The following is a 71,119-nucleotide window of genomic DNA, read 5'->3' on the forward strand; positions in this document are numbered from 1 at the left end:
GGAAGTGGAAGAGGCCGAAGAGCGGTGAGTTCCGAGTGGATGTTGATGTCCTCTTTGATGAAGGAGCGAGAGCTTTTGGTGTGGGGGTGATTGTCCGTGATGAGATGGGGAAGATATGTGCTGCAATGTCTAAGAAAACTCAACCTTCGAGGAACACTATGATAGCGGAAGTTATGGCGGTGGTGGCGGGTATTGTGTTTTGTGTGGAGTGTGATTTAAAGCCGATACGCATTTATACTGACTCTATGTTGGCAGCGAGAGTTATGGCAAATCCGAAGGAGGAGGCTAATTTTTTACCGGAAGATTTACTAGAGATTGTTAATACTGCCCGAGATAGTATTCTTATTGGAGTTTTTCATATGTATAGGTCGGCGAATGAAGCCGCTCATAGTTTAGCGCAGTATGCGCGTCTGATTGATGGTTGTTGCCAGTGGACGCAAGATTTTCCACAGTGGCTTAGGGACATTGTACGTAGGGGTGTAAGTGAGTCGAGCTAACTCACGAGCTACTCGGGATCGACTCAAAAATTACTCGAAATCGACTCGGTATAAGTCGAGTCGAGCTCGAGCTCGAGCTACTCGACTAGGTATCGAGGCCGAGTTCGAGTTTCACCATACTCGACTCGTTAGTAGGGATGGCAATGGATCCGAGACCCGGTCCAGATCCGCGGATCTAGACCCTTTTTTCCGGATCTGGATCTTGCAAAATTTGGACCCGGCGGATCTGGACCCTTCTCTAAAAAATCGGATCCGGATCTGGAGTAGTAAATAGAAAACCCAGATCCGGTCCAGATCCGATCCAGATTCGGATATGGACCCGGTTATAATTAATATATAATATTTTTATTTTTTATTTTTTCCAACCCCTAAACATAACAATTCAATTTCAGATTTCAGATACCCTAGCCCTACTTCTTCCCACCCGCCGCGCCGCTCATCTATCCCTCACCCGCGCCGCTCACCAAACTTCCGGTGGTCCACCTCCGATATTGGCCGCTCCTGTCTCCCCCACCCGAAATCCCTCTCGGCGGTCTCGGACAGTCCAGACGCAAGGCAACGGCGACCACCGCACCATCTACATACACCTTCGTCTTCGTCCACCTCCGGTCTCAGCCCCTCCGTCTCCGTCCACCTCCGGTATCGGCCCCGCTACTCTCCGGCCGCTGCTCATCCTCCCAAGTCCCAGGTAAACCTTCGAATTTCTATCACCGTTTTTTAGTTTTACAGAATACATTCAGCTGCAAATCCTAAGAAAAAAGATTATGAATTTGAATCTTAATTATAGGTAGAATTTGTCGCATCCACATTTGGGGTTTTCATTTGTGATTGAAAAAATTGTAATGCGAAAAGTAAAAGTAAAAGCAAATAATTTAATTTGTGATTGAAAAAAAGTTAGTTAAATTATAATGCGAGAATATATAATACTAATTCATTGTATTGAAGTGGAATCACTAAAAACCAAAGTCATTCCACTATTCCATGCACGGGAATGAAGAAATATAGCATGGAAATGTATTATATTTTCTGTCACCATTTCTGTGTTCATTCAGCTGCGAATTTCTGTATATTTGTGTGTTCATTTTAGTGCGAATTTCTGTGTTCATTTTCGTGTTCATTCAGCTCAATATTAGGATTAATATGTTTTGTGTTTATTTTTGTTTTTTGTAGAAAATGGAATAACAATCCATTAATTCAAATAGTGAAACTATTCACTCTCAAACACCAAATGATGGGGCAACCGGCGTGGTTGAAGGCTTTGTTGACCTTCAAGAGGGAGATAACAATACCACTGAGGCTTCCAAAGAAAATGAAGCAAATCCAATTAGTGGTGTTTGGTTTTAAATGGACTATGATGTTCTTATTTATTTTAGATTGTTTAGTTTTAAATGGATTATGATGTATTTTTTGTTCTTAAATGATTGTTGAAACTTTAGACAATTGTTATGATTTTTATTTTAAAGTTTAATTAGCTTAGAATTTATTTTAGAAAAGAAAATAATATGGATCCGGGTCTGGACCCGAGATCCTATGGATCTTATGGATCTGGGTCTGGATCCCACTTTTTTGGATCCAATGGATCTGGACCGGATCTGGATCTAAGTAAAAAAACATGGATCTGGATCTGGACCAAGCAGGATCCGGTCCAGATCCGGCCCATTGCCATCCCTACTCGTTAGGCTCGCGAGCCTAATCGAGCTTTCAAACAAATTACGATTTTATCCCTATATTATAGCTTAATTACTAATATAGCTCATAATATATACAATTTGTTGAAACATGTATGAGACGAGCTTAAACGAGCTCGAGCTCACCGAGCCTAAACGAGCTCGAGTTCGATTAAGATTCAATAATCGAGTCGAGCTCGAGCTCATCGAATATGCAATCGAGTCGAGCTCGAGCTCATCGAATATGCAATCGAGTCGAGCTCGAGCTCAAAAATCTCAAACTCGAGCGAGTCGAGCTCGAGCTCGAGCTTGATACATATAGACCGAGCTCGAGCTCGAGTATGTCAATACTCGACTCGACTCGGCACATTTACACCCCTAATTGTACGTCTTGACATTGAGTAATAAAGTCGTACGTTTTCCCTCTCAAAAAAGCGTCCGTTTTTTAACTTTAATTGTCATAGCTAATACTCCTTAATTAAATTATGACTAATTATGAGTTATTTTAATTTGTTCATTAAAATTTGGTGACACCCGTATTTCACATATTAATGACAGAAAAGTTTTGTCGAAGATCTGTCGTTAAATTCAATCATGGGATTTTTTGTCCTTAATATTTTTTCACGATTAATATAAATGATGCTGATTTTTCATCGATTTTTCCTCGCGAAAAAAATTTAACGACGGCTTTTTTGTATTCTAGGACGGGTATTTCCGGCTAATCATTAAGCACGAAGGCTTTTTTTTGCTAATCACGAAAATTATGCTTAGTAGAAGGCTTTTTTGCTAATCACGAAGGCGAGATAATTATTTAGCCCACTTTAGGGATATTAAGCATAATTCTTTAAGTCCAATATTTTCGAAAAATGCATAAAATTTGTACAATTAATATAGAAAAAAGGTAGCAGCTTCAAAGTAATTTAAGGCTTTGAAAAAGAAAGATTTCAAATTAAATTTTACAATTGACTGTTTCAATCTCCAAATCCTTGTTGGCTTCTGATTATGCAATTGAGAGATTTATGGGAATGCGAACTCCTAATTTTCTCACTTTCCTACAATTAGGATAGGAAAGTGAGAATTTTATCCACCAGAATTTTAGAATGTCCGATTTAGTCAGTGAAGAATATATACTCAAAAACTCAGTCCTCATGAAATTTCTTATTCATTAATTATTTTTAATAACAATTTATTAATTCTCAATTAAAATTTATTAATCCTTATACATGCATACATTAAGAGGGTGTTTACTTTTAAGAATTAGTCTTGATAAATAAAAATAGTAGATGTGGTCTTGGGTACACTCATATACCCGAGTTGACCCGTACCCAGATCTTGATCCGCATTCTGATCCAAACTCGCATCATGACTTAAATCGTGTAAATGACACTGCATGTAATTGACATTATTTTGTTATACAAATGACACTACAACATTGTAAATGACACTATGTATATTTGACATCATTTAGAAATATAAATGACACTTCCTGTAATTGACGCTATAAGATTGTAAATGATATTATAATATTTTAAATAACACTATAAGATTGAAATGACACTATAACGTTTTAAAATATTACAATGTCAATTATATAATTGAACAGTGTCAATTATAAGCAGTATCATTTGTATAATTGAATAGTATCATTTACACGATTTGGGTCAGGATGCGGGTTTGAATTAGCATGCAGGTTATGATTTGGGTACGGGTCAACTTGAGTGTACATGAGATTTTGAGAAAATAGTAAGCTAATCTATTGTTTACTTTAATTGATTGAAACTTTGGAATATCCCAAGACCCTTGATTATTTCATATTTGAGCTAGTTTTGCTTGATTTTTATTCCATTAAAAGAATGAGAAATCATAATGTTAAGGATAAAAAAAAATGATAATGCAAAATACTCCCTCGGTCCACCAAAAATATGCCACAATTTCATTTTTCGTCCGTCCCCAAAAAATATGCCACATCCATTTTTAGTAGTAGGGTCCACACCATTCCACTCACATTTAAAGTGAGACCCTTACTCCACTACCAACTTCACTCACATTTTATTAAAACTCGTGCCGAAAGTAAAGTGACATATTTTTGATGAACGGAGGGAGTAAGTGTTCACTAGGAAAAAAAAATATTTTTTTTTAACGATAATTATACTTTTCTAGCTTGAAATTCAACATAGCAAAAATAAAGGAGGATGTTTTAATTTTGTACGTATAGGAAGACTTGAGAGTAAGAACGCAGCAGATGAAGTAGTTGTCCGGTCGATACGTGCAGTGCATCCCGTGGTCTTGAATTCATTAGCGTCACTCTCGCACGCACAACTCATGTTACTTTCACTATATTACACACACACACACACACACATATAACACTTATGATTTATCCAAGTCATTTTCTTTAACCCCACACTTATCTGTCTTTTCAATTCTCCACCTACGTTAATTAATTCATTCATATTGTGAAAGATTATGTATGTGGTGTTATAAGTGGGCCAGGTCAAAAAAAATTAAAATTACTACAAAAGCTTCAACTTAATTAAACTGTAGGTGATCATACACTAGTTAATTATTTGTCATTTAATTACTTTTTCAAATTCGTTATACAGATATTAGTTCTTACTCGATCGGGTAAACCTCTATCCGTATAAAATATTTTGAAAACGTGATTGATAGCTACAATCAAAGTCCTCTTAACTTCACATTTCACTATGATAAGTATCCAAAATAAATGTCGGCCGTGCACCTTACATTTGTGTAACTAATAACATAGAATCTAATTCGCCTATCCTTTTTTTTATAAATAAATTACATAAATAAATAAAGAAATTTAAAGAATCGACGGAGAATTCAAACTCAGAACCTCAGGTCTTAGGCATTAACCTCGCAATTAGATATAATGGTTCACCCATCTTTACTAACACACACACTAATTCACCCATCTTTACTTCTTTTTTTTTAAGATGATTAATAATAGTTTCCCATTTTCCCCCACCGTGACAACAATTAGATATAAGATATGTTAGTAAGTACGTTATTTGAAGAACATTGAAGAGTCAATCAATAAACGCTCCTAAAAGAAACGGATATTGTCGGAGATGACATGAATTGTTTACTTAGATTTAGATTTTTCACACAAATTTTAAAATGTTCCGATTTGCAATACTACGTTTAAATTTTTTACAATCACAACATTCCCAAGCTTTTTAATCAAAGTTTGTCCGTTGCTCTCAATCAAAGTTTTAAAAGGTCAAAAAATAAATATTCTTGTAATTGCAATATTTTAAAAGGTAAATCAATTTGAATAGATATTATTTTCTACAATTAGCCAAAAGAAAATTTTCGATCACGCAAGACTTAGAGGGTGTTTGGCTAAGCTTATTTTAAAGAGCTTATAAGCTCTTGGAGCTTATAAGATGTTTCAAGAGCTTATAAGATATAATTTTTAAGAACTTATTAATTGTCAAAGTGTTTGGATAATTGAACTTATAAGGTAGAGAGAGAATTTTTTTGCTAGAGAGAGAAAATATTTTTTTAGAGTGAAAAAATAAAAGAAAAATGAATTTGAATGATATATGATGAAAATAATAAATTATAGTTGAAAAATATTTGTAAAAAAATTATTGTATATGAGATTATAAAAAAATAAGTTGGGGTAGAGAAACTTATTTTTTGGGGAGCTTATAAGCTGTTTTGAGGAGCTTATAAGCTCAGCCAAACACCCTCTTAATTCCAACTTATCGCCGTACGGTGATAATCATATTATTATAAAGGAGTATTAATAAATCAATATAGTGGCAAGAATTTAAAGACTAATGATTGACTGTGACATGAATTTCAAGTTTCAATCTTGAAAGGCATTGCATAACACTAGAGCTGGCAAAAATTGACCCGGCCCGACGGGCCGGCCCAGCCCGCCCGTGTTTTGGGGTGGTTGGGCTGTACAAAATGTAGGCCCGAAAAAACCCGGGCCTAAAAAGCCCGCCCAATGAGCCCGCCGGGCTAATCGGGCCCGGGGCTAAAAAGCCCGTGGTTTTCGGGCTAAAAAGCCCGCCCGGTTAATTTTAATATTTTATTTTTATTAATTACTATTATTCTATTTTTACTTAAGTTTTTATTTGAAAGTGGAAGAGTTTCAATATATATATAGGTGTATTACCCATTTTAGTTGGAAGAGAAAGAAAATTATCTTCTCTTTTCAATATCTCTTATTTTAATTAATGTTTAGAGTAGTTGTTCCATTCCATAGAAAAGAAAAAGAAAAACTTAAAATATATGTATGCAGAAATATATATGTATATGTTAGAATTGTTGGGACCAATTATTAGGAAACATAAAATGAAAATAGTAAAATAATGCAAATTGTTGGGAATAATTTTTAGTTATACAAAAGGAATGTTGTACTTAATGTGATATGAGTTGTTGATTGTAGTAGACTAATATGATTTTATATTTCTATATTGTTTATAATTATTATTTAGATTTATCTTAGTTTATTTAATTTTGTGTAAAAATAAAAATAGAATTTAGTGAGAAAACAAAATCATTGGGCGGGTTTGGCCCGACCGCCCGATAGCCCGGTCGAGGCTGGGTTGGGCTTGAAAATTGGCAGCCCGGTCGAATTCGGGCCGGGCCGGCCCGACCCGGTCAATCTCAAAAGCCCGCTGGGCTGGGCCGGGTTGGCCCGGCCCGCCCGTTTTGCCAGCTCTACATAACACTATCGATATCCTAAAAGTAAACGTTCCTTATAACTGAGATTATGCTTCGGACATAAAAAATTAAATGTATTAATAGTCATAAACTTCAACCAAGTCGACTAGAATGTCGTCAATTTTCTCACATCTTATTTGATGATATTTTCCCTTTCGTTTTTAATTTAGTAAGTAATACTCCCTCTGTCCCACGAATCTTGACACGTTTTTCTTTTTGGATCGTCCCACGAATCTTGACGCATTTCGAAATAAGGTAATAATTATTACCTTCTCTCCCACTTTATCACTTTTATACTTTATTAACTACACACTTAAAATACTAATCTACAACTCCTTAATTCCCGTGACGAAACCAAACGTGTCAAAATTCGTGGGACGGAGAGAGTACTATTATTTGACATATTTTCTTGTTCTCCACGGTTAATTTTTTATGTTTGTAAAAAGTTATAAAAAGTTAAGTTCCCATTTCCGTTGCCAAACCCAAAATGAAGGAGAAAAAAAAAAAGGAAAGAAGTTTCTCATTTTGAATTTTCGTCACGCTGAGTAGACTCCATCAATATTGACAATAATGAAATTCTGGCTCTGAAATAGAAAACGTGGCCGATGACTGCCACGCCCAATACTGAGAGAGAGAGAGAGAGTTAATATTCAACTAAGATTTCATGGAAACTCCCCTATGCTGGCCCTTTTTAGGGCAGTGGTGGGGAACAAGATAATTGTGTTTAGGGCTAATTTTCTTGGTATAGTTTGTCGTCGGGTGACAAATCTTAACGAACAAGTTTGGCTATAAGAAATTAACCAAAATTATGTATTTTCCAAATTAACCTCAATTACAAATATCACTTTCAGGGGTGTATAGTGTTAAATCTTATGTTTAATTTCATGATATATACATAATTAGCTGCTACGTATGCATAAAATATTAAAGAGAAAAAATGATAGATAGGGTCCGGATAGCAACGATCGCTCTCGTTAATTTACATATATTTATGGGACCATGATTCCATGAGGTTATGGTGGGGGAATGGGAATTTGGACAATTCAGCTGTGCTTAGCCGCCTACGAAATTCAGAATTATGGAAAAATGGGGAGTTTGTTTGTTTGTTTCTTTTTTTTATTAGAATTATTATTTTTTCTTTTTTTTGAGAGGCAACTTTGAACGTAAAACGTGCATGAAAATTGAAATCCAGATAACTAACTATATTAAACATACGAATTTATTAACCTTTTATCATACCTACTCTAATGTGTGATATCTTTGACTCAAATATCTATTAATTTATTAGATATAAATATTATGTTTAGTAAGACATATAAAAAAGGTGTTACGTTATCATACATCTCAAGTGTGATACATAATAAAAAAGATATGAATAGTAGATAACAAACTAGTAATTTATAAAGTACTTTAATTTTTGAAGCAAACAAGTGTTAGAGTGTTATATGTATTTATCCCACATTTTTCATGCATAACAAACGAGTCCAAATCCTCAATAATCAGAAATTAAGAAGTCTTTTTTCAAAACGAATTTCGCGCATGGGTAAAATCGGAAAAAAAAATTAGATATTAAAAAAAAATGAATTTCTTTATATATATATTTTAGATTTTCTAAAATTGAAAGATTTTCGATGTATAATATTTCACATAAACATGCATAGCTTTACACACAAAATTGCATGAAAAATGCAATGCATTTTATGACAAATATGATTTTTTACCGCTGACCCACCCCACCCCCACCCTTCCGTCAATTTTTTTTTCTAATTTGTTTTAAAAAAATATTTTTAATTTTTTTTTGTACAACAGAACAATGCATATTATAAAATTGAACCATGCATATTGTATCAATGAACCCTTCGTATTGTGTTAATGAACGATGCATGTTGCAGGGTTCATTAACATGGTTCAATTTTATAATAGGGAAAAGGTGCAAATTAGCCCTCGAAGTAGTAGCCCCTATAGCGTATAACCCCGCTTACTCACTGTGTGTGCAACTAAACCCCTGAACTCCGAGAAAATGGTGCAAATTCCCCCCTCTGACTAACGACTGTTAACGACGTTAGGTCAGAGGGGGGAATTTGCACCCTTTTCTCGGAGTTCAGGAGTTTAGTTGCACACACAGTGACTAATTAAGGGGGGTTTTACTCTATAGGAGCTACTACTTCAGGGGCTAATCTGCACATTTTCCCTTTTTTTAATTAACTCTCATCTCTCTCACTCAACCCTATTTCTCTCTCGGCCACTGCACCGCCGCTAACGGTGGTTGAATCACCAAGTTGTTGGATCATCTTTTACAGCAACACAAACGATTAATCCAATTTCAATTCCAATCAAATCGACATTATATAGAAATAGCGAAAATAAGGAGGTTATGATCGTTACATTGTGAGAGGCGTCAAATTTGGCGATGGCGCCGACGCCTTGCCAAACATCACAAACTCGCGAAGCTTCGAGGCGGTTGGCTTGCTTCTGCGGCGTGATTTGGGGGCGACCTTCGCTTTGTCTTTTGTTGAAGCAAAGCACAGAGGACGACCGCAAGTTTGAGAGAGAGCAGCCAATGGTGATGGGGAGCGTGCACGGCGATCTTCATTCGAAATTCGAGCGGTGGAGGCAGGTCGGTGCTAAGGTTCAATCCTTCGTCCTCTTCAGAGGAGAATCGAGCAGGAGGCGGCTCTCCGGCCGGATGCGGCTGCACTGGAGCCATTGATTGGCTGCTTGCCGACCTTTTAGCAGTGGTGGCGGCGATTTCGCCATATTTGAGAGAAAGAGGCGACTCCTCATTGAGAAAACTAGGGCTCGCGATCTGTCACAGATTGAGATAGAGAGCATGCGGTGGGTGTCGTTGGCGGTAGGCGGCCGGTTTGCCGGATATCGCGGCGGTGATTTCGGACGGAAGGGGAGAATTAGGGCTCGCCCTTGATGTTGAGCGTGTGTAGCCAAGAGAGCTCCGGGGTTTAGGGCCCAGGAGAAAGGGAAAGGGGCGGCGCCCTCGGCCAGCCTCGCCGGAGCTTGAATCAGCGGCGGCGATCAGATTTTGGAGGAGGGCTCCCTGTTTTTTTTTGCGTGACTTTTTGAGAGAAAAGAGAGATGAGAGATAATTTTTTTTTTTTTGAAAAGGAAAAAGGTGCAGATTAGCCCCTGAAGTAGTAGTCCCTGTAGCATAAAACCCCCCTTAGTCACTGTGTGTGTAACTAAACCCCTGAACTCCGAGAAAAGGGTGCAAATTCCCCCCTCTGACCTAACGTCGTTAACAGCCGTTAGTCAGAGGGGGGAATTTGCACCCTTTTCTCGGAGTTCAGGGGTTTAGTTGCACACACAGTGAGTTAGAGGGGTTATACGCTATAGGGGCTACTACTTCGGGGGTCAATCTGCACATTTTCCCTTTATAATATGCATTGTTCTGTTGTGCAATGTGTAGTGTTCTGTTGTATGCAAAGCTATGCTAAAAAAAACAAAAAAATTGATCGAGGGTGAGTGGGGGTGGGAGTGGCAAGAAATATCATGCATATTGTGTCAATGAACCATGCATATTGCACAGCAGAACACCGCATATTATAAAACTGAACCATGCATATCGTGTCAATGAACCCTGCAACATGCATGATTTATTGACATAATATGCATTGTTCAATTTTATAATATGCATTATTTTTGTTGTACAAAAAAATGAATATTCGACAAATAAAAAAATAATAAAAAATAATAAATAGAAAAAGAAATTGACGGGAGGCGGGAGGGGGTGGGGGTGGATCAGCAGCAAAAAATCATATTCGTCAAAAAAATGCAATGCATTTTTGTGTGTAAAGTTATCCATGTTTATGTTAAACATTATGCAATGAAAACATGTTTTTCCAGAAAATCTAAAAATATATATATAAGAAAAACATTTTTTTTAATATTGGAAAAGAAGCTCATTCCACATGTCACAATCTTGATGCGCCACATGTACAAAATATGTGGTCTAAATTTGGATCTATGTACTATCCAAGGGAAGAGATCTATATATATATATATATATATATATATATATATATATATATACATTAGAAGGATTTTATATTTAAGTCAACATAAATTCAAAAGGTAATATGATATTTAGAATAATATGATATATACATAATTAATCTGAACACTGTTCATGTTTAGCTATTGTTAGTATTTTTTTTTCTTTTTTTAATACTTCATAAATTAGTATTGAGATCATTAATTTTATAACTTACATAAAAATCAAAGTCTTACTTGTTCATATTCTCTTTAACTTTAGATAATTAATAAAAAGAACAAATTGAATTTTAATTTTTATGTAGATTATATAACTAATGATCTTTATAACAATTTATGAAGTATTAGAATAAAAATAAATATAATAAAATAAAAAAGATAATGACAAGATTAAATATGAGCGGTGCTCACAAAAACTACTTACATAATCTATATAGCATAATACATCTCATGCTTAATTTGTTACGATCGATATCTATATACATATATATCTCATCTTGATGCTTGATTTTTTTAATTTGTGTGAAAAAACTCAATCTTTAATTGATGAAAATACCTTAGTTGATTTTAACTCCCGGTAATATAGATAATTTTGCACGGATAATTGAGTCGACATGCCATTATATAAGACATGTTAATTAAATAAAATTCTATAAATATTTATAGAAAAATAAGGAATTTCAAAAGTTCTCAAGTATACTTGTAAACCAAACTTCAATAAGATCTGAAAAGAAGTGAATCATGGAGCAATGCCCTTATCCCTACTTTAATTTAGTTCGTCTCTTCGATAACAAGCAACAAAAAATTTATTCATGTCAAACTTATTATTCTCAATTCCCATTTTCTTTTGACAAACACTTGTATAAGTTCACCCTCGTTATATATGTGATAATTATACATGTACATGTGTTGGTCTAATAATAAAATTGTTAATATTTGATGTCAAATATTTTGTATACGAGTGCGCATATGTTGGCCCATTGATAAAATTATTAATATTTGATGTCAAATATTTCGTGTCCAAATCACACTAGTCACACAATCTTTTTAAAATCTTTGTTTTCTCTACAACAAACAATGGCATTTGTTCTTACTAAATTGATAAAACTAACAATTATATATGAAAAAAGTAATTGTTATTATGAATAAAAGTGACAATGTATAATAAATTAACAACAATTATGAAAATAATGACAATTTGTTATGAAAAAAGTGACAATCTTATGAGTGCATGGTGATGAAGAATAAAATTAACAATTATGGAAAAAATGATAGTTTTATGAAAAAAGTGACGATTCTTACTGAGTGCATATATATTGAGGAAGAACAAAATTATCAATTATAAAAAAGTGATAATTATTATAAAAATAAGTGGGAATTCTTATAATCGCATGCATATGGTATATGAATGAAGAATGCAGATGATTGCACCTCTTTTTTCTTTTCTTTTTTCCTAATGCAAAAATGCCAAAAGGAAGGGAGAAGAGATTCTTCTCATGAAAATTGGTGGAAACGATGAGGCAACTTTCTTCTAATTTTATTTATAGATCGTACATTTTACGCAATTCAAATACATCGACCAAATCTTCCTTTTTAAAAAAAAAATACACATAAGTGATTAAATTGGTAGGTTGACCATTTCGTTCTTACTTTTTTTTTTAATTTAAAAAAATAATCCAAGTCCTTCCATTTTTTATATAAATTTAAAAAAGAATATTGAAAAAGCATGTGCAAGCTGGAATCAGCAATGTGTAGGCCATGACGGTGCAATAAGACAAGCTAATATTTTGTTTGCTTTCGGTTAATAAAATGGATACTCTCAAACCCCCTTTTGTCACTGTATATATTTGATTCATTGATTGGGAGCCGTTAAGCAGCTCCATTGGATTCTAATGTACATTAATAACATCAAAATTGATGTTTAGTGCAAACCATCAAGGACCTTTTTTATTTTTAATTTATTTTAAATCCTATTTTCATTTAGGATAATAATGTCTATTCATCCAAAAAGCAGTACTTCTTCATTTTTCTCTTAGGCTGCGTTTACATTGATGGATAAATTTATCCTTGGAAAAGGATGGATAACAAGAATTTATGCCTTGAAATGTCTCAGTTCTTTTCCAACATTTGACACAAGAGCATTTTTTCTTCCTTATTTTCACTTCAAGGATGTATAATATTATTTTTTGGTGTGATAATATTATCCACCCTTGAAGTGAAAATAAGGAAGGAAAAATACTTTTGTGTCAAATGCTGGAAAAGAAATGAGACATTTCAAGGCATAAATTTTTGTTATCCATCATTTTTCATGAATAAATTTATCCATCAAAGTAAACGCAATATATTTTACCTTTTATTAACAAAGTGAGTAATATCCATCATTAATCCTTGACTTTGTTCAACTTTGTTCGATCGGCTCTTAAGAGTAATTTTTTAGAACAGAAATCATTTTTAATATGTGTTGTTACAAATAAAATTAGATGAAATTGAATGGACACATGATGTAATATCATTGTTTTATTATAAATAAAAAAGAGTTTTAGTTAAACTTATTTTAAAAAGCTTATAAAATATTTTAAGAGTTTATAAATTATTAAAGTGTTTGAATAACTAAATTCATAAATTAGGGAGTGAGTTGTGAGGTAGAGAGAGAAAAATCATAATCACAAGATAAAATTCTAAATAAATGAATTGAAATAACTTATTTGCCCTAATTTATTTGTTCTAATTTTCAACGTTAACGACAATTATATAAAGGGTAAGACGGTAATTTTATACCTCCCATGCATCAACTAAATTTCGAATTAATTAATTTCTTTAATATACGCCAGCAAGGCAGCCACCATTAATGCACAAACTTGTTGCCTCGTGTGCTACCTCGTGTTCCAAACTAAAATGAAAAAAGAAAATAAAAATAGAAAGAATATCCAATTCATGTCCTAAAAATATAACTGGAGAGGAGCCAAAAAGTCAAAAAACTATGATTTCCAGAAATATTAGATGTCATATCAATAATGACAATCCAACCAATCCATCCCCATTGAAATACAGCAAGTGTATTTGGTGTGTGGTTTAATTTTAACGGGCCCATGATGAAAAAATGAAATCATGTTTTTCAAAAAGCTATTAATAACAAATGAATATTACATTCTTTATACAATCAAATCATGTTTTAAAAAAGATATAGAATAATTACAAAAGTGTATTTATAATAAAATATCACTAACAATTAGAAAGAACGGACATGAATGCTTTACAAATTGATTATGTTCACTAACTTGTAGTGGGCATATAACTCGACATGGCTATAGCTATACGCTTGGCCCATATCCTATTATTTAATTGATATTATTATTTTATTAATTGAACTACTAATCATGTCATCTTTCATGCTATGTACGTACCACCTAATTAATTATAACCTATTGGACAACTGGTTATTTTCAAAGAGGATTAGATATAATACTAATATCTACAATTAAAATTTTGTTCACTGATTAATAAAGAATACTACTTTTTACAGCTATTACCAATTTATGATAAATTATTACTACGTTCTTTCTTCAAAAGAGAATAAATCTAGCTCAACAAAAATAAAGTTCGTACTAATAAAAACAAAAATAATTATAATGTGAGGATTTTTTTTAGGTAATGCATTTAGATTAGAAAGATACTAGTACAAATTTAGGAATAATATTTTTGAACTGAGCTGGGAAAAATTATTAGAGCAGTAATTGCAAAATAATGGAGGGAGGGTGGGGCATATGTTTGTGGGCCCGACTTCCACATATCACCTCAGATGAAGAAAATTTTCCATTCACTCAACCACTCTCTCTCTCTCTCTCTCTCTCTCTCTCTCTCTCTCACACACACACACACACATAGAACTCTCACACTTCCCATGTGCACTGCTCCATCAGTTCTTGCTGGCTCTCTCTCATGTCCAGTTAAGACTTAAAAAAAAGGTTTTTGAATGTCACGTTCAATAACATGAACTTGCAGTTCAACACTCCATAACTTTAGAGCTCTCTTTCTCTCTTTCTCTCTTTCTCTCTCTCCATCTCTCCTCACACTGTGGGAGCATGGATTCCAATACCATTCTCGATTATGCTCTGTTCCAACTCACCCCAACAAGAACGAGGTAAATTCTCTCACTCTCTGCTCCATCTCAACCGCAATCCTACTATGTGCTTCGCACTGAATTCTTGAGTAATTAGATGTTCCTAACAAGTTACTAATTATAATTTCTGTTGTGGGGTTCCGTTTGATTGGAAAAAAGATGCGATCTTGTTGTGTTTTATGGGAAGAAGAGCGAGAAACTGGCATCTGGGCTTTTGGAACCCTTCGTTGCTCACTTGAAATATGCTAAAGATCAGATTCCAAAAGGGGGATATTCGATTACTCTTCGCCCCCCAAGTGATGATGCCTCATGGTTCACGAAGGCCACATTTCAAAGGTAATTTTGGATTACCTATCTAACAATTGAGGTTAAAAATGTAGTTGGATTAGTATTTTGGCGTGATTTAGATGAATACTGAAGCATTAGTGGCACACTTACTGGCTACTGCCTCCAAATTGTGTGATCTTAGTGTTGCTTTGCTGTGGAATCTAATTGAACTTGTCTTGGCTCTTGGATGATTAGATATACAATTACTGATAATCTTGGAGTTATAAGAGTGCTGTTGAAAAAGAATAAAGATTTGGGATAAACTTTGTGTCTTGGTGAAGTTTTAAGTTTATAGCTATGGGTTAAAGAAGAATTTGTTTTCTCATTCTTTTTATTTATCTATTTGTAACTGCAGATTTGTACGTTTTGTGAGCACGCCTGAGATTCTTGAGAGGATTATACGTATAGAGCGAGAAATTTTGCAGATTGATAGTTCAACTCAATCTAATGAAAATCCTACAGTGGATGAGGCAGGGCATCCCATGGAAGGTATACAAGAGCTATATAGTGGAAGTTTTTGTCCCTTAGGTTATATTTGGTAAATGGTTTCTCTTTCCAGTTAAAATACATGATAGATTGAAAGTGTTTTTGGACTGTGTTCCCCTCATAACAAGGGAGAACTCGTATTAGTTTTATTGATCAGTGTTGAGAATGTAAATCAATTCTGAGTTTACTTATCAAGCACATTGTGTTATTAGGGAACATATCAGTTGCTGATGGAAACCTGAAGAAATCAACTAATTCTTCTAAGGTATTTTACTTAACAGTAAGAGGTAGATATTCATTTGTAAGTTTTTGCCTAACTCGTTCTTGTATAATGGCTGTTTAGTTATCCTCCGAAGAAGAAGATCATGGAGCTGAACTGAGAGAACATTCTAGGTAGTTGATTCTCACTCATGAAACTCAGTGAATTACACTTGTAGCTCTTGAAACTAAACCATCTACTTGTTCTCATGAGAAGGGCTCGTCTTCAACGTCTTATGGATACACGAAAAGCATTACTTCTGAAAGAGCAAGCCATGGCTTACGCCCGTGCAGTTGTGGCTGGGTATGAAATGGAGGACATTGATGATCTTATATGCTTTGCTGATACATTTGGAGCCTCACGACTAAGGTACACCACTTTTTCCTTGTTTCAGTATTAATAAGCGTTTCTAAACGGATGAATAAACACGGTGAGGCCTTCGCTTGATTATTATCATTCAATGAGGTGGCCATAAGTAACAACTGAAACAATGCTCGTTGTGTCCTGCAATGTTAATGTAGCATCAGTTTTTTCAATTATAATTTACAAAATTTATGTGAAATAATTACTATTTTCTACTAATTTTAATGGCTTCATAAATATCTTTCAGACCTTTAGAATCAATTTCTTTCTCATGTAGGGAGGCATGCACCGATTTCAAGGAGCTTTACAATAGGAAACATTCAGATGATCAATGGATGGATGAATTAGCAGCAGTGCAAGCATCATCTGTGACTGACCTCCCATATCTGGCAACATCTGGAATTATGCTCACAGGTGAAAACTTTCATGGCAATGGATTCTCCGTCCCACTCGAGAGAACAGGCTCCTCCGACCCTTTATCCGACACAGATAAGAGTAAAGGTATGCTCTGCATTACAGTGAGGATATTTTGTCTTGGATTTGACTGCTCCTCTTGCATAGAGTTCAGTTCGTGTTATCGATGAGTTTGCTCTGTTGCAGAAAATACTTCTACGGGTGAACAGAGACCAAATATGCAGCAGGTGCCATGGATGAATCAGATTCCTCCATATATGTACAACTTTCAAGGTCCAATGCAGCAAATGCCGGCATACCAAGGCTATCCTTACCCAGGTATGCCGCCATATTATCCAGGGAATATGGGGTGGCCATCTCCGGGTGGCCCTAATGGAACGAAGAACCATAGATCATCTCGGAGGAAGGAGAAATCTTTTAATGCAAATGATGCAGATAAATCTGAGGAAGACGAAAGTACTGCTTCTAGTAATTCAGATGTTGGGACTGATTCAAACGAGGAACAAGAGCAAGATAAGAAGCCGTCTTCGAGGGCGCAGAAACATGGGAAGAAGAACAAGAAGAAATCTTCCAAAACGGTTGTTATCCGTAACATAAACTACATAACATCCCAGAGGCGCAATGGAGAAGATAATGAGTACTCTGAAGAGTCTTCGGGAGAAGCTCTGTCACTTGATGATGTCTCCATCAGAAAGGGGGTAGATGATGCAATTGCATCGTTGGAGAAACGTGGCCACCCTAAAGCACATAAAAGCAGAGGAAAACACGAACTTGGAAACAACACTGATGCTGATGTTTCTGAAGGAGGGAAAACAGCTGATCCTTGGGGTGCTTTTCAGCATCTTCTCCTTAGTAATGAGGACTCGATTTCCAGTGAAACGACGAAGCAGCAAGATGGAGATCCCATGCTTGAACAATTTATGATGAAAAGTCCCAATGGTGGTGGGCTTTCACACAAAACTAACGACGCGCTTGACTTGGAATCTGAGAAAGTAAAAAGACAGCCTTCAACTAGTGATGATTCAGTTCTTGTGATTCACAGAGAAGGGGTGAATGGTGGCAATACTCACATTGTGGATTTTGCAAATGGTGAAGAAATGCAGGTGACTATGAAGAAAACAGTTTCCGAAAATGAGAATGCATTGTTTTCACAACAATCCAGAGGATCAGGAACCACTCTGGGAGCTTTACCAGATTTTTCCTCAGAATCAACCACTATTCGAAACAGGAGAGAGGAAGACTGGTTTGTTACTAACTCCCAAACACAAGAAGCTAAACAATCGGGATTTGTCAATCCCGACTCGTTCTCCTATGCAAGCGACATGGCCAAGATAGAAGCAACGAGAGGAGCTGCTGTGATTGACGACTCCTTCATCATAGAATCGAGATCAAGAGCTGACAATCAGTACGACTCTCACTGGAGAACAGACATCATCATGGATGCTGAGATGGACATAGCCCCCCACCCAGAAAACGGAAGTCCGGCCATTTCTGGCTCTGCCGAACCTGATGACCTCTGTATGATGCTTGTAAGGGAGTCGCAAGAATCCGGTGCATCCTGGACGCCGGATATGGATTTTGAAGTCGAAATCTCTTACAACGAAGCTGATAAAAAATCTTCCCCCGCAAAGCTGAATGGTGAAGCTGCAGAAGAACTCGTTGCCAATGGTAAACAAGCCAATGGCAAGAAAAATGCAGGCCCAACAAGTAAACTTCCCGGGAGATATGATAGGCCTCGAGTATCGGGGGGATCTCCCGCTGGCAAACTGGATCCTTATTCCAAGACTAAGAAGATATCTCCAGCAAGTAGGTCACTGACTCAGAAGAGCAAGCTGCAGAAGGTATTGTAACTACATATTTACATAAAATTCGACTTTTTCTTATCCTACTTTCTTGCTCAATTTCTTATGATGCTGTATTTCTTATACAGGAAGAGGAGGAACGCAAGAGACTGGAGGAAGCGCGGATCCAACGCCAGAAGAGAATAGCTGAAAGGTCAGCTCTCAGCGGATCGTCTCCTGCAGCATCCAAGAAGGTTCCAGTTGGAAGCAAGTCCGCGATCAGATCTTCGTCTGCAGCCCGTGTTCCAAAGAGTTAAGTCAGCCTAAAACTCATCACTGCAATCTGATGGTCAAAATTTTAACGTTTGAAAATACAATCTATACGAACAAAGTGGAGTAGACTTTTCCTGGTTGGAGATCATCGTGGCCTTCCACTATGGTTGAGCTTAGCTGTTGTTGTATAGTCTTGGTCCTTTGCATATGCCATTTTTTGATATTGTATATTCAATTTATTTATTTTCCTAATAGTGTGTATCTGCAAGAAATAAATGGATTATATACGTGTGCCACCACAAACTGAAGTTGATTATTGATAGCTTCCAGAGTTGATGTATTTTATTGGAATATTCAAGAATGTATTTCATATTTTTGTTTGAATATCAAACTCTGGATATTTTAAGACTTAGCTTAATTGTTTGTTGTTTGCGGCATTCTTGACTTTACCTTTTAGCCCAAGCTTATTCTTTCCTTTGGATTTAAGTTTTTGCATGTCTTGTGTTAAATTTGTTAGTCCCTTAAGCTGAAAAAAGGTATGTTTAATATAGATTATACAAATATATTTTATTATATCGCAAAAATGAAAGATTGTTAATTTAATAGATCATTATATAGGAGTATCGATTATGGTAAATTCCTACATATCCATACTTGTATAATTTATGTTAATTTAATCTTGTCAACTGTTTATCAATCGTTATCTTGATTAATTCCAGTCCTGAAAGTTGAAACAGCTGAACTCAACTGTTGATCAAATCGTGGTTTATTTATTTATTTAATCCAATAAAATTAGCGTTTTGTAAAAAGAGAAAATTGGCAGCAAAATAGGCCCCGAAAATGACGGTAATTCGCGGCTTTGGTGTTAAAAATGACGTAATGAGAATTCCCAGAGTTTGGCTCCAATTTCTTCCCCAGTAAGAAAAAATCTAAAGGGCGAAGAACAAAGTTGTCCGCTGGGGATTCATGAAGAGACATACGACATTGGGCTGCACGTTATCAAATTATTTATATTTTTTGGGTTAAATCAAATTCAGTTTAAATGTTCTTCACGAGAATATTTATCGTTTCTTTATTTATAGTTTATTCAAATAAATATTCTTTCGAACAATCCACCGAGTTTTTGTCAAAGCAAGGGGGGCTCACCAATTTCACTAATTTTTTAATCGGCGTGTTCATCAATAGGAGGCACGAATTTAGGTTATTTTTTGAGAGCTCTATAAAAGTTCTCATTGTTGTTCTTGCCATGTCAGCGGGCGCATTTTGTGGTGTTGCGCCTCTCATTTTTCGTAAGAAGGCTTCTACATTTGAGGTATGCTTTTCCCAGTTTTTCAATTGCAATTCTTCATTTTCGTTAAACTTTGTGTTTTTATCGTTTGCCTAAATGCAACTGCATGTTTATTGCATGCTGGTATATATATTTCAGAATTGATTGCAATCATCATCATAGGAATTTTTAGTGTCACAATTCAGAAGGGATCATGATTGTGATGAAGATATTACTTTCTTGCACAAATTTCAATTGAGTAGTTCATTGTTGTTCTTGCAAGTTATAGGAAAAAGAATATGATGTTTACATGAAATTGATGGTGAAAAAAATGGCAGAAAACAGGGGCTCATACCAAAAACTCCCCAAGCATTATTCAATCTAGGAATGTCAGGGTCACGAATGTTCCGACGGTTAGTAGTCCACGTGGAGTGGCTGGCAATTTTGTTGCCATGACAGATATTAGGAACAAGATTGCCTGCTTCAGAGACTTGCTTGATTTCTCACCTTGTGCCGGCTCTGCCACTCTGCTTGAGGTCATCTTCTAATCTTGCTGTTGTTTGCTTAATTTCGTGGTGTTTTTCAACTTCAAGCTGATGTTTCTTGACTCGTCGTGTGTTTGTGTTTGTGTTTCCGCAGCTGTTAGTATTGACCCTTAATGATATTTTCCAACGGTATCCAAAGATCAGACCCGCGTCAGAATTTCAGGATGCATGCATTCATAAGGTTACCTTACTACCTATTCACAATACTGGGACTTGATTGTTTGTGGTAGTAAAGTGAAAATTGGGCGTGATTCATTTGGTTGGGGGCAGGTTCTGAAGGTCTTCTGTAATACTCTGCAATCACTCGGGGATCTCTGGACAACGGACAAGTGGATGGTCCGCTGCAGTTACGATTCGTCTGTGAAATTGCAACACTTTGAGTTAGAGCACATTGGTATGTTGTTGTATGTTGGCCTCAATTACTACATGAATCTTTTCGAGTGGATATTAAAATGTTTCTTGCTTTTGCGCTCTGTAGCGGTGTTGATGCTTGAAGACATCATCAAGCTAGCACGGGAGAGGTTGTTTGATGAGATGGATGATGATGATGACGATTGTATGAGTGACTATAGCCCTGCAGCAAATGCATTTTCAAAGGCGTTGTCCGAGTCTCATTTTGATAACAGAACATCGTTTTGTGGATCTCCGGTGACTCCTACTTCAGTCCTTCAAGGTGCGTGGAGGTCTCCATCTTGCTCGGAGAAGGGGTCCGTTTCACCTCCTATGCTCGTACCGGTTAGAGTTGGGAAACTAAGCCCCATCGATGTGAAGCGCCTCTCCTTCCATATGCTTCCGCATGCAGCTACTATTGCCCAAGATCCTAAATACATGGTCCTAATGAATAATTTGGAAAAGGAGCAAAGAGAGTTTGAACTGATGCAGCAGTCTCATCATGAGGTGGATAAGGATAATCAAGATGATGAAGTGGCGGGTGAGATGGAAATGATCGATATTGTTATTCATGATTCTCAAAATGATGGTACAAAGATTTCTTCTGTTGTGAGAAGAAATGGAAGAAACTGGATTGGTGTTGGAAATCAGACAACTCCAAATATGGTGTTGAAGCCTGGTTTGCAAACACTGCTTCAGTTGCCTATTCCACCATCACAGCCCATGTTGCTTCCTAAAAATGATCAAGTGTTGAGATATCCAATGCCGCCTACCCTTGACAGAGTACTACCGGCGTCATTTCCTCCTCCACCACCACCACCACCACCACTACTCTTTACACCGAGCAATTTGGCAGTCACACCCCCTCCACCACCACCATTGCCACCGCCACTCACTACACCAAGCAGCCCTCCACCGCTACTTACAACGCCAAGCAATTTGGCAGTTGCACCCCCTCCACCACCGCCACCACCACTTCTGATAGCTGCTGACAATGCTGCGCCTGCTCCACCCCCAATAGCATTGGTTAATTGTCCTCCACCACCACCCCCTCCTCTTCCCACAGACACATCAACTGCTCCTCCTCCACCGCCTCCTCCACCCATGATGAGCGCATCAAAGGGAGACGGACCAGCTATGCCACCACCTCCTCCTCCACCCATGAGTGCATCAAATGGGCGGCCACCACCGCCACCATTGGCACCAACAGGAAACGGATCGGCTCCCCCACCCCCTCCCGGGGCTGCATGCCTTCGTCCAAAGAAATCAGCCACCAAATTGAAGAGGTCTTCGCAAATGGGCAATCTGTATCGAACTCTCAAAGGCAAAGTAGAAGGATCAGCTTCACATGGAAAATCAGGAGGACGAAAGGCTAAAGTCGCCGGAGGAGGAGCCGCCTCCAATGGAGGGAAACAAGGAATGGCCGATGCATTGGCGGAGATGACAAAAAGGTAGTTACCAAATATCATCACCATTTCTTTCAAAGTCTTGAGACATGAATTTATCCTGAAATATCATTTCTCAGGTCAGCATACTTCATACAAATTGAAGAAGATGTCAAGAAATATGAGGGAGTGATAAAGGAGTTGAAAACTGCTATCGGTTCCTTCCAGACATCCGACATGTCTGAGCTCACCAAATTCCACAAACATGTCGAGTCTCACCTCGAGAAACTAACAGATGAAACTCAGGTTCGATCATACAAGTTCTCCTTTCTTGTTTTGACGACACAGTGATCAATTCATTCATCAAGAATCACAGTTTTACTGAATAATATGTGACAGGTGCTAGCAAGATTCGAAGATTTTCCCAGCAAGAAATTGGAAGCCATAAGGATGTCAGCAGCTCTGCACCTAAAGTTAGATGCAATTGTCACCACTCTGCAGAACTGGCAAATAGTTGCGCCTGTTGGCAAACTCCTCGACAAATCTGAAGGTTACTTCAACAAGGTTAGTTTCATCATTACCAGTTAAGATCCCTTGTTCATTTCACTAACTGCTGCCACATCCAGATCAAGGTGGAACTCGATGCACTCGAGCGAACTAAAGACGAGGAGTTGAAGAGATTCCAAGCTCAGAAGATCAATTTTGATTTTGGGATCCTAGTACGCATCAAAGAACTCATGGTTGATGTTTCTTCTAGCTGCATGGAGCTGGCTCTTAAGGTCAGTTATTTTTCCAACACAAACGCATTGATTTATGTTCTACAAATAAACCTAAATTGTAACATGTTCATGTGATGTTTGATACATGCAGGAGAAGAGAGAAGCCAAGGCCAAAGAAGTGAAACAACAAAAGAGTGAAGGGAAGACCGGATCAGCCAAAATCCTGTGGAGGGCCTTCCAGTTTGCATTCCGTGTCTACACATTCGCCGGAGGGCACGACGACCGCGCCGACAAGCTCACCAAGGAAGTGGCACATGAAATCGAGACCCAAAACTAGTGGACACTATCCCCATGTTCGTTTTGTCCCATGAAAAAGCCAATCCCCACCCCCTCAAAAACTCACCTCAACAATTAAGAAAAAGAAAAAGAGAAATATATATACATACATATATATATATATATATGTGTGCTTAAATGAACACGGCGACCAAACAAATGTAGATATTTGAGACGTCTATTTATTGAACTTGCTGGCATTTCCAAGTGTGTATGGTTCAGTAAATTATTGTGGGTAGAGAGTAGCAACTGAAACTCTATTAGCTTTGCATCACCACTATTTTAGAGCGCATTTTATTTGTTTGAGTCATTCATTCTGCATATATATAGTCGTTGCATGTTAATGTGTGATGTGGTAAGAAGAATTTCTGGGTTCTGTGTAGCCCTTCAAAATGTAGGTTGCAAAAATTAGGTTTGAAATGCAATCTGAAGGTTTCTTATTAGTCTTAATCGCAATCGGATTGTTTTTCTCTAATTTATTTCGTTTTATCACTACCGATGTTATGGGGTCAATCCAATGTTAAGACTAAATGATATTTACTCGTATTGATTAATGTTTGGAAATAATAATGTGAAAGTGGCAGAGGCCTCGATCACAGATTCTTAGGTAAATGTAGTGTCCTTATATCCAGTAACCAGATTATTAAATAAGTTAACGACGATTTAATTCATAGTAATGTTAGCAAGAGCAAAATCCGTGCGTCTTCATTTATAATTCCAATGTGAATATTGGAAATAATTAAATTAGTACCGAAACTTTTATTGTGGACTTATGGAAATAATACATATCCTCTGAATTTAATGTCTAGATAAGAATACAACTATTTTGCTGGACTTTTTTTTTTTTACTATATTACATCCTAAGTTTGATTTTGAAAGTTTTTTCACTAATATAGTGATAATTAATTGCATTTTAGATCCTAATCATACTGTGCAAAACAAAAGCTAATTTGATCTTAGAAACTTATATTTTTTGAAAATCATTAACATTAAAATAAATTCAACTGAAAATCAATCTTAAAGTGCAATATATAGGAAACTACGTAACTAAAGATTGTGTGAATAATTATCATAAAAGATAATTGAGCTGAATTTGCAAGTTTATGTACTTAATTATGAACTAATCTTTATATTTACCCTAAACTACATACGTTTGTGGATTCCTTTTTCGTATATACGTATATTATAACAGGGGCAGCCATGTGAACGACATAAAGCATGTCTAGCCTTATTTCTCTTGAGTTGGAAATTTTGTTATTTAATTGTTTCTCAAAATCAAGAGCAGGTTGATTCGGTTTTCCACGATTAAAATAATGAAAGCAGCCGACCATATACAACCTGATGGAGTAGTTATAGATATAGCCAAATGGATAGTGCATTGGCTAACAACATTTATATATTTAATTTATCAGTCAAAGTAATTAATTAATATTATGGTCCATCCCTTTTTAGCTATATGTCTGTCGGCTTGGACAATTTCTTTTTAATTATTCAATGCTAACCAGAAGACTGTAATTAATATATGTTATACTGTGATCGAGGGTTTAGGGTCTTTGATTTCATTGTTCAAATAAAAGTTGAAACGCACGCACGTTTAAAGAAACTAACGATGATACGTACGTGAGTAGCAAATAATTTTAGATACAAATTCTCAGCTTATAGTATTAATTAATATATACAATCAATATATATTAAATCAGTAAATTATCCTGAAAAATAAAAATAAATGAAATTATTATAGGTATAATCAAAATTTGTAAGAATACACACTACTCGTTCATAATAAGTATAGATGTAATTGAAATATTGTAACATAATTATGAATTAGATAGTACGTATTCACACACACACACACACTATATATATATATATATATATATATATATATATATATATATATATATATATAGGGAGAGGTTCAGGAAAGAACCATAAATAAAAGAAGACCGGAGAACCATTTTCAGTCATTCGATCATCAAGATCTACGGTGGATGCATCATCTTGTTGGATGAATGCAGATCCTGGGTTCGAATCCTGAAGGGAGCATTTTATTTTTATTTTTTTGAGTGCATTAATTTTAACAGCGGATGCATTAATTTTTACAGTGAATGGATTAGATTTGATGGTTCTCCCGTTCTCACAAATAATGTAGTTCTCTCTAGAACCATACCCTATATATATATATATATATATATATATATATATATATATATATAGGGGCGCGCTCCTATTTTTCGTGTAACATGAGGACAAAGAATAAAACATATTATACTAATGAACAAGACATATATCTAACGAACAAGATGTATATACTGATGAAAAACAGAATTTAAAAAATTGGTAATGAATAAGACATATATACTGATGAACAAGGTAATATATACTGATGAACAATACAATATATATTGATGAATAACAAAATTTAAAATATTCTGTTCTCTCCATGATTCGAACCTTGCAAAAAAAAATTATCATCCGGATGCAATATTAGTCATAGAATTGATGAAATAAACGTACCAGATCGTGCCCCAAATCTCATTAAAATTAAGGGATCTCATTGGAGCGGCCCTATATATATGTCATCTACATCTAAGATGTACAAGCTATTCGGATCGTACTGCTACGACTACGAGTAGCGGGTAGGCGCCGATTGTATTTATTCTTTTTAATTTTCACCAAATCCTATAGTATTATCAATATTATTGTATATTAGTTACTTCTCAGCCAAGCTAATACTCATCAATGTTCAAATAAATTGATATTGGGGCAACTTTTTTCCATTATTTTTTCACTGCGAAAACAGTAAAGTCAATGTTACGTGGATGGAATTAAAAAACCACGGGAAATAATACATTTATTTTTGAAGTTAATAGGGAAATGAATGACATCAGTCATCAAGCTCGATCTTGATATCATGAATGGTAATGGCGTCGCCGGCGTTGGTGGGGACCAAAGTGACCAAGACGTGTTCATCATCCTCGGCGTCGAGGTCTTCCAAAATGTCCGAGATCGACAACCTCAGCTGCGTCTTAATCTTCTTATCATGCTTATGTTTGTGCGGCACGTTCACGAAGCTTCCGGCGAACTCCGTGTTCTCCGCCGTCGTGATCTCGTCGTCCTCGTCGTTGATGTACACGTCGAACTTCACGTAAGTATCACGATCAACTTCAATCCCTTTGATCACCAAGATCTCCTCCAGCTCATCCTTCTCCTTCTTGCTCCTCTTCTTCTTCGGCCTCTTCACCATCACCTTCAAAACCCGGTCCAATTTCGCCGGAAACACCTCCCTAGGGCTCTGCGCGTCCGCCGCCTTCGCTCTCCCCAGCTTCTTCAGCTTCCTCAACACCGAAGAAACCCGCGGCGTCGGGCGGCTGTTGGCCCATGGAATCTCCACATCTTGATAGGCATACCCGAGTTTCCTCGGGTCCAAACAGTCCCTTACCTTGACCCGAACCATTTTCGCGTTCTCGTCGTAGAAAAGGAACGCCGCGTCGAGGAAATCAGGATCCGTTATGTCCTGGCGGCGGCCGCCTAGGGTTTTCCACACGCTCCACATCCTATCGATGTTGGAGTGATGAGCGTAGAAAATGGGATCACGAGCGGCGGAGTAGAAATTTCCCATGTTTTCTGTATTGGGTTGGGTCCGGTCGCCGGTCCAGACGTGAACCGGGCCGTGGGGGATCCCCTCGATGGAGCCGCCGCCCGGGTTGGGGTCCTCGCCGCGGCGGTAGGGGCTGCCGAAGAAGAGGCGAGGGGTTTTGGAGTTGGAAACCATCTGCCTGTACATGACGGTTAAGTTTGTCTGCGCTTGCTGATTGGCGGTGGTGGCGGGATCGGTGCCGCTGTAGTTGAGGTCGACGAGCGCCGGCGGCTGGTGCGCCTTGTCGCGGAGCGGGTCGTAGAGGGCGGAGCTAGGGTTTGCGTAGATGCGCGGGATGGGCATTCCCGCAGGCGCGTCCCAGTTCCAGTAGGGCATGGCGAAGGAGGGGTCGTCGATTAATTTGGCGAGGATCCTCTCGTAGAAGTAGAGATAGTAGCGGTGGAAGGGGAAGAAGAGCCATGAGTTGTGGACCTGGAGCTCGAGGTCGGGGAAGCCGGCTTGGTCGTAGGCGCCGTCGCAGTAGGCGCAGTGGACGTTGGCCTGCTGCTTGAAGCTGCGGGGGTCGTCGTCGGGGAGGGCGCGCATCAGCTCCACGGCTCTATTGAATTTCGCGATGTAGGCGTCGTCGGCTAGGTGGGCGGCGGGGCGGATGCGGAGCTTCGCCGGCGGCGGGGGGAACTGGAAGTCGAGGATTTCTCCGGTTAGGGGAGGGCAGCAGTTTGTGGGGGTGGCGCCCGCGGGGAGGTCTGCGGGGCCGCATTGTGTGACGTCGGGCCCGGAAATGGGGGCGGCGAAGGAGAAGGGGGAGGTGGCGAGGGTGGTGGCGCCGTACAGTCCTCCGAGGCCGATTAGTAGATTTCTTCTGTCAAACTTGGATGGGGGTGGTGGAGATTCGTGATCATGGTTTGAGGATTTGCATGAGATCTTATAGCTGCGGCTGGGATTTTTGCTACTCGTCGGGATATGCTTTGGTTTGAGCAAGAATGGAGAGGAATGGGGGGCGGCGGCGGTGGCGGCGGTGGTGGTGGAGGGAGAATGTGAGAGAATCGACGAAGCCATTTCCTTGGTTATAGCTATATGTCATTGTAGGGAATAATATATATAGGAAAAATGTTTTGGGGTATAGAATTCAGACCGTGGACTATTATTCACGTCGCCGAACCTTCTTCTTTCTTATTGTATTTATTTGTTTATTTATTTGTGCTAGCTACTTTGAGTTGGCGAACCCTATATTTAATTGTTGATCACAAGTACACCATGCATAATATATATTATATACTACTAATTATCTTATATTAAAGATATTCCAAGTTCCAATTTACGCGTCTAACACCTAATGTGACGGTAACACATAAATTGCCACATGTAATTAGGGTTGATTTTGCTTTTGTGGTATACTTTTGTTTGTACTAATTTGTTGGACGGTTTACGATCATCAATATATAGATAGAAATGTTCCATGCATGGAAAATGCTATATATTGAAGAGACGTTTGGTTTAATATGAATTAGATAGATGAATAAAATTAATAGGATTGAACATGTGATTAAATAATCCACTAATTTTGGGGTGATAAGTAATTACTTATTTGGATGATTAGATGCAGGTCGAATTATCAAACACGCGCTTAATCATATAAACCAAACACTTGATTAAAGTTAATTATTTTATCAACCATGCATTATCACTCAAACCAAACAAACCAAACGCTTTTTAATAGAATAACATGTTAATTTGAATTTTGATCAATATATATAAAATATGTTTGTGTGTACGTGTATATTGTAAATTTATGCTAGTACAACTAAAGTTTTTCTGAAAAATAGAATCAAGCGAGCTAATTTAAGATGTTTACTTAGGATTGAGTATTTCAAGAATAAGATGATAAAATAAATTCAAAATTAATCAGTCCATAACGTAGTTTTAATTAAAGTGGTGCCACATTAAAATTATAGCTGATTCAATTTAGACGAAAATTCAAATTGTGAAAATCTATGATAATATCTAAATTCATATGGCTAATTGTACTTTTCAAATTTCGCATGTAAAATCAAAATACACTCAAAACTCGTGCATTCACAAGCCAATAGCCCTACATAAATTAAGATGAGTTGGAAAAACGTTATCCTAATCCTACAAATTAAGCTACTAGTCAATTACTTAACATTATAAAGTGCGGGTCATTATACTGTATCCATGGACACCAATTTCGAAAAGAGGCGGCCAAGTATACTATTTTGAATAAGTCTCTCAATCATTTTATTAATTAATGTTAGCAAATTGTTATTTTTATATTTTAAGATTGCTTAATTTGATTGAGTATGAGTCATGACAGTAAATAGCGTTCGTTATCGTAATCATAACATGTACGAAAGATTTGGTCAAGAGACTCAAGAGTTAGAAAAAAGGGAAGCTCGTTTATTTAAATGGGTTAATTCTCTCTAAATCCTTAAACTATAGTCATTTTCCGTGGACAAACGGAAAATGACTATAGTTTAAGGATTTAGCGAGCTCAAGCTTGAGGGCCGACGTTTTCTGGGACCTCCGTCGACTCTCCCCCTTCCCCCATCCCCCACCGCCGCCACTTCCTCCCCCCATCCCCTCCCTCTCTCCTCCACTCAGATACCAAATTTGAAGAGGCTCGGGGCGTTAGGCGGCGTGACTGGGAAACAGAGGCTCACCGGAGAAGGCAGGTCAGGGCGGCGCTGCTATTTACGGCGCAAACCCTAGGCGGCGCGAAGAGGGGGCAAAACCCTAACTGCAACTCTGAAAACGTGGGTTAGAGAGAAGGGTTCTCAGGTCGGATCTTGGGAGCGCGGAGCCTTTGCGGAGAGCGGTCGTCGGGGCAATCTGTAACAGACAGGGATGAAGGTGGTAGTCTGTCGGTTTTTTGGAAGAGATGAGCGGCGGCGATCGGACTTTGAGAAGAAGGTGGTGGACGTGGCATAACGGCGACAAATTGAAGAATAACAAGCACGAAACGACGTCGTTTATGTATAATAGATACTACGTCGTTTTATTAACAATTCGGCGTGTCCACGTCACTTAATTCCGATTCCACGTGTGATCGAATTTGGCCGGAAATTCCGTCATGGGAAAATTAGGAAAAATCAATAGTTGGTGGTTTTTTATGGGAAGTTCAAAGATTGAGGGAAAAAAACGGAAAATGACTATAGTTTAAGGATTTAGAGAGAATTAATCATTTTAATAATTAATATTAACACAAATTAAAATTATTAAACTTAATCAATTCTTATAAATATTTATTACTAACAGTTGAAGCTTAAAAAGTATACATCGCCTACTTATAAAAATATTAACCAAACATAAAAAAATTAAATGCTAAAAATAATTATAGATCATAATTAGATATACTGAACCTTGATCAATAATTTGAAAATATATTAAATAAAAACTGAACAAATTAAAATTCAAGAAAAAATGAGAGTGGGTGACGAAAAAGTGGAGTAGATAGGATACAATATAGACAATCTCGTGCGCAATTGTTGAATATTCACATTTCATAGATATGAAAAACCGAGGAAATGTAGCGATGGGTTATATATGCTCTAAACTCATGGTAGCAAATTAAAATCAAATATGGTCTCCTGAACTTTCTTGATCCATTTCGCCAATTTCAACATTACCTTTTCTATTAAAATCAAATATGGTCTCCTGAACTTTCTTGATCCATTTCGCCAATTTCAACATTACCTTTTCTCTTTTGATTTTTCCATTACAACTTTCTGTTTTGTTTTGTTTTTTTTTTTTTGATAAATTTATAATATTAAATAAAGAAATTAAGAGGCCACACCACAGGGGACTCGAACCCAAAACATTTGACCTTAGAAATTAACCATTTACCGCTTGGCCAACACACGCACACTGTTTTAATTTTCTGTCTTATTACCCAACCTAGGTGTCTCCCCCTCCCCCCCCAAAAAAAAATGAAGCGCAAAATTAATCATCTTTCATATTTTACGGGTGCGTTTACTTTGATTTTTAGAGGGATAATATTATGAGAGCGCTTGTGATATAGCCATTTTGAAGAAGCAAACACAATATTTGGCCACTAGTTGAAAAAACACAAATTTTGGCCATTTTTTGCGTGTAAATTAAGACTGTTTTGTCCTTAATTAGGGCGGACCGGATTCGGGTCGAATTCGGGTTTACGCGCGGGTTAGGCACATATGGCACTATTGCCAACCGAAAAAAAAAATCTAAGTATATGTCACGAATGCCACTAATATGGCCATAAGTACCATTCGTACAACACATTAAATGAATAATCTAAACCCTAAATGATAATCCAAACCCTACGGGAAAGTGTTCAAAATGCACTAATAGCACTAATATGGCCGGCCATAAGTGTCATTCGTATGGCACTAATATGACCATACCATTCGTGCAACACTGAGCATATGACACTAATGGCACTAATAGTGCCATTAGTGCCATATACTTAGATTTTTTTTTTTCGGTTGGCACATATGGCACCAATAGTGTCATATGTGCCTAACCCGTGCGCAAACCCAAATTCGACCCGAATTCGGTCCGCTCAATTTAAGGACAAAATAGTCCGAATACGTAAAAAATGACCGAAATTTGTATTTTTACATCGGTTGGCACATATGGCACTAATAGTGTCATATGTGCCTAACCCGCGCGCAAACCCAAATTCGACCCGAATTCGGTCCGCCCAATTTAAGGACAAAATAGTCCGAATACGTAAAAAATGACCAAAATTTGTATTTTTACAATTAGTGGCCAAATATTGTGTTTGCATCTTCAAAATGGCCATGTGAGTATATTGTTTCTAATATTATCCCTCTTTGAAGTGAAAATAAAGAAGAAAAAATGGTGAACTTCTCTTTTTATATAAAACTAGCATGCTCATCCGTGCGATGCACGGCGAACATCAAAATTAAACGATATGTTTAAATAAATAAATATAAATATTAAAAAAATTAAAATATAAACAAATACTAAATATGTTTTAAAAATAAAATAAAATAAAATAATCAACATCAATTAATCCAATAACTCAAATTTGAAAACATTAAATTTTCAACTTTATATAAAGTGTAATGATAATTATAGTTATTAAACAATTGAAAATTATTTGATAAAATTAGCATTAATTATTATTATTATTATTATTATTATTATTATTATTATTATTATTATTAAATCTATTTTACAGTTATTATATATCAAATTAAAGCTAATTTTATGGTCTTTAATTTGATATGCATATTAAATATTTTATTATTACTCATATTAGTAATTTTCAAAAAGAAAGAAAGGAAAATGTATAAGATGAAAGAAAAGAAAAGAATAACAAAAGTTTGAATTGGAAACTAAAAAACTGCCGACTATGTAGTCAAAGTTAGTGGATATATATTTTAATAACTGAAATTTAAAAAATAACGTAATTTTAAAATATGACGGGAAAAAATAGTCGTTAAACTGCTCTTTTATATAATATATAGATATAGAAAAATAAAGGAGGCATTTAAAGATATAATTTTTTGTTATTCATTTTTTTCTCATAATAAATTTATCCATCAAAGTAAACACACCCTATTAATACTAATTATATCATCATTCGAAATAGTGTATAGCTAAAATAATTAGTGGGGGTCATTATTCGTATTACTTATTAGGTTAGGGTGTTTATATTCAAATACTACCGGCTATTACGGTTGCATGCTTCTAAATTCAACAAAACCATTAATGATCAAAATTCAACTAAACTTAATTTAATTTTTTCGTCATTTAGCTACTTTTGGAATAAAAAAAATGGATATAGTCACAATTTCTCATTGCCACCCACTCACATCACGAGTACGTAAAAGTAAGTTTGACCTAAAAACTGGGTGAAACGTCTACTTGGAGAACTTCATAAAGTTTTGATATCCTCAATGCAAATAAAAGTCTGAGGGTTGAGTGTTTTGGTAAGAGAAACAAATGTTTTAAAGTCCGATAGATAATTTCTTTTTATATCTATCATCAAAATAAACACACCCTATTAATACTAATTATATCTATCATTCAAAGTCGTTCCGAACTCATATATATATTTTTTCAAAACAAATATTATTATTAAAGAAATAAAAATACAATCACACAATAATTCTCTAGCTGACGTGTATCCCTGACGAAGAGTAAGTGTCTTATCAATATATTGCGCTTCAACGTAAACAAAATTAAACTCTTGTTTCATGACATTAATTAGCACAGTGAAAAAGTACTAGAATTGACCAACACATGTTTTTTTAGTGAAATATGTTTTATTACATAAATTTTCCTATTCTATAATATTCTTCCAGAAGCAAAGTCGTCAAAGCTAAATAGAACGGCGTAAAAGTGGGAGGATGGTTACTGAATTTAGGGGCATCCATGTGTGACATTGAGCAAGTGGAAATTGAATTTGAAATGTGGAATTAAGATGCATTGCATCCAATTAATTAGCTTCAATCCCGTCTGCTGATATAAAAGTTGCGTGTATATCAACGCTGTGAGCTCGCTTCAAATTTCAATTTCGTGATCATTCTTTCTACTCGCTCTTCTTATATTCTATTTCATCCATCCTATTTTATTGGGTTAATTGCATGAAAATATACGAACTTTAGTCACTTTTTCATTCTGCACACCAACTTTGAAATTTACATTTTAAACCATGAACTTTGCATTCGTTCCATTTTTTCCTTAAAATTCACCTCTGGCCATCGGAAATCTGAGGTGGCGCCTTTTGGCGCCACGCGTATGTGACACGTCATTAATGTGTGCTGACGTGTCTTTAATACTCTCTCTCTATCTACTTCTCTCTCTTTTTCTTTTCTCTCTCTCTTTCCCTCCGTCCCCGCGCTTCCCTCGTCCCACGCAGCTCGAGGCCGCCGCCACCACTGCCGCCGCCGAGACCCGCCTCCACGTCACTGCAGCTTCGTTGTTGGACTTGGTTTGAGAAGTTGAATGTGATTTACCGCCGCCGAGACCCGTCTCCACGTCCTGCCGCAGACGGAGCAAATGTATGACTCCGCCGCCGTCGCCATCCCCTTCCGCTCGAGGGCATCGTGGCGACGCTGCTCGCGGCGGTCTTGGACGACCCACTGGGGGAGATGGATGAAGGCACGGTGATTCGCATAGGCCGCCATGTCGATCATGTCGCCGAATTTCTCAGCCATCGATTTTAGGGCTCGCGCCGCCTCGTACGGCGGCCCGCGCGGCGGCTTGTTGTCGAGATCCCACAAGATGACGACTTTCTTCGAGTTCGCGGCGTAGACCCCGTCTCTGGTCTTCACCATGTCGATTTCTTGGCTCGAGAAGCAGGCTTCCGCGGGACGCCATTTGTAGGGTTTGGTGCTGGGTAGAATTAGGGCTCTGTTGGGATTGAAGGGGGGTTTCAGAGAGATGGGTTTGTTTGTAATTGCGCGAGAAGAGAAGGCGAGTAACTGCGATTGGGGTTTAATGGAATTGATCGGAATCGCCATTTTTGGAGCTCAATTTTGGGGGTTTGTAGCAGGCGGTAGAAGTGAAGAGGCGGTAGAAGTGAAGAGGTTTGTAGCTTCGTCTGAGTGACGTCGTCTACGGCGACGTGGAGATGGGTCTCGGCGGCTGCCCGTGCGGCGGCAGTGGTGGCGGCGGCCTCGAGCTGCGTGGGACGAGGGAAGCGCGGGGACGGAGGGAAAGAGAGAGAGAGAAAAGAAAAAGAGAGAGAAGTAGCTAGAGAGAGAGTATTAAAGACACGTCAGCACACATTAATGACGTGTCACATACGCGTGGCGCCAAAAGGCGCCACCTCAGATTTCCGATGGCCGGAGGTGAATTTTAAGGAAAAAATGGAACGAATGCAAAGTTCATGGTTTAAAATGTAAATTTCAAAGTCGGTGTGCAGAATGAAAAAGTGACTAAAGTTCGTGTATTTTCATGCAATTAACCCTATTTTATTTGACTTAGTTTTTTCAATAAGACTATTAAGTAAAATAAGATTGTAGTATAAAGTATGTAGGCCCATATTTATTACAATAAAATTTATTTAAAAAAAAACAGACATAATCGAATGAGACAGTCCGAAAAAGAAAGTAAAGTCGGGTGAAATGTGACAGAATAATAAATTATGTATAGGGTTAATTATCTCTAAAACCACAAAATTTGGTTCAATTATGGAATATTACATAAATTTGATACATAAAGTTTCAATTTGTCTAATTTTTTCTACGACGAATTCATCCGGCGAAATCAAACTTCAAGTAGACAATATGTGGCTTGTTTGCACTTGTGCAGACAATATGTGACTTAAAATAATAAAGGGTTAATTGACGCTAAAATCACAAAGTTTGGTTCGATTCTAAAATGTCACATGACCTTTAAAATCTTCTTGACAAATATTCCCTCCGTCCCACGAATCTTGACACGTATTTCTTTTTGGACCGTCCCACGAATCTTGACACATTTCTAAATAAGGTAATAATTATTACATTCTCCCTCCTATATTTTATCATTTTTATTATCTTATCTCATACTTTATCACGTTTATACTTTATTAACTACACATTTAGGGCGTGTTTGATTTTCTTTATAGGTTAAGCCCATTTAGCACAATTCAAGGAAATATGAAGGTCGGTGGGCCTGCTGTGGTTCCTTAGTTATTAGTTTGATTTCCATTCCTCCATCCAATATATCATGGATGACGTGTTTGATAATACATTATCAGCACATTTAACAGCAGGTAAATGACTATTATAACTCCCAATTGCTTCAGAGTTTCCAGCAATTGGATTCTCAAAATCCGCTCACAAAGCAAGCCGACCTCCACAGTTTCCAGCAATACCTGCGAGCAGGGCAAATACCCATAATCAGTGGGCGAATCGATTTGCTTTAACGAGTTTGCGAATGATAATGATAATTTTATTCGCAAGAACAAGCGCAAATTTATTTGCATATCCAAAATCTACTTCCAAAAAAATCACGAACATACATATCTACGAAACACGCCGTAGTTGTTCCCAGCTAAATCGACGTTTACCGCTGAAGGCGCCGCCGGCGTTGTTGGGAACACTTCGTCGTCGCCGATATTTTTGATAGATCGCGAAGAATGCGCCCTAAGTCGAAAAATCATTCAAATTTTCGTCGATTGGAAAAGATGGGTAATTTTGGAAAATTAAATTATAGCATTGTTTACTATAGCCGCCCTGCTACCTAAACTCGTGTACACCCTCTCATCCAATTACATGGTGTAACAGTGGTTTTGTGGCCGAGCCCAACGTGATTGACGGGCTTCCCATAAAACAGGCCTTCAATTTCAAACGCCAACTTAAGACTAACACACACCCTAAACAGGCTTAAACGATAAAATCAAACACGCCCTTAAAATACTAATCTACAACTCCTTAATTTCTGTGCTGAAACCAAATGTGTCAATATTCGTGGGACGGAAGTAGTACATCAATGCGATAGTCCGGCGAAGTCGAAACATTAAATGAACAACTAGCGTGTAAATCGTTAAAATTAGATGGTGAACCACTTTATATCATAATTATCACTGTACATTGTTTATAGTTATAGCATATGAAATAGTCTTTATATAAATTATTTTTTAATTGATTTAATTTGATCAAAATTAAATTGGTGGTACAATTCAAACTATAATAATCTCAACAATTTTCGTCAGTTAAATGTTATAATTTTTTGCTGAGAGTTGGAATAGATTGCCTTTTTTATATAAGTTTTCATTTGATGAAATTTCATAAAAAGTTGATGTGGGGTCAGAGATTTTAGAAAAATAAGAAGATATATATATATATATATATATATATATATATATATATATCCTCTTACTTTTCACTTTTCACAACTCCCAATATTAATTATAACACATTTTCATTACTTCCAATACACTCAACTACCTTTTATCCACTCTCAATACACTCAATAATATTTTTTCTTAAAACCCATGCCACTCCCTCCTAGGAAGTTCTTTTATGAACGGAGGGAGTATTAATAAATAAATCAATAATACATACTCCCTCCGTCCACGAAATGAGTACTCATATTTCCTTTTTCATCCGTCCACGAAATGAGTACCCATTTCCCTTTTTGGAAAGTGTACCCCACACATCTCTTTAATTAATACACTCAAAAAGTGGGACCCTTAAACTATTCACACTACACTCCACGCATTTCTTAAAACCCGTGCCGTCCACAAATGAGTACTCATTTTGTGGACGGAGGGAGTATAAAATAATAAATGTTAATATTAGCAACGGCGCGTTCGTCACCGCTAATTCGCCGGTATAACGTAAGATACGGGTGGTCGTTTTTGCTGCCGCCGTGCCGTCGCTAATTACCGGCGGCAGGGATGCCGCTGCTAATTGTCGTCGGCAAATACACGTTTTTTTTGTAGTGGAATACCACATTAGTAAATTATTGCGTTTCATTATATAACCAATTAGTTTACTATTCCAATTTCCAAATGTGTATGTTACAAGTATTTATTTTACGGTGACGATGAAGCGCAGTTTGTTGGTAAGACGCTTCTCCTCCAACCAATAGGTCGGGGGTTCGAGTCACACTAGGAGCTAGAGTGTGAGTGGGTTTTTTCCTTTTTTTGGTTGTAACAAATTTTTTAAAAAAAAGTATTTATTTTACGGTTTACTGAACCATCATCATTTTGTAAGATTTAATTAAATAAATAATTTGGATGTTGATTGGACATACTATATACATATGACTGGCACGATTCTTAAAGTGTTCAAATCATGGGCGAAGCTAAGATTTGTTTGGGCTAGTAGAAATATTATTATTATTATTATTATTATTATTATTATTATTATTATTATTATTATTATTATTATTATTATTATTATTATTATTTTGAAGGAAGTTTGTACTAGTAAAATTAATTTAATCACTTTCAAATGGGTTGATGCAAACACTCGTCGTAAGCTGGAAATTTTAAAGAGTACCACACGCAATATAATCCGAAAAGTATTTTTGGAGGACTTCTAAATGAGTTCAGCAATTATATTCTCCACTTTGTAAATTAATCAATTCACATTTCTTTAATTGATGTTGCATGCAGCATGCCTTATAGTTATCCCATACATTCAACATTTATTTTAGCGGAAAGTCGAAATTTCTTTCCTCCATACTTAATAAAACCACATATATTATTCGCGAGATTTGCCCTTTATATAAAGCTCTCAATTAATACACATCTTTCACAAAAAAAAAAAAAAAACCTCTCAATTAATACACATCTTTCTCAAAAAAAAAAAAAGCTCTCAACAATCAACACACATACATAGACTCGAATGAACCACAAGCTTTGTACGCAATGTGGTTGTATTTTTTTTCTTTACAAGGATGAGAGACTTGTGTATAAATCTCCATTCTCTCATCACCGACTAAAAAGCAAGAATGTTTTGTCATATTAAATTTATTGACTTGCCTCCATATGAACCACAAGCTTTGTACGTAGTTTGGTTGCATTTTTATCTTTACAAGGATGAGAAACTTGTGTATAAATCTCCATTCTCTCATCTCCAACTAAAAAATAAGAATCTTTTGTCATATTAAATTTATTGACTTGCCTCAAATGAACCATGAGTTTTGTACGTAGTTTGGTTGTATTTTTGTCTTTACAAGGATGAGAAACTTGTGTATAAATCTCCATCCTCTCATCTTCGATTAAAGAACAAGAATCTTTTGTCATATTAAATCTTATGTGTTATAAATTATAGTTTATATCTGTAAATATGGTTTAGGACGTCACAGCCTTTGGGATGCCACAGTGCGATTTGAGGTTTATATTGAGATTTCGCCAGGGATTCGTAAATAGGGTTCAGGACATTAAAGTCCCTGGTATGCCATCGTGTAAATTGAGGTTATGTATGTTGTGATCGTATAAGTTATCATTTTATAAACTTGGACAATTATTGTATGATGTCCCACAGTGAGTATACTTGTATGCCCTTTATAAATTTCAGGTAATTGATGTCAGAGATACGTGGAAAGTCGAATTAGCGCGTCCAATCATTTTGAGAAAACTTTTTTGCATCTAGTCTAATATTTTGCTCAGCTGTAACTTTAAATTAACTCTTGTCTACTTTTTTTTTATAAATATACAATATTAAATAAAGAAATTAAAAGGTCGCGCCACAAGGGACTCTTGTCTACTTTTTGCTCCACCTAGTAGTTAAATATTATCATGACTGTAGAACACGTATGAATTCGCTATGTAAATGCATGAATTGCGAAAATAATGTTGGAAATATGGTTTTAATGCCATATCTGGAAATTATTTAATTAAAATAATAATTTCCAGATATGGCATTAAAACCATATTTCCAACAAATAATTTTTTTGTTATCTATGGATTTGAACTCGAGACCATGAATTCATCCAACAAGGTGATGAATGAACCGTAGATCTTGATGATCTAAAGACTGAAAATGGTTCCTATTTTATATTCAAAGAGGTGTATATAACTATTATTTTATGATTTTCACATTAAATAATAGGAGTATATAAATTTAAGTTTAATTCTTTTAGGGTGTTATACTAGTTCCGCCGCACGCCTCCATTGTTCTAAAGTATCACTCTCTCTCTCCAAAAAGTCATTCTTTTTTGCGATTTTCTTTGTTGCCGCCGTCAGCATCATTTCTCACAGAATATGGCAAAATTTGAGTTCTAGCAGTTCAAGGAATTCCAGATCTACGAAAATCATGAAATGCAAATTCTGATCTAAAAAAATCGTAAATGAAATGTTATGAATTTGTATCATCCGTTCGAAAATCTGTTGTATGAAACAAAGAAATAATATAGTCAATGCGCCCATTAGCCCAATCCATGTTGTCAGTACCAAGATCTATTGGGACAAGGACTGGTATGAATTGTGTTAATGGTTCCATTTGTGCAACCGCCCTGAGATCTGACTCGCATATGCGAAGAACAATTGGAACTAAAAAACAATTTCGTTCCAACCGTGAAAAGTGCACAAATGGATGAAAATTCGTTCCATATGTGCGAAGTGCGCATGATTGGGGTGAAGAATAAACCAATCTCCAGCCTTCCCAAATTCATCAATGCAGCCCTCGCACGATGCCTTCCTCCAATACAAGAAAGTGAAGGAAATGATGAAAAATAAAAATTTATGTTAGAAAATCGAGGTGATTATATAGAGGTTTGAGTATGGTGAGTGATTGTAGTGAAGTGGTGTAGAGAATATTGTGAGTGTAGTGTGTGTAGAAGATAGAGATAATGATTTTAGAGTGGAGCTCTTGTCTCCAAAGAACTTAGATAATATTAGATAGAGTGATGTTTTTGAGATGTTTGAGATTATGTGAGATTGGTTACAAATGGCTCACAAGAGCTCTATTTATAGGTGTGGGAAGATCTCTCTAGATCCCACTACACTAACTTGTATCTAGAATTCTCTACTAGCATCCACTTAAGGAATTCTCTAGATACTATACATGTCCTAGGTATTATTTAGAATACTCTAGATTGATCTAGCTAGTGGTGAATTCTCTAGAATATACATAGCTTATTCTCACCTAGAATATTCTAGATAAGTGCATCACACTTCAATACTCCTCCTTGATGCATTTATCGGTTACTCCAAGCATTCTTCGTAGAAACTGGAATCTGTCCCTTGGTAGTGCTTTTGTGAAGATGTCCGCCAACTGCTCTTCTGTTGGACAATACTTCATCTCGATAAGTTTCTTTGCTTCAACATCTCTCAAGAAGTGATACTTGATGTCGATGTGCTTGGTGCGATTGTGCTGAACTGGATTCTTAGCCATTGCTATAGATGACTTGTTATCGCAGTAGATCTCTGTCGATGAGTCTTGCGGTTCGCCCATATCCGCTAGTATTCTTCTAAGCCATATAGCTTGACATGCTGCTTCGGCTGCTGCAACATACTCAGCTTCTGCTGTTGATAGTGCAACTGAGTCTTGCTTCTTTGATCCCCAAGAAAAAATTCCTGAGCCAAGCTTGAAAGCATAGCCTGATGTGCTTTTCATGTCATCTTGAGATCCAGCCCAATCGCTATCGCTATATCCACTGATCTGTGAGTCAGACTTTGGTTTGTACCAGATACCATAGTTGAGCGTACCTTGCAGGTATCTGAGAAGTCTCTTTGCTGCTCCATAGTGAGTCTCCTTCGGACTTTCCATGAATCTGGATAGAAGGCTTGTTGCATACTTGATGTCAGGCCTTGTTGCCGTCAAATATAGTAGACTCCCAATCAAACTTCGATAGTTGGTAGAATCCGTCGGTCTAGACCCATCTTCTTTCTTCAACTTCTCATTTGGAATGAGAGGTGTAACCACTGGCTTGCAGTCTTGCATCTTGAACTTCTTGAGCATATCTTCAATATACTTCTTTTGTGATAGGAAGATGCCTTCTTCCTCTTGACTTATCTCCATTCCGAGAAAATAGTGCATTAATCCTAAGTCCGTCATCTCAAAGGTGCTCATCATGTCTCTCTTGAAATCCTCGATCAATTTTGTGTTATTTCCTGTGACAATTAAGTCATCAACATAAAGAGAGACAATCAGGATGTCCGTACCTTGAGTTTTGATGTATAGAGTTGCTTCGTTCTTGCTCCTCCTGAATCCTTGATCGGTGAAATATCCGTCTATTTTGCTGTACCAGGTTCGTGGCGCTTGTTTGAGCCCATAGAGAGCTTTCTTGAGACGAAGAACTTTGCCTTCTTGCTTTGTGAATCCTTCTGGCTGCTCCACATATATCTTGTCTATTAGATCTCCATTGAGAAATGCCGACTTAACATCAAGTTGATAGATTTTCCATCTCTTTTGAGCCGCCAGAGCTATAAGTGCTCGAATTGTGTCCATCCGGGCTACTGGAGCAAACGTTTCTGTGTAGTCGACTCCTGGTACTTGAGCATATCCTTTTGCGACAAGTCTTGCCTTATGCTTCTGGATCGAACCATCAGGATTCAGCTTTGTCTTGAACACCCATTTGACTCCAATGACTTCCTTGTCACTTGGAAGATCCACCAACTCCCAAGTATCATTCTTTTCTATCATTTTTATCTCCTCCTCCATTGCTTTAATCCAAACTTTCTCTTTGGATGCTTCTGCATAGTTACTTGGCTCCAAAGAACAAAAGTTGCATGTCTCATATATATCAGTGGATTCATATAAATCTGCTAGAGTTCTTACCCGAAAAGGTGGAAAGTCTGGTGAGGAGTCTGAGTCGGATCCACTTGAGGTATTGGCTTCTGAAGAGGACCTTGGTGGGCTTTGTTGATCTTGTTCTCCATCTTCTGTGACTTCTTTTAGGAGTGTAGTTGTTGTCTGCCTTTCAACACTTTCTGTCTCCCAATTCCAGGAGGCTTGTTCGTCAAATTCCACGTCTCGACTTGTCACCAGCTTCTTGGTCTCAAGATTGTAGATTCTATAACCCTTGGATTTAGAGCTGTAGCCGAGGAAGATTCCCTTCTCCGTCTTGTCCTCCAGTTTGTGTCTTTTTACTGAGGGAATGTGGATGTAGCAGATACTTCCAAAGACCCTCAAATGTTTGGCTGAAGGCTTTTGCCCTGACCAAGCTTCGATCGGCGTCTTGTTTAGCACGGCCTTTGTTGGACATCGGTTGAGTAGGTAGACCGATGTATATACTGCCTCCGCCCAAAACTTCTTTGGCAATCCTTTCTCCGCCAGCATGGATCTCGCCATCTCCATGACTGTTCGATTCTTTCTTTCCGACACGCCATTTTGTTGTGGAGTGTAGGCCACCGTTAGTTGATGCTCCACACCTTCATCTTCACAGAACTTGTTGAACTCTTTTGAGTTGTATTCGGTACCTCGATCGCTTCTTAGCTTCTTTATTTTGCGACCACTTTGGTTCTCCACAAAGTTCTTAAATCTCTTGAAGATTCTAAAGACTTCTGATTTTTCTTGGAGGAAATATACCCAAGTCATTCTAGAGTAGTCATCAATAAAGAGTATGAAGTACCTGTTTTGGTTTACTGAAGGTGTGCGCATTGGTCCACAAACGTCGGTGTGGACAAGCTCTAGTATCTCCTTGGCTCGCCATGTTTTCTCCGTTGGAAATGGTTGTCTGTGTTGCTTTCCGATCATGCATCCTTCGCATACACCTTCTCTTTCATTTAGAAGAGGCATGTCTCTCATCATATTTTTCTGATGAAGTAGCCTTAAGGCATTTAGGTTGAAATGCCCAAATCTCCGGTGCCATAGACTCGTATCGTCGAGTTGAGCCACCATTGCCTTTTGTGGATATTGCCATTGAATGGGAAAGTTTCTATTTTTTCCCATTTTTACTACTGCAATATCTTGGTTATTTTTCTTGTCGTAAATTCGACAAGAATCTTTCTCAAAGTGGAGGGCATATCCACTTTCCATCATTTGGCCAACACTTAATAGACTTTGTGCAAGACGAGGTACTAAGAGAACATTTCTAATAAATCGCGTACCTTTATTAGTTTCTATGGCAATTGTACCTTTCCCTTTCGTCTCCACCAGTTCTCCATTGCCCATCTTCACCTTCGTCTTGACTGAAGTATCTAACTCACGGAAGATGGTCTCGTTGGATGTCATGTGGTTGCTGCATCCGCTATCGATGTACCATTCTTCTTCTCCTGCTTCCGTTGCCGAGTGACATGCATAGAACATGTTCTCCTTCTCATTTTGATTTTCTGAATAGTTGGCTTGATGATTTCTTCTATCTCTGCAATCTTTTTCCACGTGCCCGAACCTTTTGCAGTTTTTGCACTGTGGCTTTCCTCGATGATAGCAATCCTTCTCCAAGTGATTTGTCTTCTTGCAAATTCCGCATGGTGGAAAATTTGCCTTGCTCTCCTTGTTGCTGGAGCTTCCTTCCTTGTGATTGCTTTTAAAATTTCCGCCGCTCCTTGACTTATTGCCTCTAACGTTGAGTTTGGACTGAAAGGCACTCTCAAGTGAACTTTCATGTCGCCTACTCAATCGTTGCTCGTGTGCTTCCAAGGAACCCATCAGCTCCGCGACAGACATTTTTGATAAATCTTTTGATTCTTCAATCGCCGCCACTACTAGATCATACTTCTCGGTAAGGCTGATTAAGACCTTCTGTACGATCCTTTCATCGGAGACGTTCTCTCCGTATGACCGCATTTGATTGATTATTTCCATTATTCTTGAGAAATAATCTTTTGCGGCTTCTGAATCTTTCATTTTAAGATTCTCTAGTTCTCGCCTTAAACTTTGTAGTTTAATGGTTCGAACTTTAACATTTCCTTGGAACTCCTCCTTAAGGATATCCCAAGCTTCTTTTGCAGTAGTGGCTCGAATAATTCTTGCCATGATAGAATCACTAACAGATTGTTGGAGAAGATAAAGAGCTTTAGCATTTTGTTGCTTTAATTTCTTACGTACCTCGATTGAGGATGTCTTGTCGATATCTTCTCCCGGCATGGTGATTCCTTCTTCAATGACATCCCAAAGATCATGGGATTCAAGGCAAGTCTTCATACGAACACTCCAATAGTCATAGTTTTCTCCATTGAATATTGGAGTCGTGATGGAGAGACTTGACGACGCCATAACGCCCGCTTATGATCGAACAAGCTCTGATACCACTTGTTAGAAAATGGAGGTGATTATATAGAGGTTTGAGTATGGTGAGTGATTGTAGTGAAGTGGTGTAGAGAATATTGTGAGTGTAGTGTGTGTAGAAGATAGAGATAATGATTTTAGAGTGGAGCTTGATCGCTAATTTCTTAGCAACAAATACCGCAACTAACACGGTGCAATTGTAGCAAATAATCAGTAACCGAGTATCGTATCCACAGGGACTGACACAACGAAATAACTCTAGCTATCTCCTAAACAGACTATAACAGTAGACAGGCAACAAAAAGTAGGAAGGTTTGATTAGCACTAAATTCAGATAACAACAAATAAAATAAGGTAAAAACTCAAATAATAAAAGACTCTGACCCTAGGGATGTACTTTTACTAATTAATTATATGCATTTAATCTATTGATTCAATTACCAATTTAATCCAACCCTGATGAAAGATCACTATATTATTCACAAGCGTCTCTAACGACCACCTATGAACGTAGATTAATTAATCCCTTTTCGCATTCAAGACTCCAAGGAATAAATTAACTCCCAATAGCACATAAAGAATAGCTTCCTATAGCTTCACCTATCGCATTCAAGACTCAAGGCTAACACTATATCATGCATTCCTGAATCGGCTGAACAATTATCGCATTCAAGACTCAAACTGAACAGCTGGACATGTAAATCATTGATCAGATAATTCACAAGAGATTAAGCACCAGGAATCATGAATCATAAGTTGGAGGGCAAATTGATATCAATAAATCAAAAACACATAATCAATCAGCTATATACAAACCCTAGGTTCAAATTAACGAACTAGCCAGACATCATAAAATAAGATAAAAGCATAAATAAAAGAAAGCAATTGAAATAAATAAAATAAATAAAACCCGAAAGAAATTCTGGATGAACAGCTTGAATCTTGAATCTTGCAGGAAAAGAAATCTAATCTATGAAAGCATTAAAATCCTAAGTCTAAAACTGAAAAATATGAAAAGAGGTAAAGAGATGTGAAAAGATGTGTCTAATAGGTCAGGGAAAGGACCTATATATAGGCACAGGAGATAAATACAGTGTAGAACTCGAAAATACTGATAAAATCCGAAAATCCCGCAAAATCCCGAAAATTCGGAAATTCCCGTCGGGCACTATTCACTGTTGTGCGCGACTTTCTTGTTTCGGCCATATCTTCTTCGTCCGAACTCGGATTTGCGAACCGTTTGCGCCTACGAACTCGTATCGAGACGAACTACAACTTTAATTAAGATCAACAGTCCAAATTCGAACTCCATATTTCTGTAAAATTCATCAAAGTACGAGAAAGTAACATATTTCACAAAATAAAATAATTTAAGCACAAAACAATCATCCAACACTCAATTTCCTATAAAATTAACATCATAAGAACACTAAAAACCATGGAAACATGAGTGTTATCAGAGCTCTTGTCTCCAAAGAACTTAGATAATATTAGATAGAGTGATGTTTTTGAGATGTTTGAGATTATGTGAGATTGGTTACAAATGGCTCACAAGAGCTCTATTTATAGGTGTGGGAAGATCTCTCTAGATCCCACTACACTAACTTGTATCTAGAATTCTCTACTAGCATCCACTTAAGGAATTCTCTAGATACTATACATGTCCTAGGTATTATTTAGAATACTCTAGATTGATCTAGCTAGTGGTGAATTCTCTAGAATATACATAGCTTATTCTCACCTAGAATATTCTAGATAAGTGCATCACACTTCAATAATTTAGTTTAGGGAATAGTTAGATTTTGTGATAGTTGTAGCATTTCGCATTAATTTGCTCATATGATTTGTAATTATATATTGTTTACAAAATGAAGAAAATAAATAAAATGTTGATTTGAATTTTGTTCATCAATTATAGTTAGATTTGTTAGAACAAAGTGCAAATATATTATTTTTATTGCGGCATTTTTGTAGGATGAATGTTACGAAATGACATATTCGAAACATTCGTTCCAATGTCTTTCGCACCAGGTAGAGGTGGCCAAAAAAATCGGAATCAAAAATTGAACCGTGAAATCGGACTGTCCGGGACGGTTCCAGAACCTGAACCATGTTAGACGATTTCGAACCGGAACGGAAACCGGGTTCGACCGGTTTGGTTACGGTTCCAAGTTTACAAAATCGGCAGTTCCCGATTCAAAACCAGAACCAAACCGTGGAACCGCCAAACCGCCCCTAGAACCGGCGGTTCTCGGTTCGAACCGTCATTTTTTAAAAAAATTTACTATATTTTGAAGTGTTGTATGAAATGTAAATAATGTTGAACCATTTATTTAGGTTATAAATGGTTAAGGTTTAGTAAGAATTAGATGTGAGAATGAGAAATGAGGATTGACCATTTTATTTAGGTTGTGAATAGTTGAAGTTTAGTAAAAATTCGATGTGGGAATCATGTGCATTGAAAAAACATAAGTTCATGTGCTTCTTTTATATCATTTACTTTTATCTATCTCAAATTCTTATTCCCACATCGAATTTATACTAAATTTCAATCCTTTACAATCTAAATAAAATGGTCAACTCTCATTCTCACATCTAATTCATACTAAATTTCAATCATTTACAACCTAAATAAATAGTTCAACATTGTGTACATTTTATAAACTTCAAACCAACACTTTAAAACATAAAATAAAAATAAATAAATAATAAAAAATATATAAAAAATGGTTCATTCTTTTGGAACCGAGAACCGCTGGTTTAGAACCGAAACTGGAACCGCCGGTTCACAGTTGGAACCGAAACCGTGACACTATGTTTCCGGTTCGATTCCAGTTCCTATTTTTAGAACCGTGGAACCGGTGGTTTCGGTTCGGTTCAAACCGGGAACCGAACCGTGGGCACCTCTAGCACCAAGCAGTTGGTACGAATGGTTCGAATGTGTTGGCACAAGTAGGCCACTTCGCGCTTCGTATCATTCATTCCAATATTTGGCACGACAAACCTTGGCACAGATGTTAAGAAATAGTGTATTGGTACCATTCGTATCAAACATTTGGCGAGAAAGAAATTGGAGTGAATGGTGCGAAATAGAATATTTGTACCATTCGTCCCATTCTCTGTCGCGCCAAGTGTTTGGCATGAATGGTACGAAATAGCATAGTCGTACCATTCGTCTCAATCTCAAGCGCCAAGTGCTAGTTTTAAATGTTAGGACGAATGGTACGAAGTGTGAATGGCCCTACTCGTGCCAACACAAGCGCGAAAGATCTTAGATAGCATGAATGGTGCAAATAGGTCATTTCGTACCGTTTGTCTCAATATTTGGCACGACAACAATTGAGACGAATAATTCGAATATGACATTATGTACCGTTCATTCCAACACTTGGTGTGATGGAGTTTGGGACGAATAATGCGAAATGAAATATTCGTGTCATTTGTCCCAACATTTCACACGACAGAAATTTGAAATAAGAACACAAATTCAAAAATAATATTTTATTCATCTTCATCATTTTACAAACAAATACAACTAAAAAACTTATAAAATAACACAAAATAAAACGAAAATTGCACAAATCTAGCTATAAGCCATAATTAAATCTACAATTGTTTGAAAATGATACCATTGGGGATCTTTACTGACAATTCCTAACTATATGTCAATACTAACTGGATATCATTGGGTATATATCTTTCGCCAATGAATACATGTTCTGGGCATGGGCACATATTATGGGTGGTGCTAATGGGTGAATTGATCTGCGGACATGACAGATCTTGAAACAGATGGTACAAATTTGTTCCATTCGTTCCAGATCTTGTTAAATATGTATTTGCATCTCATAAATGGAAGTATATATGGATAAGAGGATGTGGACAACGACATATTGGTAACATCAGAGACGGAGAGAGAGAGAGAGAGAGAGAGAGAGAGAGATAAAGCAGCTCGGCGGTGCGACGGAGGAACTAGGGTTTCAAAGAAAGAGAGCCCATATTTTTTGTAGGAACAAGAAAGAAGAGCGATGGTAATTTCGTTCGAAATAGTTCAAATTGACTAACTTTTATTGAAAAAATGTTGACTGGACAACTATTGATTTTCACTATTCTCAATGGATATTTCGCACCATTAACACACATAAATAAATCTATATAAATAGGAATCATAAGATAAATAAATAAATATATATATATATATAGGGGAGGGCTAAAATAAAAACACTTCTTAGAATATAAAATAGGAATCATTTTCAGCCTTTAGATCATCAAGATCTACGGTTGATTCATCACCTTGTTGGATGAATTCATGGTCCTGAGTTCGAATCTCATAGGTAGCAAAAAAAATATTTTTTGCAATTCAGATATTTGCACAGAGAATTTGTAGGTGTTCTACATAGAATTCACACATTTTAATTAGTTTATAGCTTATATGTTAAGAAGTGTTCAACGAAATGACTGTTACGAACGTTTAACGTTCAAGGGGAATTACTGACATGTTCAATGTTCTCTATTATTTGAATATTTGTTGTTCTCCACATAACCTAACCCTATATATATAATTACACACACAAACACATATAGGCCATGTCACCTCTTTTACATTTTTTTTTACAGTTGTTGAATAAACAATTTTAAATATAGTGTGACCGTGACCATGAACTTGAACATTAGAGTTTTAGCATCAGCCATTAATCATTCTACCATTAAGTTAACACATATTTATTTTTCATACACTTTCTTAGGGTGTATGCTCATAAAAAGGTAGAAATGGTATATAAAAATAAATTAAAAATATATAATGATATTTTATTAAACCAAAAATGAGGATATTTTCTTAATTAATTCATGAAATTCTTTACAAGAAAATTAATATTTGAATTTTGAAGGTACTTGAAAAAGATTATTTAAATTATCTTCTAAATTGTTTCATCTAAATTAGTTCACTCTCTTTTTTGAGTTGTTGGTGGCCGTTTTTATCTACATTATATTATGTATATTAAGATTAAGATATAGCTCTTTGTATTTGTAATTAAATTTTGTATGTATGTAATATTCTACACATTTTGATACCATGCATCGCACCGGGTACAAAACTAGAAATATGCATTATGAAAATCTTTATAATACACATTTCATGTAAAAGCTAATAGATTTGAAGTCACATAAGTACAGAAAATATAAATATAATATCTAAATACTACTCTTTACAATATCTTAATATTAATTTTTACACTTTATATAAATACAATATCTAAATACATATAAAATATTAAAAATATTTAATAACTATAATTATCGTCGTGCATCGCCCGAACGAGCGTACATCAAAATAAAAATTAAATAAACGAGTTACCCATTACACGATCATATCAACAAAACCAATTTGATTCTAACCTAAGCTACAAATTTCTAATATCTCCCACTGATTTAGTTCAAATAAGTTCCGTTAATTCATTGGCCTTATTAAACACATCCGACCAAACACTGCAATCTTCCATATTTAATTCCGAGTCAGCAAAACGAAGTTGATCAGGATGGTTATAGCCAGATGAGAAATCACTAATGTCACTCCATTCCTCCACCGGAAAAACCTCCAACCAGAAACTCTCACCCATCTCCGGCCACTTGTATAACAAATTCGACATCAGAGCATCGTCGGAAATGATGGCCGATGAGACCTCACTGAGGGATTCCCCCGGCATGCTGAGCTCCACTTGTTGACAATACTGATTAGATGAGTATTCAACTTCTCCGGTCTTGATTTGCGGTTGGGGTTGATATTTTCTGGCGACTCGTTTCTTCAAGTAAGTGTGCCAAACATTTTTTATCTCATTATCTGTCCGCCCCGACAATCTTGATGCAATCACAGACCATCTGAAGAAAACAAGATTGATGCGAAAATGCAGCATAAAATTTTATAATAAAAAAAATGGAGTTGGAAATGTACTTATTTCCCAATTGTGCATGCAATTGAATGATAGAATCCTCCTCTTGTTTGGTAAAATTCCCTCTCCTAATATCGGGGCGCAAGTAGTTCATCCACCGGAGACGACAACTCTTTCCACACCTCAACAATCCTGGTCCACGAAGCCCGTAAGAAGAAAATAAATGCAAAAATGATAGAAGTTTATTTCGTACCGGCCTGTTTGGGAAGTGCCCGCCAATTGGGATGCCCATTTTGGGTGATGAAGTTGATGAGAATTTGATCTTCTTCCGCAGTCCACAAGCCTTTCTTCAGGCCCGTTTTATCGCAGCATGGAGCCCTAACCATTAACGAGATGAATATAAAATCATAACAAACAATATAATTTCTTTTACTTTTGTAACTCTTTTCAGTTTAATTTATACTATGATGTTGTGTGTGAGAGTTCTTGATGGAGGTGGACAACTAATGGAAAGCACACAATGCAAAATGGCTATTTATATATCACTATAAGTATTTGGATTTAGAAAAATTGGTGGGTCCGTTGTGAGAGTCTAAAATTTGATGTTTCTTTGTTTTCCCGCAAATTCTCAAAAACAAAAAAGGTGGCACTATGTGTGAAGACCCAAGTATGGAAAGAAGGGTGATTTGATGATAAACACTAATTTTCCATGATTTTTTTACATGTTTTATTGAGATCATGCACTTATGTGATGTCTTTTGATTCATTTTTATTATTATATGAAAATGTCACATTTCGATGTAATTTTATGAGTTAATAATATACTATTAGCCCATTTCATATAGTAAAAGAAAAAATTATTCATGAAGATAAAAAAAATAAAAATAAAAACCTTTTTATCGTAAATTTACTATTTTACTTTTAGTGACTTTTTTAATAAAAATAATTATAAAAAAATGTGACCTAACTCCATCCCCCAAATTCAGCGACGCCCCCCCTAAACCCTTACGCCACTCGCTCACCCACCCCCCAACCCCCTCTGGCGACGCCATCACGCCATCACGCCAAAATTGAATATTGTTATATTCCCTACAGTTGCCTGAATAACCGATCATAATGTGCATAGTGCACAGACCAACCTTAAACAATTCATTCTCTCTCTTGTTATAATGACATATTAATTATAAAATATATCTAACAATAAATAATAGTATAATAAAATATATTTTAAGTTGAAGTAAGTTATTGATAAAACATTATAGAAAGTAATTTTTTATTAAAAGGTTAGGTTAAGATGGGTTGTTGATAAAGAGTCTTATAATTAGTATTGAAAATGGTGAAAAGATGAAAAATAAGAATAAGCGGGGTATTATTAGTGGTGGAGTAGTGTCCCAAAATGGATAAAAAGTTATTTGAGAGATGACCCAAAAAATAAAGATATGAAGTTATTTAAGGGACGAAGGGAGTATATTATTTAAGTAGCGGATATTACTAATTTATTATAAGAGATTGAGACATGAATGGGTACAAAAATATATTTTAATTGAATTTTAGATTAACATGAGTATATAAATTATAAACGAGAATAAATATATAAATTTATAACAGCTTATATTTATAAATTAAATGAGTTCGTGTAACTAATCAAAATTGGGACGAGTATGAGTATATATATTTTAGACGGGTAAGAATATTTATCAACATGTTTTCGTGGAATTTTCTCTAATTTTAATTGTTTTGTTATTCAAATTATATTGTTATGAGTAACATACATTCTTGACGGGTACGGAAATTTTATCAACATGTTTACATAATTTTTTTTTCTAATTTATAATCTCTTAATTTTGTATATGAATGTTTAATCTTTAATATTTGAGTCTTTATTGAGACGGATAACCAATTATTGTGATAAATTATATTTATAAATATAAATATGTGTGGATATTCAACACATGTTACTATACATTTTTGTGATGAGAACAAATAGTAAAATAATTATTTACATAGTAAATTCATTATTTTGATATAAATATTATTTTATTTATTATATTATAAATATAACTAAAATAATTACTCGTCGAAATTCAACGGGTTACACATTAGTTATTTATTTATATAAATATATTTGTTGCTATATTTTTGTTTTGATATATTTTTTATGAGTTTAAATTAGTTTTGAGCTATTTAAATATGAAATTTTAATAAGAATACAATTTGGACTTTTAAGAGCCCCAATTTTTTATATTAAATGACGGCTATTAATCTTGTTATATTGATGGTTTAGTGTTATTTGTTCTAAATGAGATTGACTAAAATTATTTGTTTTACAATCTATAAATATAGTTATTATACTTATTTAAGTACTATAAAATACTTCATCTATCCCATTAAAAGCGGCAACTTTCTTTTGGGCACGGAGATTAAGAAGAGGATTGCTATGTTATAATTAAATGTGTTCCACCAAAATTAATGAATTAATTAAAACACTTGACCTGTGCAGCAGCGGTCATTTAAAAAACTTGCTTCAAGCGCCACTGTCCACGACTAGGTAGCAGCGGCGGCTCCGCCGACGTGCCCTGACCTCCCTCGCCCATTGACTTCCTCTCTCTCTCTTGGTCGTCGTCGTAATCGCGCAATCATCGCTGTTGTAAGCAGCGTCGTAGTGATGGCAGTGGGGTAGGGAGAAACGCAGAGGAAAATCCAAACGTGGAGAGCTCAACGGTCGAGCTGCTACAGAGGAAAGCAGATTATCAAATCTACCATCTCATCGCTGCTGATAATTTTATTATTATACACTATTTTAAATTAAATATTAATATATAATACTTTTTTATTATCAATTAATTTAATTTATAAATAATTATATTTTTATATAATTTAAAATTTTAAAAATAAATTAATATATCATGATCCAAGCATTCCAGAGGAGCACGAGGACATACAATTACTACTAATAAAGAAGAAGAGCAAGAATAAAAAATATTCGAATCCCAAAATTGTAAATTTTAAAAAGTTCAGGGCCTATGATTTTTGGCGCAGAGCATAAAGAATTCATGACTTCATTAAAAAGTGGCACTGTAATTTGTCATGTCTGGAGTCTGGACACTTGCCCTTTTCGTGGGCCTACCTTCTACATGGCCCATGCCTTGACCCAATTGTAATGAACCAAATCGATGCAATAGTAACACTTTAACAACTATTTTCATATGTTCCAATAGAAGTTGTCACCTTTCCATTTTAATTTGTTCTACTAAAATGGCAACTTTCTAAAATTAAAAATGTTTTTATTTAATTAAACCCAATTAACTAATTTAATTAAAAATTCAAATATACTAACCACAAGCATTGGGATCAACATATGCATAAAATTCTTTCTTATATTTCATTAGATTGATTCTATTTTATTTTTTTTACCAAATTCACTAACTCATTGATTGTTAAACTGAACTTTGATTAAGCTGAAAAAACAATTTAATATATTTTATAAAAACGAGTTAAAACTTACCATCACATTTCGCACATGTTTCAATTATTGGTTCCACTGACTAGCTTACGAGCAGTCAATAAGGTAGTTAATTGATCACTCAGTTAGCAGGATTTATTTGGACTTCAATCAACTAATTTTAATATGTTGATCTGTGTCATTCAATTGACTTATTATCAGTTAGCTTGTCTTAGAACACTTAATATGAAAAACGAACAAAAATGCTAACTGGTGTATTCCCCTCATACATTAGTACATATCCGTCTCAGGATCAACAAGTCCCGCTGAATTTCGATGGATTACACGTTAGTATAAGGTAAATAAAAATAGGGAATTAAGATGATGTTGCGTGAGCACATGAATTAAGGTGGAAATTTCAAATGGTGAGATTTTAAATTGTCGTGTTAGAGATATAATATTAATATATATAAAATTGAAACTTTTACATTTTTTTCCAAATAATCTTCCACATGATTTAAATAAATAAACTTCAAAATAAATTCAACTGGAAATTGTTGTATTAAGAGGGTGTTTGACTGAGCTTATAAATTCTTTATAACAACTTATAAGTTCATTCAAAGTGTTTGACAAAATAATCTCACTAGAAAATAAGTTTATCTATCCCAATTTATTTTTCCACAATTTTATATGCAACAATCATTTTTACAAATATATTATTCAACCATTGTTAGCTATTTCCATCATATACTATTTATGTTCATTTATCTTCAATTTTCTCTTTTAAATAATTTTTTTTTCTCTCTAACTTATAAAGTTAATTATCATAACACTTTGACAACTGATAAGTTCTTGAAAAACTATATCTTATAAGCTAATTGAAATAAGCATGTAGACTTTGGATGCATCTATAATAATAAGATTATTTTTAATACTACATCCGTCAACTAAAAATGTGTTGTGATTTAAGAGTATGGATTTTAAAAAAGATTGAAAAATATGTATAAAGTGGAGAAATGAACTATCAAAATTGATCTGTTAAGTAATTAATAAATAATTTGTCAAGTGTAATTTTTATAAATATTAAATGTGAAAAAACTGAAAATCACTATAATTATTCTGGACGAATTGTGTGCGTGTGTTGGTCAAGCGGTAAGAGGTTAATGCCTAAGGCCAAAGGTCTTGAGTTCAAGTCCCCTGTGGTGCGACATTTAAATTTTTTTATTTAATACAATTAATTTATAAAAAAATAATTATTATCGACAAATCAAGACAAAAATTTTATCTTGCATTATTGGAAAATTTAATACACAGTTCCATTGCTAGAAAAATTAAGGGCTAATTGCCTGTAAATCCCTAACGTTTACACGGAATTGGTTTTTGCACCTATTTTTATTTTTCTACTTTTAAATACCTAACCTTTTGTTTTTGTCTCAAATTTATCCGGCGACCGGTTTTTTCTTACGCCGGCGCCGGAAATGCCACTGTGGCAGCCAGAATCGACGAGTTGGCAGCCGGAATTCTCCACTTGGCTCATTTTTGACATGTGACAAAAAAATCTGAAAAAAATTGAAATAAAAAATACATGTGGAAAAAAAATAAAAAAAAAACAAAAAATCACCCCCTCCCCCCAATCGTCCTTTCCACATTTTCAAACCCTAACTCTCCATCCCCCCACCCAGCGCCGCTCTCTACCGCCTCCACCACCGCCGGCGCCGCCACCACCACCAACGCTCCACTGCCTAGAGCAGCGGAGGAAGCCGATTGCCTCCGTCGTCCTCTGCCTCACCAAGCTCCAGATCTAGAAGCTCCGCTCCAAAGTCGATCTTGATCTCGATAATTCCCCCACCCACCACCGCTCTCTCCCTTTTCCCCACCCTTCGCTGCACCCCAGCGCAATCCCATCTCCCGGCTCCCTTACCTGGAAGACAACCGAATATTCCACCTGGTCCTTGTGCGTCAACCCAGTGGTTCCGAGCATTTCGAGCATGCCGGTGAAAGAGAGGTTTTCCCCAGTGATTTTAGGGAAATTTGAGGTCGCGCTGGGCTGCGGCTGAGGGCCGGCGGAAGGTCGTGCTGGTTTGACCTTCGGCGAGGTCATCTCTGTCTCTCAACCACCGCGTCGTCGGTGGGGAATTCGATTTGATTGTTCTATTTGACGGCGGTGGTTGGTTGTTGAGGATCTTGGTGGAGGTGAAGGAGAACAGAGACCGAGGGGCGCGACGGTAGTTGTTGAGGATCTTCGTGGGAGGTGAAGGAGGACAGGATTGTGGTGGTGATGGTGGTGGAATTCTGCGAATGGTGGTGGTGGTGGCAGGGGGGAGGTGGCGGCGGATAGGGGGAGAGAAGGGGGCGGCGAAGGGGCGGCGCCGGTGGTGTTGGCAGGGTGAGGCGGCGGTGGGTTGGGGGAGGGGGATAAGGGTTTGAGGAAGATGATGATGATTTGGAATTTTTTCTATTTTTTATTTTTATTTTTTTGTCACATGTAAAAATTATGTTTAGGTGTCAATTCCGGCTGCCATAGTGGCATTTCCGGTGCCGGCGTAAGAAAAAACTGGTCGTCGGATAAATTTGAGACAAAAACAAAATATTAGGTATTTAAAAGTAGAAAAATAAAAATAAGTGCAAAAACCAATTCCGTGTAAACGTTAGAGATTTACAGGCAATTAGCCCAAAAATCAAAGGAGTCGTGAAGTGTTTTGTCAATTAAATTACACAAAAACTCATGTGAAACCTAGTTTTAGGAGACCACCCGATTAAATTATCTTGCTAATTCATCATCTTAAACAATGAGCTTTAGTTAATTTTGGCCGTGCATGCCGTTGAAAAATGATTGAATTAACGAAACACAAATGATCAAATTTAACAACGGATATCATATAATCACCCTTTTTTTCCTCTTTTTTTTTTGAAAAATTATTAGTTTCGATTCATGAAAAAAAATAATACTTGATATGAATGTTAAATTAAATATTACAAAAAAACCTTAAATTTAATGTAGAAATTATAAAAAATAAATTTAATATCAATAAGCTATGATCATTTAAAGTGTCAAAATTAATATTTAGTCACTCTCATTTATCTCTAATGTTGAATATCGTACTCTTTTATCATTTTGTTTCCGTTTATTGGTTAAAAAATAAGTAGATGTTATTTTTTTTCCATTCAAAAAAGTTTACATGATTGTTTAATTATAATTATTTATATTTAAATATTTTTATATTTCAGTGATTTTTAAGGCAATTAAGGAGTAGGAAATTTGTATTAGTTTCAATATGAATTTGTAAAGAAAAAGCTATTTATATATCTAAAAATTAGAATTTAAAATATTATATAGATTTATTTAATTGTGTATACAAATTATTTATTTATTTATATAAACATATTTATTTATTGTTATGTTTTCTTTTTTATATTATTCGTATTTTCCCTGATTTCTTAATTGATGCTAGGCTATTCAAATATGCACTTTTAATAATAATACAATTTGGACTTTTAAAAGCCTAAAATTGTTATATTAAATAACGGCTATTGATTTTGATATATTGATAGTTTAGTGTTATTTGTTTAACCAATGAGATTGACTTAAATTATTTGCTTTACAATCTATAAATAATAATAATAATAATAATAATAATAATAATAATAATAATAATAATAATAATAATATTATACTCATTAAGTTGATAACATTGTTATTACACACTACTATTTAAATCAAATACTTATATTTAAATTAACATATTTTTTTCTTACCAATTAATACAACTCATAAATAATGATATTTTGACAATTTTACATAAATTAAAATTTTAATAATAAATAAATATATCATGGCCCATGCATCGCACGAGACAAAAGAGGAGTTTTTTACCTCCAAATTTTCTTTCTCGCCCTAAAATCATAATTTAAAGTATTCTATAGATTTATTTATTTATATAAACATATTTATTGTTGTATTTTCCTTTTTATATTATTCGTATTTTTTCTATTTTTTAATTAGTTTTGAGCTATTTAAATATGAACTTTTAATAATAATACAATTTGAATTTTTAAGATCCCAAAATTGTTATATTAGATGACGGTTATTAATTTTATTATATTGATGATTTAATGTTATTTGCTCAAAATGGATTGACTAAATTATTTGTTTTACAATCTATAAATTTTATATTATTATATTTATTTAATTATTACTATACAATATTTTAAATCAAATACTAATATTTAAATTAATATTATATATATTTTTTTACTAATTAATCTAACTTATTTTTATATAATTTGAAATTTCAAAATTAAATAAATATATTATGGCCTCCAATGAGCGGACATGTTAGTTTAGAATGAAAAGGAGGCCGCCGATGTGTGCGTGTGTTGCCTAAACGGTAAGGGATTAATGCCTAAAATCAAAATTTTTGGGTTCAAGTCTCCTATAAGGTGATCTTTAAATTTTTTTATTTAATATTGTTATTTAAAAAAAAGAAGAGGAAGCCGCCGATAATTGGAGGGATATTCTATAGCCATTTAATTATTTGCTATATACTTTTAAACTGCCGGCAAAGGAAATATAACGTTATTAAAAAAGTAAAAAATATATTCTCAAGATCTAATGCGCCGAATGCCGATACTACCATAGAATACGGCGACTTACCATTCGAATTTCACTAGGTACAAGACGCGCAAAGCGCAAACTGACTTAAGGCGGATTAACAACTGTACCTTTCCGCATGCAATAACTCCACCTCAATTTAACCCCACTCGAAATGATTTGAATTCTATTTACAAGCACTTTCTTTGCCTTGGCTCCGCTCCCCCCACTGTGGGCCCCGCTCCAGTCCTCTTCAAATAACACCGCTCAACCACAACAGATTAACCCACTCGCTCCCACGCGCTTTTCGGAACCCTAACTGGCTAATCGGCATCCAGCTGGCTAGATCCGCCACATGTACGGCTAGGATTCGCTCGTTGTTTCCACGCGGTCATGTTTTAATACGGGCCTCCCCTGTTCCGAAACGTAAAACATAAAATTAGCCCCTCTCTGTCTCTCTCCTCTGTTTTGTTCCTTTTTTTTTTTGAATGTGAGAGAGAAGTACTAGATTTGTCGTACGCACCCCACCCCCCTCCCTGCCTCTCACTCAACCCTCGAATTCGAGACTCGCCGGCACTCGGCTGAGTGGTAATTTAAGCGCCGGAGATTCCAACGGAGAAATCACGCCGACGGCTTTGTCAGTCAGTGCATTAGCATCGCCAGATTCGGTAGAGGTATTATTCGTCGGTAAATATAGGAAATGTCGGAGGATGAGAAGTTGTTGAAGGAGGCGAAGAAATTGCCGTGGGAGGACCGGTTGGCGCACAAGAATTGGAAAGTGCGAAATGACGCGAATATCGATTTGGCGGCCGTTTGCGACGGCATCACCGATCCTAAGGACCCGCGCCTTCGTGAATTCGGTGAGGATTTGTTTGTTTATCGAGATAGATCTAGTTTGTTTTGTGGTTGTTTGATCGGGTCTAGTTGATCTATGGAAGGAGAGGGCGGATACGGAAGTGTTAATGTGGGTGGGATCGTGGTCGTTTGAATTACTACAGTTTTTTCCTCATTCTTTTTTGTCCTAATCCTGGAGTTTTTTTCGCTAGGTCCTTTTTTCAGGAAGGCGGTGGCTGATTCCAATGCACCGGTGCAGGAGAAGGCTCTGGATGCGCTCATTGCATTTTTGAGAGCTGCAGATGCTGATGCTGGAAGGTGAATTGGTTGATTTCTTTGATTTTATTGTTGAATTCACTGAAATTGTTTGGAATACTTATTTGATACTGCTGAATGTGCTATCTATTGAATAGTTATTTGTTTTATTTCCATTGCAGATACGCGAAAGAGGTATGTGATGCAATCGTGGCGAAATGCCTAACCGGAAGGCCTAAAACGGTGGAGAAGGCACAAATGTCATTTATGCTTTGGGTAGAGTTGGAGGCTGTTGAAGCTTTCCTGGTACTTGTCAAATCAATAATCCGTTTATCTGGAGTTACTTAATTTGTTCTTCTCTTCTCCTTATATAACAATGCCAGTTAGATGATCAGTTGGTTAACTGATCGCATTGCATGTAAGTATGTCACCTTTGTCTGTTTAGGTGGCTAGATGTCAAACTGATAATATTACTATGCAGGAGGAGGAAGCAAAAAATTAGGCTAAGATATGTTGGTTGGTAGCTCACAAATCAGGATATCATTCATCTTTAGGCAACTAATTCGTCAAATGTTATAGTCTTTGATGCCAGGAATCACACCAAGAAGTAGGTCTTGTCAGCCATGAATGAAACTGATCTATTTGATAATCTTATAAGACAACTGTAACCTTTTTTTTTTTTTTTTCCTTCTTGAAAATTGGAAGCTTGTTTAATGGGCTAAACGTTGTGAATATATGGAAAATGAGAAATATTTGACCTCTTTTTTCTGGCTAGACTATGTCTACTTTGCATGGCTTCTGATAACTTCAACTAATCATTGAACTTGATTTGCTTAGTCTTTTCAACGCGAATAACAAACTGCTTTCAACACATCTGATTATGTTATTTGATGCATCTACACTGAATTTAGATGGTGCAGTTTTCATTGGATATTCCTAATTGGTGCAGTAATGTCTACTTTTTAGGATGCTATGGAGAAAGCCATTAAAAATAAAGTTGCCAAAGCTGTTGTTCCTGCAATTGATGTCATGTTTCAGGCATTAAGGTGGTGGATTAATCTTTTTTACTTGTCATTTCTCAACCAAAATGCCTCTATTCATCCTGCATTACCATGACGTTTGTGTGGATATTTTATCAGTGAATTTGGGTCAAAGATAATACCACCAAAAAGAATATTGAAGATGCTTCCCGAACTTTTTGATCATCAAGATCAGAATGTTCGTGCTTCCTCGAAAGGGCTGACACTAGAGCTTTGTCGTTGGATAGGAAAGGATCCTGTCAAGTCAATTTTGTTTGAAAAGATGCGAGATACAATGGTATTCCAATTTCAGATTTGTGTTTGATTCTTCTTTCCCTCATTTTTGCTTTTTATGTCATCGTTCTTTCTTTTTCTATTAATATTAAGAAAAAAGAGTTGGAGGCCGAGCTTGGTAATGTCGCTGGAACTGCAAAACCTACCCGCAAAATCAGGTGACTGTTCTTTTGTCGTTGATATTTTTTTGTTCTTTGCTTTTAATTCTGTAGTGATCTTACTATATTGATGTAGTGAATCTTCCTTTTTTTTAAGAATGTTTTTTTTTTGAGGGACTTTTTTAAGAATGTTACTTTGTATATTGTGATAATATCTCTGACAGCTGTGCTTGAGAGCATTTGCATAGTCTTACGTAGTCGATATTTGATAGTATTGTTTTAACTGTTGGAGATCTATGCAGGTGCTTCACTCTTAGTTTTCTTGTGTGATTCTGATATATGATACTATGTTCTCCTGGTCTAGTGTTTCAATTTTTTATGCTTATTCTGCAACTAGTGTCTACTGATCTTCTCTGGTTTTGTATATTTGTGTTTTGACAGACGAAGCTCTTAGTGTCTGTTTAAAATGCAACTAGCATAAAATGAATTTTCTTATGATCGAGATCATTATATCTTGCATTTTCTATTTATCAGGTCTGAGCAGGACAAGGAGCCGGAACCAGAAGCTGTTTCTGAGGCTGTGGGTTCTGTACCCACGGAAGAAAGTGTAGCTGATGGTATGTGTGTACTCTGAAATCACTGTTCTTTATTTGCACAATGTTTCTGGCCAATACTGTAAAATCCCCACCTAGCCTGGGATCGAGGGACTTCAAGTTTGCCTCTGATTTTTTCCTGAATCTGTCTACGCACCTGGGCTGGCCTGATCCTCGCTTAGGTGCTAGGGCACCTAGGGCCTGCTTGAACCCCAATATATGTGCTAGGTGCCTAGGTCCTTGACAAGTCAAGTTGCGTCTTTTACAACACTGTAGCCCAACCATCTTAAGCTGTAATAATTGAAGCCGGTATTGGAAATGATTACTCCTATTATACCTTCCTGTTGTTTTACCTTAGTGGCTTAGTTTTGTGGCTGTCTTTTCCCTGTCTAAGATATCTTCCCTATCAGTTCCTCAGGAGATAGATGAGTATGAACTTGTTGATCCAGTTGATATATTGACGCCTTTGGAGAAGTCTGGATTTTGGGAAGGGGTGGTAAGTGGCCTGTCTTTGTCTTTTACCATATGAAAAATTTACACAAAGTTATTTATTGTGGCCTCCTATTCATATTTATTTGCATTTGTATTTTCAGAAAGCTGCAAAATGGTCTGAGAGGAAAGAGGCTGTTGCTGAATTAACCAAACTTGCATCCACCAAAAAGATTGCTCCTGGAGATTTTTCAGAAGTTTGTCGAACATTAAAGAAGGTATGCTATGGTTTTCCTTGACCACAAATTAATCCAGATTTTTCTAGATTGTATGCATAATATATTGTTGGTGTTGATATCTCGACTAATTGGTCTTGCCTGCGCAACATTTTGATTTTTGCAGCTTATCACAGATGTAAACATTGCTGTTGCAGTTGAAGCTATCCAAGCACTGGGAAACCTTGCTAGGGGTCTTCGAACCCATTTTTCGGCTAGTTGTCGCTTCTTATTGCCTGTACTACTGGTTAGTCCAGTACTGTGTTTTATTTATTTACTTGCGTAATTACAGTTGCAATAATGCTCCACAAAAATGATAATAGATGTGTTATGAAGAGTTATTTGACCTTTTCTTTCTAGGGGTTGGTGTATGAATTATAATATGATGTCATCCTTATGTATCATGATTCTGTCCCTGTCCAATTGGAATTGAGTCGACAGCCCTGAGAGTTAATAACATAGAATCTATCTGCAGCCACACCCTTTAAGATTGTAAATTGCATCTGTGAGTTTTGCTTATTGCATAACATGAGTTTGATCTTTGATGATGATGTGCAGGAAAAATTGAAGGAGAAGAAGCCTACTTCAACGGAGGCCCTTACCCAAACTCTTCAGGCGATGCACAAGTCCGGATGCTTAAGTCTAACTGACACTGTTGAAGGCATGATCAATATTTATTTGGATTCTGAACTGTTGTTTCAACCTCTGCATCATACCTTTCCTTATGCTTAAAACACATCTTGTTTCGTGTCTAGCTTTTTTTCTGCACTTCCCCATTCCTCATTTTTTTGCTTTTATCCTTTTCTGTGTTGGCGTCTAAGTCATTGAAGTACTTGCATTTCCACAAATTTTATGTGTTTGCCTCAATCATTATATACAAGTCTCCTTGTGTTGCGTTATGGCACACATGCTAACTGGATGCAGTGCTCTTCAAGTTGCATAAAGATATAAAATGTATTCTCTGATAGTTTCAGTCAATTGCTCTGAAATATCTTTCCAAATCACTGCAAAATCACCTAATTTGGTTTACCTTTTTTTTGAACTGGCTGATTATATGCATGGCTTCTCTGTGTCTTTATTTCGGTGTTTAAATCCTATTGATTACTAGTTTTCCTGCAGATGTGAAGGTGGCAGTGAAAAACAAAGTTCCTCTTGTAAGGTCGTTGACGTTGAGCTGGGTTACATTCTGTATTGAAACTAGTAATAAAGCTGCTATACTTAAGGTGCACAAGGAATATGTTCCCATCTGCATGGAGGTTAGTAGCACAATGTGTTTCTCTCAAACATGCAGCATTATTTTGATTTTAATCCTTTTCAATCAATTACTTCTTCTTTTTACTCCTGATATTGAATCAACAATATGACTGCGAATCTCATTGTTTGAATTGAGTTGTTCGGGTGGAAAAAGAAACTTCGTACTATTTCACAAAAGAAACATGTCAGAGATGAGATATTGTGAATTATTTTTTTCCCGCCTCTAGATTTTGTGTAGTTATACGTACATTATTGCGAAAACAACTTTACTATTTGAATTGTTCAATTTATCGTTGTTGTGTATTGGGTCATTAGCAACTTTTTGTGTCAATGTCTAAATTGGTGTCCATGAATTATGCAGTCCCTTAATGATGGAACACCTGAAGTAAGGGATGCAGCTTTCTCAGCTTTGGCGGCTATAGCTAAGGTAGTTATTTCAAGATTCCATCTTCATCTCATTAATTTTTATGCGCCAATTCAATTATTTAGACATTTCTATTATTTAGATGGTTGGTATGAGACCTTTGGAGAAGTCTCTGGAAAAGCTGGATGATGTCAGACAAAAGAAGTTATCTGAAATGATTGGGGGGTCGACAGGGGATCAGTCTACTCTTCCAAACTCAGGTTTGGAATCTGATTTTTGTTGCATACTGGGTAATTTCAATAGTTTGATGTTTCTTATTGAAATATGTTTTAACCTCTCTATCATTTCAATAATCTCAGGTGTGGTTCAATCTTCAGCAGGAGCTATGACCACAGGGGTACATTTTCTACTTAAATCAGCTATTTTTTCTTATTTTGATGGAATGAGCTCATTGAGATGCAGTATAATTTGACTATAATCTGCAACAAAGGAGAGATCGTGAAATTTGAATTCTTTTTCTATAATCTTCTAACATACAAGTTAAATGAAATTGATTGGTTCCTTACTCAGCAGGACCTAACATATACCTTTGAAACCACATTTGCTCTTAAATTTCTTTCGCCTATCTAGTTATATGTTGTGAAAAATCTTCAATCTTATGTTGAAGCAAGTAGTCTTTCAATGAGCGTGTATGTCCATAATTCCATATACATCTTCACCATCTCCTGAAAATTATTGCTGAATGTAAAATGTGCCTGAAATGGAACTAGAAATAGCAAGCTTTTTTTATTGTTTGCACTGTCTATGAGGTATGTTGTTGACTGGTTTTATGTTGACCTCGTTCCGCTTTCTATCCCCTTCTGCAGGCCTCAGATTCATCATTTGTTAGAAGGTCAGCAGCTAGCATGCTAAGTGGAAAGAAGCCTATTGCTACAGCTGTAAGTACAATTTAAAAAGATTACTACATAATAATGAGAAGTATGAGCACTTATTCAAGATATCTAGCTACTTCATGTACACATGGTTGATCCCTGTTAACTCTCCCTTTTGGCTTGTTGTATGCTTATCTTTTTTTAGCCAGCTGCCACTAAGAAAGCCACGTCTGGAAAATCTGGTACCAACAAGAAGGTTGATGCAGGGGGACAAACAAAAGTTTCTAAGCCTGTGGAACATGAAGATGTCGAGGTCTGAGCTGATATGTTCTTTTTTCCCCTCTACCTGTTGTGTGATGGTTGAGTAGATTATTTGGGATACCAAGATGGGTTTTTTTTTTTTGGATTACTGATCCAGTTTTCTTTACAGCCAACGGAAATGAGTTTGGAAGAGATTGAGAGCAGATTAGGGTCTCTTATTCAAGCAGAGACAATTACTCAACTAAAGAGTGCTGTGTGGAAAGAGCGGCTTGAAGGTTACATTTCTAATTACTGCTTGACTTTATTTGTGACAGTAGTTTAATTAAGTCAGACTTAGATGAGTTTTTCCCCTTAAATTATGATTTTGCATCGTGGGATAATTGTTTCCTGCATTTTTAGACACATCTCCAATGTCATAGAAATTTGTTATGTATCAAAACAATCTTTTCTGTCTCTGATGCTAAAATGTGCTTAGAAAAATAACTCTTGACCTGTGCTTCCATTGGACAATGTTTTAGGAAAATTGAGGTTCAGAATATACAATTTCTAAAGCAGCAGGTAATCTTAATTTGTAACTAACACAGTTTGTTAGATCTTTATTGGAAATAATGACTATCTCGTATTTACACACGCAATGTTTTTCATATCAATTGTTTCTTTTGTTTATTTTATAGATTGTCATTTTTGTATGTAGTTTTACCATTCCTCTGTTTTTGCTTGAGGATTTTTTACTGGTTGGTTATTATGGTCTTGTGGAAGAAATTGTTTGTTTTGCAATGTGTGGTCTCCTTTTGTAGTTCCTGAGTATTTTATAGGTTTAGTAACTTTAGTATGGTATTGTTGTGTCTTAGTTATTATCTCTCCAACATTTCTCAGTTTATGGAGCCAAGAACCTGCTTGTTTTATCCATTCCTTTGCACTTGCTTGAATGAAATAAATTTGTCATGGGTGTTTTAAGCAAAATAGTATCTGAGATGTAGATGAATCCTCATATCTTACCTTTTTATTTTTTATTTTCTTGATATTCTGTTGCTTCATCTGGTGAATATATATGTGCTCCGTTATCGATTGCTCTTTTCTGATTATGGCAGCTAAAGCTAATCTTTGGTGGTTTGATGTTAGAGTATTAAACTTGCTGAGAAGCTTTTGTATGAATTGCACAAGCAAATTAAGTCTTTGCCGCATCCTATAAAGCACACTGCTATACAAGATTCTTATCTTGATACTGACGAATTGCGTATTATGATTTTTAATATATAAACTATTTTTTTGCAGCTATCGTGTCTTTTAAAGAGCAGGTTGAATCACTAACAGAAATTGATCCATCTGTTGAGGTGTTGATCCGTTTACTTTGTGTTATTCCTGGCTGGAATGAGAAAAATGTTCAGGTGTGGCATTCAGAAATTTATAATGTTAACTTAATTTCTTTGTTGTTACTAACTATTTGGACTACTGAACTCAACCTAAGAGTTGTCTTTGAGCAGGTCCAGCAACAGGTTATTGATATTGTCACCCACATTGCTGCAACAGCATCAAAGTTCCCCAAAAAGTGTGTTGTGCTCTGCCTTTCAGGTCAGAAAAGTCTATAGTTCGGTACAATCAATACCATGACATTTTAATATGTTTTATCATTTCTTTGATTGGCTAAGTAGTTAATTTCTCGCAGCTTGTAACTTTTACATTCAGTTCTGAGATGCAAATGCTTACAGTTCTCTGATGTTCTTGGAGTTAAAATTAATGAGCTTTTAGCATTTTCTTACATATGCAAGGTTGTACTTGATAGGTATTACCGAGAGAGTAGCTGACATAAAGACTCGTGCTCAGGCCATGAAGTGTCTTTCCACTTTTTGTGAAGCTGTGGGACCTGGTTTTATTTTTGAGAGGGTAATTTCTTTTTCCTTTGTATTTATTTATGCATGGTGTGGTGATTCTTCTCTTAATCCTTTTTTTGGGGTCAAATGTCTTGTTCTGAATTGATTTGATCAAATATTGATAGAGTGAAGACGGAATTATGAGAATAAGAACTGAATTGAATGATAATCCTCAAAAGAGGCCGCAGAGATTAATCTCTGTCACAGCGTCAAACGCTAACTACAATAATATCTGGATACCCTAATTTACTGAGAAGCAGGCAAATAAATACTTAATTCCTACTAAGGCCCATGCATAAGACATAAAGCCCGTACAGCCCAAAACTAAATAAAAACTGAATAATTAAAAGAAATCATAGCTCCTGCGTTCTGCTATGCTGCTGCCTTCTTAAAGCGGCGCCGGGTATACATCTTTAATCCACCCGGCGCTGCTCCATCAAATATAATATTTTGAGAGGTCATTTGAGAATTTCCTAGATTGGTATTTCAGGCCTTGAATAATATGTGTTGCGATGTTTCCATTGCAATGTTTCGGAGTAGTTTGGTTAGGACAGTTAGTTTTTCAGAACTGAAGGGTTGCAACCATACTTGTCGCACATGTCAATTCACCTTGTGCAAATTTTAGGATAATTTGTCATATTGATGAACATGTTTGGATTGATTATTTCTCATTTGGCTCTTTCAGATGTATAAAATTATGAAGGAGCACAAGAATCCAAAGGTTCTTAGTGAAGGCCTGTCGTGGATGGTTTGTGCGGTGGACGACTTTGGTACTTCTCATATTAAGCTGAAGGTGCTCAAAACTTATTTTTAAGAATTCTCTCATTTCTTTCTGATTTGGTTTCTAACAGTAATGTTATCAAGAATATTTTTTGATATGTAGTGGTTTTGACATGTATCATATTTGTTTTTCAGGATTTAATTGACTTCTGCAAGGACATTGGATTGCAATCTAGTGCAGCTGCAACTAGAAATGCTACAGTTAAACTAATCGGGGTCCTTCATAAGTTTGTTGGTCCAGGTGATACATTTTTTCAATTCATATTTCGTATCTAGGGATGTTGTGGTGTGGGTTTAGAGGGGTTTCATTGAACCATAATAGTCAGATGTTAAGAGAGATTAACTGTTTTTACTCTCCTTGAAGATATAAAGGGGTTTCTCTCTGATGTTAAACCTGCTCTACTAAGTACCCTTGATGCTGAGTATGAAAAAAATCCACACGAGGTAATTCTTTTTTGGTGTTTAACTATCATTTTTTCCCATGAAAGTTTGTTGTTCAGCTCAAATACTACTCTTTGCAGGCATCCGCAGTTCCAAAGAAGGCTGTTAAAGTAACTGATGCCACATCATCTGCGGTGACTGGCGGCATGGATGGTCTTCCACGTGAAGATATCAGTGAAAAGATCACCCCCACTTTGTTAAAAGGCTTAGAGAGTTCTGATTGGAAGGTTTTGTTAGACATCAAATATGTGAATAATTTAAGAGGGCATCTCGTCAATGTGACTTTATTTTCTGTCTTAGGTCCGCTTGGAATCTATTGAAAGTGTAAACAAAATTCTGGAAGAGGCGAACAAACGTATTCTGCCTGCTGGAACTGGTATATTCAGTGGCTAATTTGAAATAACTTTTTGTCTTCTGTATACATATCTATATGAAATGCCCGCTTATCTTTCTTGCTTTAGGAGATTTATTTGGAGCTTTAAAGGGGCGTTTACACGACAGTAACAAAAATTTGATTATCGCCACCTTGTCCACAATTGGTGCTCTTGCGTCTGCAATGGGACAGCCAGTTGAGAAGTCAAGCAAGGTACCCGCTTGCATTACTAGTTCTAGGTTTATTAAGATTCTCCTGCTTTAATCAAATGTCCTTTACAATCGCATCTAAGGTATGAGCGAGTCTTCCCAATTTAATAAATACTTGGGATCAGTCAGCAAATCTCGAATCCCAAAGAACCATATACTTGTACCTTTAATTATTGAAACTCTTCTGTCATACACATAGCTCCTGTGAAGGCTTGATCGTTTACATGAATGTGGCTCATGCAGGGCATTCTTTCGGATGTCTTGAAATGTCTTGGCGACAATAAAAAGCATATGCGTGAGTGTACATTGAGTACCTTAGATGCTTGGCTTGGTGCTGCTCATCTCGATAAGATGGTTTGTAGTCAAGTTTGGAAAATAGTGTTTTTCCTTTTTCGTCATCCTGTTTTGAGTATCGTTGACCTCATTGTTCGTTATTGTCTTCAGCTTCCATATATTACAGCTGTTCTCACAGATGCTAAGGTAGGTGCAGAAGGGCGCAAAGATCTTTTCGATTGGCTGTCAAGACAACTTGCTGGATTGGCTGAGTTCCCTGATGCTATACAGCTGCTCAAACCGACTGCATCTGCTATGACGGTATTTCTATCTGCAAAATGGTTATTTCATATGTAACTGTTTGTGTCTACTTCACGTCTCTTGATATTTCTTGGTTACCTTTCCAGGATAAATCAGCAGATGTTCGTAAAGCTGCTGAAGCATGCTTTAATGAAATATTGAGGGTTTGTGGACAAGAAATGGTACGAACATCCATAATTTCTATTTCTTGATTAAGGTTTACCAACTCCGTTAGCCGCTAGGTGTTGCTAGATCCATCTTATCTCTCTCCTCTTATAGGTTTCCAAAAACTTGAGAGATATACAAGGTTCTGCTTTAGCTATTATTGGCGAACGACTGAAGCCGTATGGATCTTTTCAAGGTATTATGTTATTTTCTATCAACTCATCCATCTCCTACTAAAATGTATGATGATTTTTCCACTTTCCATCCCTAATATTGAATTTCTTTGTGCTGCATATCCATTGCAGATAATTATGAATCTGGTAGATCAGTTTCGTCAAGCATGACTTCCAAAAGCAGCATAAAGGCAGCAAAACCCAATGGTCATGGTGACCGCACATCTCGACATGGAAACAGAAATGCACCTTCAGTATGTTTTCTATGGTTGATTTCTTTCTTTTGAAACATAATGTATTTGTTAATTGATATCCTGTTTATATAGAGAGCTGTACCTACCAAGGGATCCAGGCAAGAATCTATACTGTCTGTTCAAGACATCAACATTCAGTCGCAAGCTCTGATCAGTCTGAAGGATTCAAACAAGGTACACATTTGTTTTTTGGAAGCAACAAGGTACAATTATTTTGGTAGGAAGCCACAGTGTAATAGTTGCTGTATTTTTTCTGCAAACACAGTGGCTTATAAACTTAATGATACCCCTGCAGGATGACAGGGAAAGAATTATTGTTCGCAGATTCAAATTCGAAGAATTGCGTATAGAGCAAATTCAAGATCTTGAGGTTTCTGTTCGTTTTAAGATTTCTTTATTAATTTTGTGCTCTTTGGACTTTTCTTTTAATCCCTTTTTAGTGTACTGTAAAGTGTCTGCTGTATCTTGGTTCTTTTAATTTATGGGATTAGCGTGTCATATCATAACAGAAGGGCATTATACAACTATTTAGAACTTTTGGGTTTGGGTAAATAGTAATTGATCATTAGTCTGTTGATTTGCTTTGGCATCTAGTTGAAATAGAGGTGAGCCTTATGTAAAATTTTGCATGTGATGACATGTTACATTCTTTTTAGATTTTAGTTATTGATTTTGCTTACATTTCAACAGAATGATGTCATGAAATACTTCCGCGAGGATCTGCATCGGAGGCTTTTAAGTGCTGACTTCAAAAAGCAAGTTGATGGCATTGAGATATTGCAGAAGGTTCTTTTAAAATAAATTCTAGTTTTTATTTTGAAACTTGAATTTTCTCTTTTTAACCTTTTGTTTATTTACGGTATACAGGCTCTTCCATCCATGAGAAGGGAGGTGATTGAAGTCTTAGATATACTCTTGAAGTGGTTTGTGTTGAGATTCTGTGAATCCAACACATCATGCTTATTAAAGGTATTTAAACTTTTATTAATTTGTCAGTTTATGTTTGTCAGTGTGCTTGACTGCTTGACTGTCTGAGTTTATCAAATGATATTTTTGAAAAAAATAAATGAGTGGTAGCAATATTTGA

The 71,119-nt window shown here is 36.2% G+C and overlaps 5 protein-coding genes and 1 long non-coding RNA gene across 7 annotated transcripts in view; 3 read left to right on the forward strand and 3 right to left on the reverse strand.

Annotated features, from left to right (window-relative positions):
- The first annotated feature begins 878 nt into the window (after window positions 1–878).
- LOC130985546 (uncharacterized) lies at window positions 879–1,965 on the forward strand. The gene is made up of 2 exons (XR_009088995.1): window positions 879–1,185; window positions 1,668–1,965. It is a non-coding gene; the product is annotated as an uncharacterized LOC130985546 (long non-coding RNA).
- Window positions 1,966–14,693: 12,728 nt separating this feature from the next.
- Window positions 14,694–23,861, forward strand: LOC131025460 (uncharacterized). Its single transcript, XM_057955254.1, has 18 exons — window positions 14,694–15,014; window positions 15,153–15,329; window positions 15,676–15,809; window positions 16,019–16,071; window positions 16,150–16,199; window positions 16,282–16,434; window positions 16,706–16,929; window positions 17,029–18,683; window positions 18,773–18,937; window positions 19,939–20,208; window positions 20,502–20,699; window positions 20,803–20,889; window positions 20,979–21,102; window positions 21,187–22,549; window positions 22,624–22,789; window positions 22,883–23,047; window positions 23,110–23,262; window positions 23,354–23,861. Exons 1-18 carry the CDS (start codon window positions 14,956–14,958, stop codon window positions 23,537–23,539), a joined length of 5,382 nt encoding a protein of 1,793 aa, XP_057811237.1. The 5' UTR covers window positions 14,694–14,955; the 3' UTR covers window positions 23,540–23,861.
- A 2,422-nt stretch (window positions 23,862–26,283) lies between these two features.
- Window positions 26,284–28,336, reverse strand: LOC130985547 (polyphenol oxidase, chloroplastic-like). The gene has a single exon (XM_057908571.1). It carries the CDS (start codon window positions 28,196–28,198, stop codon window positions 26,426–26,428), a length of 1,773 nt encoding a protein of 590 aa, XP_057764554.1. The 5' UTR covers window positions 28,199–28,336; the 3' UTR covers window positions 26,284–26,425.
- A 5,738-nt stretch (window positions 28,337–34,074) lies between these two features.
- On the reverse strand, window positions 34,075–34,632 carry LOC131025461 (uncharacterized). The gene has a single exon (XM_057955255.1). It carries the CDS (start codon window positions 34,630–34,632, stop codon window positions 34,075–34,077), a length of 558 nt encoding a protein of 185 aa, XP_057811238.1.
- A 15,527-nt stretch (window positions 34,633–50,159) lies between these two features.
- On the reverse strand, window positions 50,160–50,998 carry LOC130985548 (transcription factor MYB14-like). The gene is made up of 3 exons (XM_057908573.1): window positions 50,866–50,998; window positions 50,675–50,804; window positions 50,160–50,601 (listed from the first exon to the last, which is right to left on the reverse strand). The coding sequence occupies exons 1-3, from the start codon at window positions 50,996–50,998 to the stop codon at window positions 50,160–50,162; spliced, it is 705 nt and encodes a 234-aa protein (XP_057764556.1).
- Window positions 50,999–59,115: 8,117 nt separating this feature from the next.
- The window catches only part of LOC130985549 (protein MOR1), an 18,653-nt gene continuing 6,649 nt past the window's right edge, over window positions 59,116–71,119 (forward strand). For both annotated transcript variants that reach the window (XM_057908574.1, XM_057908575.1), the window contains exons 1-36: window positions 59,116–59,505; window positions 59,692–59,797; window positions 59,917–60,040; window positions 60,701–60,780; window positions 60,874–61,051; window positions 61,141–61,205; window positions 61,680–61,762; window positions 62,149–62,234; window positions 62,332–62,445; window positions 62,570–62,689; window positions 63,001–63,103; window positions 63,562–63,698; window positions 64,058–64,123; window positions 64,203–64,320; window positions 64,420–64,457; window positions 64,927–64,998; window positions 65,138–65,245; window positions 65,363–65,468; window positions 66,469–66,581; window positions 66,678–66,765; window positions 66,977–67,077; window positions 67,750–67,857; window positions 67,980–68,085; window positions 68,209–68,288; window positions 68,366–68,512; window positions 68,586–68,661; window positions 68,747–68,871; window positions 69,111–69,221; window positions 69,312–69,461; window positions 69,548–69,622; window positions 69,720–69,801; window positions 69,911–70,032; window positions 70,105–70,206; window positions 70,328–70,402; window positions 70,723–70,818; window positions 70,900–71,001. In XM_057908574.1, coding sequence (XP_057764557.1) covers window positions 59,346–59,505; window positions 59,692–59,797; window positions 59,917–60,040; window positions 60,701–60,780; window positions 60,874–61,051; window positions 61,141–61,205; window positions 61,680–61,762; window positions 62,149–62,234; window positions 62,332–62,445; window positions 62,570–62,689; window positions 63,001–63,103; window positions 63,562–63,698; window positions 64,058–64,123; window positions 64,203–64,320; window positions 64,420–64,457; window positions 64,927–64,998; window positions 65,138–65,245; window positions 65,363–65,468; window positions 66,469–66,581; window positions 66,678–66,765; window positions 66,977–67,077; window positions 67,750–67,857; window positions 67,980–68,085; window positions 68,209–68,288; window positions 68,366–68,512; window positions 68,586–68,661; window positions 68,747–68,871; window positions 69,111–69,221; window positions 69,312–69,461; window positions 69,548–69,622; window positions 69,720–69,801; window positions 69,911–70,032; window positions 70,105–70,206; window positions 70,328–70,402; window positions 70,723–70,818; window positions 70,900–71,001 — 3,723 coding nt within the window. In that variant the 5' untranslated portion in view covers window positions 59,116–59,345. The remainder of the gene's footprint in view (window positions 59,506–59,691; window positions 59,798–59,916; window positions 60,041–60,700; window positions 60,781–60,873; window positions 61,052–61,140; window positions 61,206–61,679; window positions 61,763–62,148; window positions 62,235–62,331; window positions 62,446–62,569; window positions 62,690–63,000; window positions 63,104–63,561; window positions 63,699–64,057; window positions 64,124–64,202; window positions 64,321–64,419; window positions 64,458–64,926; window positions 64,999–65,137; window positions 65,246–65,362; window positions 65,469–66,468; window positions 66,582–66,677; window positions 66,766–66,976; window positions 67,078–67,749; window positions 67,858–67,979; window positions 68,086–68,208; window positions 68,289–68,365; window positions 68,513–68,585; window positions 68,662–68,746; window positions 68,872–69,110; window positions 69,222–69,311; window positions 69,462–69,547; window positions 69,623–69,719; window positions 69,802–69,910; window positions 70,033–70,104; window positions 70,207–70,327; window positions 70,403–70,722; window positions 70,819–70,899; window positions 71,002–71,119) is intronic.

Source organism: Salvia miltiorrhiza, chromosome 5, assembly GCF_028751815.1.
Source record: "Salvia miltiorrhiza cultivar Shanhuang (shh) chromosome 5, IMPLAD_Smil_shh, whole genome shotgun sequence".
Lineage (NCBI taxonomy): Eukaryota > Viridiplantae > Streptophyta > Magnoliopsida > Lamiales > Lamiaceae > Salvia > Salvia miltiorrhiza.

What these genes read in the sequence shown, in the direction of transcription:
- LOC131025460 (XM_057955254.1), top strand. Translation starts at nt 14,956, where the DNA reads ATGGATTCCAATACCATTCTCGATTATGCTCTGTTCCAACTCACCCCA. An exon ending in GGCAGGGCATCCCATGGAAG is followed by an intron (nt 15,810 to 16,018) that starts GTATACAAGAGC and finishes TTGTGTTATTAG; the next exon opens with GGAACATATCAGTTGCTGAT. An exon ending in GCATGGAGCTGGCTCTTAAG is followed by an intron (nt 23,263 to 23,353) that starts GTCAGTTATTTT and finishes TGATACATGCAG; the next exon opens with GAGAAGAGAGAAGCCAAGGC.
- LOC130985547 (XM_057908571.1), bottom strand. Translation starts at nt 28,198, where the DNA reads ATGGCTTCGTCGATTCTCTCACATTCTCCCTCCACCACCACCGCCGCC.
- LOC131025461 (XM_057955255.1), bottom strand. Translation starts at nt 34,632, where the DNA reads ATGGCGATTCCGATCAATTCCATTAAACCCCAATCGCAGTTACTCGCC.
- LOC130985548 (XM_057908573.1), bottom strand. Translation starts at nt 50,998, where the DNA reads ATGGTTAGGGCTCCATGCTGCGATAAAACGGGCCTGAAGAAAGGCTTG. An exon ending in GGCACTTCCCAAACAGGCCG is followed by an intron (nt 50,805 to 50,865) that starts GTACGAAATAAA and finishes TTCGTGGACCAG; the next exon opens with GATTGTTGAGGTGTGGAAAG. An exon ending in CATGCACAATTGGGAAATAA is followed by an intron (nt 50,602 to 50,674) that starts GTACATTTCCAA and finishes TGTTTTCTTCAG; the next exon opens with ATGGTCTGTGATTGCATCAA.